At 50.2% G+C, this 72,089-nt stretch overlaps 1 protein-coding gene across 1 annotated transcript; it reads right to left on the reverse strand.

Moving 5' to 3' along the window:
• Positions 1–4,355: 4,355 nt before the first annotated feature.
• Positions 4,356–27,791, reverse strand: ENO3 (enolase 3). The gene is made up of 12 exons (XM_085637822.1): positions 27,742–27,791; positions 17,559–17,646; positions 16,973–17,068; positions 16,384–16,442; positions 15,303–15,372; positions 13,882–14,015; positions 12,771–12,993; positions 9,756–9,953; positions 8,562–8,763; positions 7,622–7,730; positions 6,479–6,537; positions 4,356–5,032 (listed from the first exon to the last, which is right to left on the reverse strand). The coding sequence occupies exons 2-12, from the start codon at positions 17,641–17,643 to the stop codon at positions 4,963–4,965; spliced, it is 1,305 nt and encodes a 434-aa protein (XP_085493948.1). The 5' UTR covers positions 17,644–17,646; positions 27,742–27,791; the 3' UTR covers positions 4,356–4,962.
• Between the last annotated feature and the right edge of the window lie 44,298 nt (positions 27,792–72,089).

Raw genomic sequence — 72,089 nt, forward strand, 5'->3', positions numbered from 1 at the left:
TTGGCAGTGGAAAGTGGTTTGGGAGTCCCATTTTGTCTTGATCGGACTAGTTAAGGGAAACTCCTAAAGAGTCGGCGCACCAGGGTTGTTTAAACCTGAGGGCTTGTGTCAGTGATCTTATCCCGATGGGTTGGATAGTTACGTTTGCACAGTCATGGGTGTCTTTTGTGATTTTGCAAAAGGCGAGCTGCGGTTTGATTTGAGTAGGTGAAATCATTTAGACGCTTCATGCATCTAAACCATCTCAATCAGGCACTTACAGCTTATTCCAACCCCACCTCCAACACTCTCCCATGAGTCCATAGTCAAACCAACAAAAGGTGAAAACCTCCACCCAAGAAGTAGCCCTTCCTGTCCCATCCTCCCCACCATGTTCTCTCCTCAAGTTGGATTTGCGGTTTCTTCCAGATGCAAAACATACTTTGCCTTCCCTGAAGGACCTTTTGTCCCCTTGTTCTTACTGATCTAAACCCCACGAAGTCTGTTCCACTTAGTAGAGCCCAGAGACCAGCCTTCCACTTCTAACCTGTACACTCCAGAGTCTCAACCATCGCTTCCCACTAAACCTCACCGCATCCAAGCGGACAGGTCGCCTATTCAACATAGGATCGACAGGACTACTCCAGTAATCTGTTTGAGGCCACTGCAGAGCCTTCACCTTTTGAATAGACCCAAAGTGTCAGACTGCAGCCAGAAAGTTTTTTTGCAGTTTCTCTGCCTGCCGGCAGGTTGTGCTCTGAAGCTCCACAGACACTGCCGTTCTGGAAAGGATGTGTGGGGTCTGTAAGATCGCCCTGCCACGCACGGTCAGTTGCTTTCCACGCCAGCAGATCCAGAGCTACCTCTTTGAGACAGTTTTTCAACCAAACGTTCAGTGTGCAAGGAAAAGTCCCCTCCCAAGAAGACGCGATTCACCCTGTAGCAACAGTCGCAAACAAATGAGACAATCGTCAGGTTTGCCTGTGGCGCCTGGGACCAAACCATGACTAAGGCCTGCAGTGACTGCGCTTCAAAACCCATAGGCTGTACTAGACCACTAGGTCACCAAGCACTGGAAGACCCCCAGTGAGACCAGTCCTAGTCGAAGGCTCAGTCCTGGAGTTTAGAGGTCAGGTGGTGTGGGTGCAAGAGGGCCGTCACTGCATTCAGTGCATGCCTGTCGGACCCTCCTAGGTGGGCGCAAGAGGGCACCAACTGCATGGCCGGTCAGATCCTCCTGGTGTAATAGGGTAGCCACTTCATCCAGTGACTGCCTGTCAGATCCTCCTGGGTGGGTATGAGGACAGTCACTGCATGCCAGTCAGATCCTCCTGCATCCAGTGTATGCCTCTTGGACCCTCCGGTGGGTGCGTGAGGACAGTCATTGCATGCCTGTCAGATCCTCCTGGGTGGGATGAGGACAGTCATTGCATGCCTGTCAGATCCTCCTGGGTGGGATGAGGACAGTCATTGCATGCCTTTCAGATCCTCCTGGGTGGGAATGAGGACAGTCATTGCATGCCTGTCAGATCCTCCTGGGTGGGTATGAGGACAGTCATTGCATGCCTGTCAGATCCTCCTGGGTGGGAATGAGGACAGTCATTGCATGCCTTTCAGATCCTCCTGGGTGGGAATGAGGACAGTCATTGCATGCCTGTCAGATCCTCCTGGGTGGGTATGAGGACAGTCATTGCATGTCTGTCAGATCCTCCTGGGTGGGTATGAGGACAGTCATTGCATGCCTGTCAGATCCTCCTGGGTGGGTATGAGGACAGTCATTGCATGTCTGTCAGATCCTCCTGGGTGGGTATGAGGACAGTCATTGCATGCCTGTCAGATCCTCCTGGGTGGGTATGAGGACAGTCATTGCATGCCGGTCAGATCCTTCTGGATGAGTGCAGGGGCAGTCACTGCATGCCAGTCAGATCCTCCTGCATCCAGTGCATGCCTCTTGGACCCTCCGGTGGGTGCAAGAGGGCAGTCACTGCATGCCTGATGGATCCTCCTGGGTGGGTGTGAGGGCAGTCACTGCATGCCTGATGGATCCTCCTGGGTGGGTGTGAGGGCAGTCACTGCATGCCTGATGGATCCTCCTGGGTGGGTGTGAGGGCAGTCACTGCATGCCTCTTGGATCCTCCTGGGTAAGTGCGAGGGGCAGTGACTGCATCCAGTGCATGCCTCTTGGATCCTCCTGGGTAAGTGCGAGGGGCAGTGACTGCATCCAGTGCATGCCTCTTGGATCCTCTGGGTGGGTGCAAGAGGGCAGTCACTTGAGGGTCCAAGAGGGCAGTCACTTGAGGGTCCAAGAGGGCAGTCACTTGAGGGTCCAAGAGGGCAGTCACTTGAGGGTCCAAGAGGGCAGTCACTTGAGGGTCCAAGAGGGCAGTCACTTGAGGGTCCAAGAGGGCAGTCACTTGAGGGTCCAAGAGGGCAGTCACTTGAGGGTCCAAGAGGGCAGTCACTTGAGGGTCCAAGAGGGCAGTCACTTGAGGGTCCAAGAGGGCAGTCACTTGAGGGTCCAAGAGGGCAGTCACTTGAGGGTCCAAGAGGGCAGTCACTTGAGGGTCCAAGAGGGCAGTCACTTGAGGGTCCAAGAGGGCAGTCACTTGAGGGTCCAAGAGGGCAGTCACTTGAGGGTCCAAGAGGGCAGTCACTTGAGGGTCCAAGAGGGCAGTCACTTGAGGGTCCAAGAGGGCAGTCACTTGAGGGTCCAAGAGGGCAGTCACTTGAGGGTCCAAGAGGGCAGTCACTTGAGGGTCCAAGAGGGCAGTCACTTGAGGGTCCAAGAGGGCAGTCACTTGAGGGTCCAAGAGGGCAGTCACTTGAGGGTCCAAGAGGGCAGTCACTTGAGGGTCCAAGAGGGCAGTCACTTGAGGGTCCAAGAGGGCAGTCACTTGAGGGTCCAAGAGGGCAGTCACTTGAGGGTCCAAGAGGGCAGTCACTTGAGGGTCCAAGAGGGCAGTCACTTGAGGGTCCAAGAGGGCAGTCACTTGAGGGTCCAAGAGGGCAGTCACTTGAGGGTCCAAGAGGGCAGTCACTTGAGGGTCCAAGAGGGCAGTCACTTGATCAAGTGACTGCCTCTTGGACCCTCCGGGTGGGTGCAAGAGGGCAGTCACTGCATCAAGTGACAGCCTGCCGGATCCTCCTGGGTGGGTGTGAGGGCAGTCATTGCATGCCTGTCGGATCCTCCTGGGTGAGTGCGAGGGGCAGTGACTGCATCCAGTGCATTCCTCTTGGACCCTCCGGGTGGGTGCAAGAGGGCAGTCACTGCATCAAGTGACAGCCTGCCGGATCCTCCTGGGTGGGTGTGAGGGGCAGTGACTGCATCCAGTGCATGCCTCTTGGACCCTCCGGGTGGGTGCAAGAGAGCAGTCACTGCATCAAGTGTGGGTGTGAGGGCAGTCATTGCATGCCTGTTGGATCCTCTGGGTGGGTGTGAGGGGCTGTCACTGCATCCGCAGATTGCCCTCTCGCACCCACCCAGGAGTATCCATCAGGCAGTCACTGCATGCCTGTTGGATCCCCCTGGGTAGAGACTAGAGGGCAGTCACTACATCAGTGCTTGCCTATTCATTACACCTGGTTGGATTCTACAGCACTAAGATAGCAAGCCAACATTGAATTCTGCTGTAAACTATTAATTGGACATGGTAAAAAGTGCATGTAGCTGGAATATTGGGGGACAGGGCAACTTTCCAAATACTCCGGAAGGTTTTAGTATTCTAGCATTTCTACAGTGCAGGTTGTAGAGTTGTACTTCAACCGGTTGGAATCTATTGATCACTGGCCTTGGCTGGCCGAGCCCACTGCATGCCAGGGGTAGTGCTCTCTTCGGGATCTTCCCGCTTGTACCCACTGCACCACGAGGGTGGCCCATCAAATTGGGCAGACCAAGGAGTCTTTCCCTTGGCTGCTTGTAATAAATTGCATTTGTGGGCTGCAGTCACAGCTCAGAATCCAGCCAAGAACCACAGGCTTTGTCCCATCTGGGATTGGAGGGAAGTCCACATGCGCAGTTCTCACTAAATACCTGGATTTTTGTTTATAGCGCAGGTAAAGTCCAGGTCTAGAACCCATACAAAATGGCAAGTAGGTAGCCATGAGTGCAACTCCTCTATCGCTGCAACACTTCACGTATGTGCACCAGAGCACATGCTGCGTCATCTAAAGCATCTTCACATGCATCCCCCAAATAGGGGGTTCTACACCCAACGCTGGTCCAACCACACGCCTTGGTAACACCACTCAAGAACACGTGAGAATTCGAGCACTTTGTGGCCTCGACAGATGTATGGAGAACTCTGCAAGTCATACAGTTCTATGGTAACTAGTGCTGTACGAGACAGTCCAATCAAACAAGTAAACACAAAGACCACTCTTGGGTATTTTTGTTTTAATTTTCGGATACCGAAGATAGAACATGTTTACATTTGAGCTCCACTCAGTCAGCCAAGTGATGACCCATCTGAGGATCCATAGAGACCAGCTGGCAGATGGACCCGCGACCTAGGAGAAAGAGCTGGGCAGCCATTTCACGGTAAACATTGGCCAAGCCAGCTAGGAAACGACCCCAAAATAGGACACTTATGGGGTGAGGCACTGGTGTCCAGTTTATATCTTCCAGGTTTTCCTTCTGGAATTAGCAGTTCCCAAATAATCCTAACAGAATTAAAAGGGCAATTACTAAATCCAAATGGGCAATTACAACACAGATGTGAAAACAGGTTGGTGGGACCCAGAGAAAGTATTTACTGGGAGACGGAGCCAGGGCTACCATGGTTCAAAAACCAAGGAAAGACTAATCAATTTACCAGCGATTCAACCTTGTAGTTTGGGCACCAGATAGAGGAAGGCAAGAAAACGCTGGCCATGGAAAAAGAAACAGTCCCATCAAGTGCAGAGGTCTTCATGAAACAGCGGGTCACTCCACACTCCAACCATCATCAGAGGTGAGGCAGAGCAGAGGTCCTGCCAGAGAGCACTTTACTTGGCCCTGGGGTTTCGGAATTTACGTCCAGCAAAGACCGCCTTGTCTCCCAACTCCTCTTCAATCCTAGGGGGAAGAAAGGATATGGTCAGTATCTGTAAAGACAGACTAAGCAATAACCATCCTATGGGAAAAAGATTCTGAATAGAACCTTGAAACCCTACACATGCAATAAGCCTAAAGCAGATCAGAAATCCAGTAGAAACAGCAGTCGCAGAATCTCAAAAGACCTAAAAATGCCAGCAAAGACCCAGAGAAGGAGGTTTAAATACCAAGAACCCATCTTTATTATTGAACCAGCCAACTGTTCTTTCAAGGAATTCAGTGACTAGTTGATGGGGCGATCATGGTGCAGATGTTGGATAAGGAAATAATTGGACATTATCAGGAGGAATTGGTCTCTGTGCTCAATACGGACTTCAGAAACTTTCTTGTTCCCAAATAAGCACATGATCTTGAGCAGAGAGTGAGACTCCGAACAGTACCGAAGCATTCTTAAAAATGAGAAGTTGCTGGCAGGGATTCTGCACAACACTGGTCTGAGTTAAGTTTTGAAGTGAGCAAGTACCCAAAGGGTTGGGGGATCCTGGCCCTGAAATAAGTCTAGATGGAGTAGACTTCTAAAGAGAACAAATTAGCTTAATTTATGGGATTGGATAAGACTTTCTAGCTCAAATTCCAATCTGAATTTTGTAACCAAAGAAAGGAAAGCCACCAATGTGGAATCTTAAATTCATGGGTGTTACCATGGTATAAAGTGATTAATGAACAGATCTGATAAAAAGTATGGAAGGAAAAGAGGCCCTGTGGGCAGGCTATACAAGGCTGAGTAACAGGGCCTCAAAAACTGCACTGCTACAGATGCAGCCAGTGCCCGCGGTGGGAGCTCATTGGAGATGTTGCTCTCAGACTCCGCACAGGACAAGGCGGGCGCTACATTCTGATTAAGATGCAAGGTGGAGATTTCCAGACAGCCCTATGAAGGCTGGCACAGTAGTGCAGTCTACAAGTGAGGGCCTGGACCAACATTTTCCTGGAGGAAAGAGGCTAAAACAATTTCCAGATTCCTTTTGGGATAAAAGCAGGTGGAAGTTGATCAATGTGTGCCTCAAAAGTAAATTGTCGATCACAAATTATACCTGAAGTCAGAGTTCTAGAGGATGGCATGGGAGGACCACCATAAATGCCAGGCCCCCAGTTAGAAGGCTAGCTAGAAAGGGTAGCTAGAGAGGCTAGATGGAAAGTACCTCAGTCTGGGTCAGCGTTGAGCCCAAGACCAAGTTCATACAAGTAGTGACCACACAGACCCTTTGAGCTGGATCTGTACAGGGTCTAGTTCACAATCATGATCCGTGCGTTGTCTGTGCCCACATACCAGATGCCAGAAGATGCCACGTTAACAGCATGTGGGGACATGCAAATGTTACGTTTCGGGCTCAGAGGCCAGACATTTGATTTAAAAATTAAACCACGTGGCAATGCAACATTCTGGGTAACTCCTGGGACACTCACCTCATCAGCTGATTGTATTTGGCCAGTCGCTCGGATCTGCAGGGAGCGCCAGTCTTAATCTGAAGGGAAACAGAAGCGCAGCAGTGTAAACTTGAAGCAAGAGCAGATCTACGTCAAGGCATGAGTTTAGAATTTGGGAAATTAAGATGACGAACATTATAGGGCTTATTTATAAGCCCACTGCGCCACCAGTGCACCACTTATTCACACACCGGCAGTGCAATGGCCTTCCCCATATTTACAAGGCCATGTAAAGTCACCCTGCATGATAGTTCATGGGCTTGTAAATGTGCCCCCCCCTATCACGCACTACTGTGCTCCTATGCAACTTCCATGAAACTGGACGCATTCCCAGAACACTTTGTAAAGTTGAACTGCGTCGGAATCCTACGCCTCCCCAGGGGAGGGGTAAGGAGGTGCAATCAAGACACTCATTTCTCCTAGTTTTTTCCTTTTTCTATGTGTGCTGCACTCTGCAGCATGCTAGAAAGAGGAAATTGCTTTTAATTGTTTTTGTGCAGGAAGGTGTCCCTCCAGAATATAGGTTTTATGGGAACGCCCCTTTCAGAGGTCTGCATGAAAGGGGCACGTAGTTACAAGGCCATGAAGAGCCATGTAAAGTGGCTTTCATTGGCCTTGTACATATGCTTTAGCACATGGTGTCCCTTCCTGCACAGAAACATCCCCTCAGCACAGGCCCCCTTGCAAAAGGACGCAAGGGTGTCTGGGTTGGCGCACAGCTGCTGTTTGTGTGTCAGCGCAGGGGCAGAAGGACAGGTATGCATCAGCTCTTGTAGATATGGCTCATTTCTGCCCTTTTATTGGGACACTATCGCAGCAGGAAGGCTTGCTGCATTGCGGTGTCAACATCTTGTAAACAAGGCCCTGAGTTTACAAGGATGGAATAGGTGGTCAGTGATTTAAAGAAACAAAACTTGCCAGGTACGATCTACACCACAGCGCTCAGCCCTTTACCCACCCCAGAGTCAAGGTACGGGGGGTGCTGGCAGATGTCCAATGAGGCAGGCACACAATCTATCGATTCATCATTTTGGAGTCATGTGCAGCTCTAAAGTGTCCTTCGTGCAGTCACAGGTGGACAGGATAATTGTCAGAACCAATAGCTCCTCACAGGACGCTCACCTGTCCAGTGCACAATCCAACCACCAGGTCCGCAATGAAAGTGTCCTCCGTCTCACCAGAGCGATGGCTCACCATCACCCCCCAGCCGTTGGCCTGAGCCAGCTTACACCTAGCAGAAATAAACCACGGTCAATAGACTGCACCTGCTTAACCCTTTCATTAGGGTCATTAGAAAAACCATGACGAAGCACCCCCTTCCACTAAGGGAACCCCTTCAGACATCAGATGGCTCCCATCACCACCATAGAAGACAGTCACTTCACTAGACACAGCCCCTTTACATCAGTCGACTACGTCATACACCCTTCAGTCTGCATCTGCTTTGGACAGAACCCAAGCCTTGGATTTCATTACATCTACACTGGCCTCTGCGGTCTCAGTGCTGAAAGGGGCTGTGCTCGGACCCTTGTATACAAGTTGCTTCGGTACTATAAAGCAGTAGCAACAACATTCATGAACTTTATTGCAAAGTGTTTCAAGTGTCCACACCCCAGACAGAGCTTCTGAAGAACAATGTAGGACAGATGAACCAACAAGGCACCTCCCTGTCGCTGTGGGTGTGCTCCCTCTATACAGACTTAACTCCTAGCACCACCCTGGCAGACCGCTCCCAGAAGCTTCCAAGACACCCATGTGCTAGCACCATTCTTCCTCTGAACACCTTCCTGGCACAGTTTGTCCATATTCAGCACCACAACACTCCATCTCTAGATACTTGCATGTCACCACCCTCCTCCCTCACACAAGCACTAAACAGCCCTCTTCACCATCTACCCTCCTGCATCACCAGCAGTTTCCAAGACTCCTGCGAAGCCTCATGCTCCCTCCACAGCACCACCCCAGAAAAACTGCCTCTGCTCCATTCTTCCCCGCACCACCCCCACCCCCCTCCAGCTTTCCTTTCCTCTTTGAATAGCCAGTAGCCCAAGAGGATACTCACGCCTGGATGGACTCTGTGACTGAGCCGATCTGGTTCACCTTCAGGAGGAGGCAGTTGCAGGCTTTCTGCTCCACAGCTTTCTGTATCCTCTTGGGGTTTGTGACAGTCAAGTCGTCGCCCACAATCTGGATGTTCACCTGGGCTTGGAAGGTCTTCCAGGTCTCCCAGTCGTCCTGGTCAAAAGGGTCTTCGATGGACACCACTGTTAATAGGAACAGTTCATCAGACCCCAGGTAGCAGCTCTTTGTCCCCTCAGTCTCCACTCCCACCCATCAACATCCGTTGAACAGCAAATTTATTGGTAAACCTTTTCTACATAATTAGTGAGGTTTGATTTCCTTGGAGAACATTCCCCTTTGACACCTTGTCACATGTACCCATCACCTTGTCAGGTGTGTCCAGATCAATTCCTCCATGTTCAGGTAACCTGCCCACCTCTCATTTCCATTCTGGTACTCAGCCTTCCATTTCCAATGTAATTAGCAAAAAACAGAATAAAAGTGTGTATGAACCCTCTGCGGAGTGGATTTAACTGAAGATCTCCAGATGGACCCGTATTCTGCATCCCAGAGTGGACAAGAGGCTGAGGACTTCTCTTGCTGCAGAGAAGCTCAACTGCCCAGGTGCTCCTCAGAGGGACAGATCTACAGACGCCACCAAGTAGCATTAATAAAAATCTAAGGCAACCAAGATCCGGAGAAGGGCATTAAAGCTACAAAGTAGCCATCTCCTATTGAACCAGTAAACGGTCTGATATTCGGTGTCCACCGACTTAACTGGGCGATTGTCGTGCTCATGTTGGATGAGGAAATAATTGATTAGAAGGAATGGTTCTAGGTGTCCAATCAACTTCCGAATTATCTTGTACCTAAACAAACATGCCATATTGTGCATATAGGGAGACTGGGACCAGGGTCAAAGCATTCATAGAATGCAAACATGGTCACTTCTGAACTCTGGTCACATGGATTCTGCACAGGTCTTTGGAAACAAAATGAATTACCTGCTGTGGCTTGAATGCCAGCCTGCCTGTGCATTTCAAGTCAGAACTGGTTTCATCTGGCACGGTTACTTTGCCAACAGCTGCTGCGTGATTAGTCATTACACTGAAGCTGCATCACACCAAAGTCTCTCCTGCACCAGCTTGGACTGTAGCGTTACCAGCACCTCCCACCCAGGCGTTCTGCTGCTCACCTGGATAATCCTTGATGAAGCTCTTGTAGAGATCTCCCAGTTTCTCCCCGGTGATGTAGCGGCTTGGGTCGTCGGGCGACTTGAAGTCCAGATCGTACTTTCCGCCACGAAAGAACTCTGAAGCTGCCACGTCCATGCCAATCACAATCTTCTCAGGATAGCCAGCCTTCTCAATCGCACTTTTCAGGAGCTCAAGAGCTAAAAACAATCCAGTTAGGATGACCGCCCTCGAAGCAAAGCCAACGGCAAGATTGCAGTCCTAGACATCACACCCACAACGATCCCAATGCTGCCACCCACCTCCATCCCAACTGAAAAGCTACCCTACGGAAGCCAACTACAGAATGGCAACCATGCTCCAAAGCTACCCTAACTTTTACATCAAAGACCAGCCACATGCTCCCTTCAAAATCAAGCAGGCGAGGCACCAAGTTTCATATAACAGACAGTGCCATGCCTGCAGGGTCATCCTTTCTGGCTCCTAGATTGACTCATTTGCAGCCTCTGCCTCACACCACATGTCCAGGTAGAATCCAAGTCTCCTGAAAACTCAAGTTTCACTTCTCTAAATTCACATGTAGGCCTACAGAGCAGATAATCTGTTTTCCCTAAAGTGTCCCCACTCACCAGAAGGGAGGCCAGAGAAAGGTCTTCTGCAGGCTCCCATGCACACCATCCGGCCCCACCATTTCAAACGCAATCTGCTTCTAAAGCCCTCATCAATCTATGCTCAATCACCCAAACAACGCTTCCTCATGCATAGAAAGAAGACTCCTACCAGCACTCAGCTGCCTGGCACAGAAACCCAAACCACTGCAAACACCAACTGGTTGGTCTTTATAAAAGCTTGTTACACCGTCCTCTGCCAGTAATGCACCCAGAAGAGTCTTGCATCACCCTACTCAAAGCACTGGGTAGTACAGAACATTCATTCCAATCCAAAGGGCCTAGAAGTTTCCCTGGAGCTAGGCCTGGGAGAAGAGGAAGCCCTGGTGGATGGGCCTTCCATGCCCCATAAGTCCAGTTGCGATCTCATCTCACCCCAAACATATGCAGATGTAGGTGCAGTTAGGTTAGGGAGGAGGCCATGTTTTGATGCATGGCCAAGAGCACATTGGAATTGATGTATGAAAGCGAGCCTAACCAGGTAGTGCTCTGCAGCAGACGGGCTCCCTTTCCACCACAGTTCTTGTGGCTAGTAAAACATTGAAATACTCTGCAGGGAACAGATGGCAACTATGTCAGCAAACCTGGGAGACCAAGCTCAGCCTCCAAAACTGGCCCTCTACATATGAGGTGGCAATCATAAGTATTGATTTTAATCTCAGATCACCACCTTTGAAGACCATTGAACAGATGCCTCGGAAGTGCAGTTGGTCAGTAGAAAGGGAATGTCCTGCTACTCCAACAAGCCAATGGCCAGCATCAAACTAAAGGCATCCAGGATCTCCAGAGCCTTTGGGGGCGTAAAGCGCAGGTCCCAACTGGTTGGCTGTGTTATGGCAGCTGAGGTCTGTTCAGACAGCATGGTTCTCCAAAGGAAGGTCAAGAGGCAGAAGGATTGGGAAATTGGTCCACATCAGAACTGAGACTAGTTTCAGGCCAGGCTTTTATCTCTTTGGTCTCCGATGGGTTCAGGGTGGACCAGCAATATTCAGGTTTTATGCCTTGCTTTTTTACATACTAGAAAATACCACATGCTGGTTATTTGGTTTGTTGTATAATAGCTGGCAGACCTTGGGAGCAGCATTAGGGTTGTGGTTCAAGAGGACTCCAGTCAGGCTGTGTGCACCCCAGAAGGTGCTCCATGCCTCAAGTAGGACAACCATACTCGCTGTAAGGAGCTCCTCTCGGCAGAAGTGTCAGTGAAAGTGCAGCATGCTTGATGCCTTGACAGAGTAAAGCAACATAACCTGCAGGCTTGGTCCTCAGTGCACTATTCATAGTAACTGGGCTCAGTGTGTAGGGTGACCTTCAGAAACAGGCCTGACCTTTAGTCAACATCTGTGGGGAGTGGTGGGGGGCTCTTGCATCCCACTATGACCTTTCATACATGATCAAGTTACCATAACATTTGTTCAATCAAAGTCAGATCTTGACCCTTCAGAATAGATCACTGCACGTATGCCCCCTGGCCTGTCACAAGACACCAGATGCTATAAACAGCCCAGATTCTTGAGTCAGGCTCCCTTCTGCCATCAGAGGTGGTCAGTACCCCCCTACTCTCCCTTGGGCCATTCAAGGTCACCTAAAGGTAACTTCATTTCTGAAGTTTGAGCTGGCTCTCCGTGTCTGTACAGTAGCCTGGTCACTTTAAAATTACATTATAACCAGCCTTGTGGGTCAGTGTTGACCGCAGGTATTGATGCTGTGGAAGCATCAGCCTTGCTCCAGCTCCTAGGGTTCTGGCTCATCTTCCAGTCTCAGCACCTTTAACTCACTGGTTATATCCGACGGGCCTCGCCCAGTGCCAGACAGCAAGAAGTTTGATTTTACAGCTCTTCTGGTGTCGCATGGGACATTCTTCATAGTCCAGCTTACCGCTATTCTTGGCAAAGCGATCGCTTTCTTCACCACTAGAATGGGGTCTTCGTTATCCCAAGTTAGGTAAGTTTGAGCATGCATTGTGACCAGTGTTACTGCCCTGGGTGTACATTTTACAATGTAAGAAATACAGCCATATCTACACTGTTTAAAGCAAACACCAACACTGTAAATGCTTCTGCTCCAGCTATTTCAAGACTCAAGGGGTGGTAATGGAACAGGAAATACCAGCATTTAATCAGGTTGTTTGAAAAGAAGCTCCCAATGAATAAATTGAGGCTGGTTCAGAAATGTGGTCTTTGCAATGTACAGGTTGTTACACTGCCTGCATGGGACAGTCGCCAACCGACAGTAACAAAACATGCCAAGAAATCTAGTCTCACCACACAATCCTTCGCACATCCTCCAGCATCCATCCTACACTCTGCTTAAACCGGGAACCCCTTCAAGCCATCCGCCAGAAGCTCGTACCTTCATTGTTCTCCAGGATATTTGGTGCAAATCCACCCTCATCCCCCACGTTGGTGGCATCCTTGCCGTACTTGGCCTTGATGACGTTCTTGAGGTTGTGGTAGACCTCTGCACCGATGCGCATGGCCTCACGGAAGGTGGAAGCCCCGACAGGCAGTATCATGAACTCCTGCATGGCCAACTTGTTGCCTGCATGGGACCCACCATTGATCACGTTGAAAGCCTGGTGAAAGAGGAGAGGTCAGCAACAGAGGACACCCAGAAAATCAAGACTATGGTGAGCAGGATAAGAGAAGCAACCCAATCAAAAGAGATGACGAAATTTGCACCAAGCCCAAGAAATAAATAATTGCAAGTAGTTCTACAAGATTAAAGGTAAATTTTAGTTCATGTTAACTTCACAAATTAGACAGTTTGCTCCCTGTGCGAATCTGCCTGAGCACAGTTCAAATCAACCCAAACTTGAACACTACAACTCTTCCTCCACGCAGTTTCCATGTTTTGGCTTTTAAGGCACTGAATGAAGCACTAGTACAAGTGGTGTAGGACGCCACCAGTGGCTACGCGTAGACAAGTGTAATGGTCCACGAGAGCCCCAGCCCAAACAAAAGGGTAGAGTAGAAATTGCTGTTCTCTGGAAAAGCAATTTTAGTGCAATTCTTGTAGTCTGGTGGGATCAATATAAAAGGTCCAATTCACATGTGATTCTTTTCATCTGAATGATAATTTTAGTACTGGCTACTTATTGCCCACCTCAATCTAATAATTGTTGGTGACAGCATTTAGTAAACATATCCATAATTCTAGCCAAGGCTAGTCTGAAATTCCTGCATAACAGCTATTAAATCTCAAAAAGGATTAGTAGTAAAAAATGGTTTATAGCTTTCACGTCTAAGCAATAGTAGAGTGCTGAAGACTTATTTTAGGGGACAGATTAAGTGTAAAGTTTCCAAAGATCAGAGAAAGATCCTAAATTTAGAAAACATCAGTTCGTCGTGCCCTGGGGGTGGAACCAAGCACTGAAGGATGGCATCTTCACTTGCGGGTCACCTGACAACTTAGATCTGCCTTGGTTTCATCCGGTGGCGCAACGGGTCAGGGAAGCACTTACCGGCACAGGGAGAATGAGTTCAGCATTTCCAGCCAGGTCGGCGATGTGGCGGTACAGGGGTACGCCCTTCTCAGCTGCCCCAGCTTTGCAGACTGCCAGAGATACACCCAGGATGGCGTTTGCACCAAATTTAGCTGTGGGGCAAAAATTACTAATTTAAACATCCAGACAAAGAAGCACCCCACTTCCTGTATGCTCATCTCAAATGCTCAGCGCACACTTCTAGATGGAGGACTGAGGTAATTCAATGCAGCTTTCACAAGACAAAAACTGATGCCAGATGGCTGGCATCCTGTATGGATGCCAGCTCACATGTGACCAGTACACACTGATCTGATAATCTGCTGTTGTGGGTCGCACAGAGCCACACACAGGACTGCTAGGAGCAATTGGTAAACTGAAGTAATTACATCAATTAAATAGCAATCTGTTTTCTGAAAGTGACTAATATTGGGCATACGCATTTAGCAAAGTGGTTGGGCGGTGTGCGATTCATTTGTTCAAAGGATAGACATGGCATGCTTTTTTATGGTACATACTACATATTATACATCAAGCAGGTTTTGTAGAGGGATAGGATGGAGGTGGTTCAGTGACCAGCAGGGGGAAGAAGCCCAGACAGCCATCTTGACTTGTACACATCTCTAATTCACCCTAAATCACCTATTTCATTGGATCATCAATAGTTACTCTAGGACAGGCGATCATAAGGGGATGCCAATTTCATTTGGGTTGTAGAAAAATACTCATAAGGAGACCCAGTGGCAAATGCTATACGCTATTAAAATATTAAGCACCAAGACTGCTTGCAACCTCAACCCCTAGGACTAAATCGTCCCCGGCACAGAAATGCAGTCAACTAAGATGACAGTAGTGTGTATAAGCAAAATCAAATCGAAACAGCCCTTTCAACCTACATCCACTTCCTTGGCTCAGAGGTAAACTGAACCTAGCCATCTTTCCTTAGAGGAAAGCCATCCTCTTTGGACCGCCCTTTCAGAGATCCAACATACTAAAAAATGTGCTTTGACAGATGGTTACTCTTTTGCAACAGTTTACTACTCAGTACTGCCTGTAAGTCAGCAACTCACTGGTATCAGCAGCAGTTTGACAGCCAGTCTTCGCAGGTGCCCTAAGGTGGCACTTAGGTGTATTCTAGCACACAAGAACCCAGTTTTACTGGAGTTATCCACTTTCCAAAGTGGATTTTGAAAGGCTGTACCTAGTGTAATGGACCTGCAGGAGAGGATTGCTTTGTTCAACTCAAGTACATCCAGACAATCCTACAATTAAAAGGCCCTTTTCAGCACCACCTTCTCATGCCCCTGAGCCTTCTTGCTTCATACAGTGGAACACATGCGTTCAGAAGACTGACCAATTACTTGCATAACAAAAGAAAAAACAACAAAACACAAACTTACATTTGTTCTCAGTCCCATCAAGCTCGATCATGAATTTGTCAATCTTCTCCTGATCCACCACACTCATTTTCTGGAAAGTAAATTGAGCATTTAGCAAATGAATTGCGTGAACACACCAGTGAGGAAGGGGAATTCAGAGTAATGAAACCAGATTGAACTAAAATGTGAGAAACAAGTCTTTGGAATCCAGATTTTAATATTCTGAAACAGTTCGTTTCATATATGCCACCCCCTGAAATATTTCATAATCCACAAGAACCAAGTTCCTTGGCACTGGGCATAGAAGGAGCACACAGATGTGAGACTGCAGTCAGTAAGTACCTCTTCTCAGCCCAACCCAGCACAGTGGGATCTCATCTATCCATGTCCCTTGCACTGCAGTAGCACTGCTGGCTTCCCTGATAAAGCTTTAAATAACACCAGACCGTTTGCATGAGTCCTAGGATGTCAGGAAGTGTTGTCCATCAGGAGCCGCTACAGTCAGCTTAGCATGATACAGAGATGTTAACTTGTTCATGCAGTATTCTTCATCCATGCCAGCCCCACTTCTCTGAAGTTTTCCTGCTCCCCAGTCAGCGGCATGCCCAGTTTTCCCAATGCAGATCTGCTTGCCTCCAGTCACTCATTCATTCCAAATGATGTCCTCATTCTCAGATTATACTAGTTAATCCAACTTCTGCACCCAGAATTAATGCCATCCTTTGGTGAGATAATAAACAGTTTGAGCTGGTAAAATGGGGCAGTCTGGTATAAGTTTTATATGCAGTGATGGTTGGTGGGGGAAGAGGATTCTATGGGTTGAAGGGTGGCAGAGGAGGGGGCAAGTTACCTCCACCAGTAGAGGCCAGTTTAACAACAACTAATGAATTGTTTTGAATGTCTGCAATTGTGGATTGGTGCAGATTCGTGTAATTGGGCCCATTGAATTTTCTACCACCACTTCATCATTAGACCACAGGACACAATCTTTCAGGCAAAAGGAGGGTCACAACCGCCCCCCCACACACAAATAGGTTGTTTATCAACCATTTGTGCCACAGCAGTCGGACGTGAACTCTTGCGCAGAGTTTAAGTCGCTTACCTTTTCAAGGAGGGCAGGCACAATGGTCTTGTTGATGTGGTCAACTGCATGCGCAACACCTGGAAAAGAGGCAGCGGTCAAAGGCATCAAAAAACCATCAACACTAAATGCAAAATGAGTATGCTGGCTCAAACTTCCTGTAACATGAGACTTTGAGCAAGACATTTGAAGGTTGAACTTGGCTTAAGTGGGAGGGCGCTTCCCAATTCAGAAATTGGCTACATTCTAGTCTGCTCCCATAATCCTCCACAAATGTGAAGTTCCAGCATATTCCATATTAATGGAAAAGCAGGAAAGGTTGTAAACCTGCAACTCTTCAACATTGCCACAAAAAAAAAATTAGTTAATACATCAAGTGCACATTTGAAAACTCTACAGCCGCCCTCATGAGAAGTAACGTCTAGGACTCCATCCACCCCTATCCCGCCCCCCCCCCCCCCCCGAGGACCCACACAGCTCAGACACCCCCTTTCCCAAAGACGACCAACACTCAATACTTTACCCAGGAAAGATCAACCCAGCTCAACTATGAGAACACGCACACAGCTTACACCGCGCCTTGTCTTTGGAGACACAGCCCAGAGCTCACCTTTCCCCAGGTACCGGGACTTGTCTCCATCACGAAGTTCCAGAGCTTCGTAGATGCCGGTAGAGGCACCGCTGGGAACTGCTGCACGGAAGAGGCCTGCGGAAGCAAGAACACTAGTTTATGGCTTGGCAACTCCAAAAACACTTAGGGAATGCAGTTTGCAACATTTATTCACCAGTGTGCCCACCACGACAGTTTGGCACGGTTAGTTCTGGGCCTTGCAAACTTTATTTTGTTTGGAGGTCAATAATCTACATATCTCCATCTTGTCAGAAACAGGTGACCCACCAATTGATTGGATAGAAGCGATACAAAACGTAGGCCAATATTCAGAATAAATATTCCTTCATCCATATGGTGCCAACCTAAAGACTGTTTGAAGCCTTTGAGGCGAGTTTTACGCCCAAGTGACTTCGGCAGATCCCAGGAGCTCCGGGCGTCAGATCCCAGGAGCTCTGGGCGTCAGATCCCTGCTAGGAAACAGGGGTCAGATCTTCGGTGGAGCAAGTTAAGACCGAAAGAGAAAGACCAGCATGGTATAAACGTGGGGCTTCCCCCACAGGGCATCAGGGGGTCTCCAGCTCACCTTTGGCCGTGGTCAGGTCCACCTCCACTGTAGGATTGCCGCGGGAGTCCAGGATCTCCCGGGCATGGATCGCCTTGATCGACATTGTCTGGAAGAGATGGAAAGGGCAAGTCAAGCGATGCAAGAAACAGTCCCTTCCCCTCCAGCACCCACCAGCCGAGGCTTGCAAACCTCTCAATGTTTAGGGCTCCTTTATGGTATTTATTGCTTGGACATTGGTCCATTTATCCATATTTATTGTATGAATAAATGAAACAGGAACTCCTATTTCCAGATTTAATCAAATGTTTACTCCTACTTTGAGAAGTCTCCGATTTTAGCACCGAGCAGTCAAATCTAATTAAACTATAAATCCATATGAACATATTTACATAATCGCACAGACGTTAACATACGCAGTTATTTAAGGAAATGTAATGCGTTTGTTTTTTAACTCAGAGGATCCGTTTGCTGTATTCTGCGCATAACTTGCATGCCAATCTCCTAGTATGAGATCGGGCCCTCGGTCATGTATGTAGCAGTGTCACATGTCTGAAGACATGTTAAGGTTATATTCTAGTAATGCGGGTTTTGGAAGCGGTGGAGCGGTGTAGTGCTGTATCTAGTAGTGCAGTCTGTTGCTGACCTGGGTGAACTGGGGTGAGAAGGCAGCAGCCCAGAGCACGAGGACAACTCGAGGAGGGGGGGGGGGGGGGGGGGGTCAAGAACATTCTTAAGAGGGTCTGCAGGGCTGCCAGTTGCCACAGGACTGTGCCTGCACCTCCAGGAAGTGACGAGACTACCACTCCCAGAATGCACTGGGGTTCGAGGAATGCTGAAGACTGGGGCGGGAGTTTCCAGTGACCTTGCGTCATCTCTTGCCCACGAGTCTCAGGCAGCGCCTCCAGTGCACACAGCCCCATACACGTGTGACCTTGGCGCTGCCCGATGGCTCCGTTCAGAGTCGGCAGAAGAGTGGAAAACCCAAGCCCTGCTCCAGGGCAAGGGGGAGGGGGGGGGGGGGGAGGGGGAATTGGCTTGCCCACTGTTGGACGCTGACTGGTGGGCCCCAGGGCCGACCAAACCAGTCATACACACACTGCATTTTCTCAGCCTACATAGAGAAAATTGCCTCCCCATAGACGCACGTGTGGTCAGTGTCCAAGCCAATCACAACGCTGCCATTGCAGGGTTAAGATTGGCTTATGGGGGCAGAGAGGTAGGCTGCCTGTGGCTGCTTCCTGCTGTACAGAGGACGACGCCAGACGGGCGGCAAAGGTAAGTTAAGATTTAATTAGGCGTCATACTGGCCGCGACTGCCTGTCTGGCCCTGTAGTGATGTCCTGGCTGCACTGGGGTGTCAGTGATCTTATAAAGTGTGACTACTCGCCTGTGAGGGTCTCAAGGTTGGGGGGGTGGGGGGGGGGTGGGGGGGGAGGCTGGGTCTGCAGTTGTCCAAGAGCCAGGTCCTGGGGTCCTTCCTGAATGGAGGTGCAGGGGCAGGGAGTTCCAGGTCTTTGCAGCGAGGTAGGAGAAGGCTCTCCCCCCAACCGCAGTCTTGCGGATCTGTGGGACGGTGGCCAGAGCCGGTGGAGCAGAGCTGTCTGGTGGGAGCGTAGAGGAGAGGCGGTGGTTGAGGTATGCTGGTCCAGCCTTGGAGTGCATTGTAGGTGCGCGACCTTGAAGGAGTGTTGACCTGTAGCCAGTGTAGGTCTCGAGTGGCCGTGATGTGGTTGCGGCGTGGGATGTCCAGGAAGAGTCTGGCAGCGGCCAGAGTAGAAAGAACGCTCAGGGAGTGCCCCGGGGGTACGGACACCCTCAGAAGCTACTGGGCGTCTTGTGCGAGTGTCCCAAAACCACCACCCTCTGGGGCTGCACTGGAAGCTTGGTCTGATCAAATTCGCATGGTTAGAAAGCACAAGAGGTCAGTGGCCAAAAGCTGACCGTGCTAAGGCGCTTCGAGCTGGGGCAGGGTCAATTACAGCAGGGCTAACAAACCTGGGAAAGTGGAGTTTGTAACTTTCCCAGATCCAGGCGGGGGGAGGGAATCGCGTCCAGTCCAGGTTTTTTATGTGTTTTGGGGTTTGTAATACTATGCAGCCATTATAAAATGAAAAATCCCAGAATGCAAACAAACATTAACTTTATGAGCGGTTAACCAGTTCGGTCTGGTGTTGGTGACCTGTGAACTCTCAACCGAGGGGGCAACCCTGGAGACCCCCGCAGTCTCGGGTGTTGTACTCGACTTCTGTATAAGCCTTCATGCGCCTAGGTGGGGCTCGAAGGCGTGTGAGCGCTATACTGCAGGCTGCCAGCGGGGTGGGTGCAGTGTTAACAGCACACAGAAGGCGGGGTAAGGGGAGAAGGCCCTGTAGCCCCCCACTCCCAGCGACAGGGCAGAGATGCTGGCCCCCCGGTCTCTGCTGTTCTCGCTCTGCAAGCTTCCCAGCCCCCTCCACACCTTCTCCCCGCCCCCAAGCCAGGAAGTTCCTCTGGCGTCATCCTAATCTTGAGTGGCACGGAGATGGGCCCGGGGGCTGCTGGACTGACCTCTACAGTGTGCGACCTTTATCTTGGGCCCCTCCCGCCCCAGGTCTATTTAAAGGCGGCAGCTGACCGGAGCCGGCATGAGAAGTGCACGGATACCAGCCGGTGGGGGCTTCATACAGCAGGCGTCCCCCTCCCCTGCCAAACTGAGACTCACCCTGGGAGCCCCTGCCCACTTACCATGCCTCATGGCAATGCACCCGCCCCCCCCTCCTCACATACTATCCTACCTCAGAGGGCACTGTCACACCCTACCTGATGGACCTCGGAGGGCATGCCCCCCCCCACCTCCCCATTATACCCGAGGACATGGTCCCCCTGGCCAACAGTGACATTGCGCAGACTCAGCATCTTCTCCGCCGACGACGCCCCGCTCATCCTCTCACTGTCCGAAGACCCCTCCACCACAGATGCAGGATGAACGTCACTGACTGGATGAAGGACAAACCGTCTCAAACTCAACATGGACAATACGGAGGGCCTCATCTTTGGGAACCCCACCATGCCAGGACGCGATGCATGGTGGCCCGTGGGACTCCTCCAACCCCCCTCCCCCTCCAAAACTCTTGTTCGATCCGTACCGTGGTCGAGTAAAGACTCCAGTGATTCTTGCGTGGTCTTCCCAAGAATCTTCACTTAGAAGAGTCCTACATTCGAAACCATGTTTCCTAAACGGAGCCAAAAGGAAGGACCATGTTTGACGAATTCTGGCAATCTCTACCGGCTGCCCATTGACGTCAGAGCTACGTACAAGCTGGCGAGCATCACTTGCAGGGCCCGACATACACTCCGCAGGGCCCGACATACACTCCGCAGGGCCTGGCTGACATGTGCAAGTTATCGGCTGGTGCTGGACCATCAAGGAACGCCAAACCCCCCCTGCTAGAACCCAGACTTAAAAAGGAGAAGGATGTATGGCTCCATCCGGTTCAAAAAGGGCGGCCAGAGTCTGGATCTCCTTAAATCCAAACACACACACCACTACCTCAGATCATCTTTAAGTTAGAACCGATACCACTCCTTTCAGAGCACTTCACTGCCTCAGAAACCAACTGTGTCCCATTCGGAGTTATAATCTTACTAGGGAACCCTCCTTCCCTAAAGATTTTGATGGTAATTTCCCCAAGAACCTTCACTATCAACCATTTGGAGTGGACGTCCTCCATAAGCAAGGCAAACATTAGATCTCTTGACCAGTATCCCAAAGGTCCTATAAAATCCATGCAAACACTGCCACACTGTTCCAGAATCTTCCATCGCACCTCCACACGCTTGAGAGCCCAATTTCAATCTTTCACTGTCTTTGCAACGCTCCACCCATACCACTGTCCATCTCCAGCCACCAAAAATGTCCACGTAATCTTAGATAAGGATTGTGTTCAATGTTTTCAGACAGACTAACTAGGGGTATGAATTTATCCCCTCCTATTAAAATCACTCCCCACCACTGACAGCTCATCTAAAAACCTTTAGGTATGGTTGTACTTGTACACTCAGAACTTTCCCACCGGCTTCCATTCCCAACCAATGATGCCACTTCTTACAAATTTCCTTCTCCCTTGATGCCCCTCTTCTCATAATACTGCAGCTTGAGTGCACTCAAATACTTCCTCAATGCCCACCACCACGCCACGCCACCCCCCCGCCCCCCCCCCCCATTTGCCACTCTACAGGTAGGCGAAGAAGCAATCAGCTTGGCCGTTGCGCCATCCATGAATATATTCCACTAAATACAAGAAGTTCTGGAGCTGGGATGCCAACTTTGCCAAACCTTTCTCCATCTGGCAAAAGTACGTTGACCAATGGTTTGTAGTCTCTGTGCAGAGTCACTGGTATGCCCCAAGCGTGCAGAAATACTCCATTCCCCAGGCATCCAAGGTTGTTCTCTCAGTGACCGAGTAGCTTCTCACAGAGCAAGAGACCTTTATGCAAATGCTACCATTCTTTCTCCACCCGTATGGGTTTCAGTCGTCCCCATACAGAGCCACCTTCCTCCAATATGCCCCACCAGTCAGCCACATCAACTGACTGACATTCCTGTGTGCACCCGCCACTGGAGTCTGGTGAACTCAGTACCCCTGGGGCACCCATTGGAAGCAGGCCCAGCTTCCCAGAAGCCACCACTGGAGTCTGGTGGACGTTGTTCCCCTGGGGCATCTGTTGGAAGCTGGTCCAGCTTCTCAGAACCCACCACTGGAGTCTGGTGAACTCGGTACCCCTGGGCCACCCATTAGAAACAGGCCCAGTTTCAGAGAACCCACAGCTGGAATCTGGTGAATGTGGTACCCCTGGGGCACTCTATGGAAGCAGGCCCAGCTTCCCAGAAACCACCACTGGAGTCTGGTGGACGTTGAACCCCCTGGGGCATCTGTTGGAAGCTGGTCCAGCTTCCCAGAAGCCACTGCTGGAGTCTGGTGAAATCGGTAGCCCTGGGGCACCCATTAGAAACAGGCCCAGCTTCAGAGAACCCACAGCTGGAATCTGGTGAATGTGGTTCCCCTGGGGCACCAGATGGAAGCAGGCCCAGCTTCCCAGAAACCACCACTGGAGTCTGGTGAACGCGGTACCCCTGGGGCACCAGTTTAAGCTGGTCCTGCCTCACTGCATCCTCCACTGCAGCCTGCATCTTAGCATCCCAGGGCTCACTGGCCCCTCCAGTCTGAGGGGGGCGGTGCTGGGAGCCTGTACTGCTTCTCCCCAGGCTGAGGATGTTGGGGTCCCTAGGGCCCCCACTTTCCAGGATTCACGTGTCTGGCGCCACTCAAACATACATAAATAACCTTTCTGCCCTCTGCCAAGGCCCACAGGCCTGAATCCGGGGTCTGACGTCAGTGACGAGTTCCAGACATAGGTGCTGGAAGCAGGGGTGCTGTACCCCCAAAAATACCCATGCTGGAGTTCAGGAGGTGAGTGAGCAATAACGAAACTTAAATATGATCTTGTAGAGGTCAAGTGCCAGGTTCCCCCTTCTGACATCGCTCAGTATTCATTTACCAGGGGTGGGGGGGGGGGGGGGGCGTTCACCTCTTTCTCGGACTGTAAAGAGAGAGGGTTTTGTCAGGGCGCATTATGTGACAATCTTTTCGGTTATATTTTCTATTAATAAACAAAACTGGGTCTGTACAAACATTCCGAAGTTTATTAGCAGTTAGGAAACCACAAATGAAGCCTTTTTGCATTTCTAAAGTGTGATGGAAACATTTTAATAGGACCAGGAATGGATCCCTTCACTGGGTGATGACGCGCAAGTGATGCATATCCCCGGACCCCGATGTCCGCGCGTCATTCCTGCGGTGCAGATTGTGAGCTGTGAAGTCGTTGATAAACTAGAGATGACGTCAGCCTTGAATGAGCCCTTCCAGAGTTCATGAATATAACCCACGTCCAATAAAGCGAATTGTGCAAATGAGGCGAAACGCAGCAGAGCCACGGTCCGAACTTCAAGTCTTTAAACATTTTAAAGATGGGAATACACTGAGACCAGCGTTCATTTGAGGAGATGAAATCACTTCCTCTGGCCTCGTGACCCCGTGACCCCGCTGAAATCCGGGACCGCCCAGGACACTCATGTGCACAGAAAGGGATTAAATCCCTTATTCCATTACTACAAGGTGGACTCGCACTGACCATTGGGGACGCGGCTTCAGGCTCCCGCAACTCACATCTGAAGGGGTAACCATGACTGAGCCTCGCCATTCTCAAGCCCCCTCGCCCCCCGGGCCCTGCATCGCTGTAGGGCCGATAACTACAGTTACTGACCGGCTCTGTGGTCAGTAATCCCGTTTACAACTGAGCTACCGCCACAGCATACAATACCTCGGACACCACCCATCCTAAAGTACTGCACGGGTACCAACCCTCAGACCACCCATCCTAAAGTACTGCACGGGTACCACCCCTCAGACCACCCATCCTAAAGTACTGCACGGGTACCACCCCTCAGACCACCCACCCTAAAGTACTGCACGGGTACCGCCACAGTATGCAATACCTCTGAGATCACCCATCCAAAAGTACTGCACGGGTACCACCCCTCAGACCACCCATCCTAAAGTGCTGCACGGGTACCACCCCTCTGAGACCACCCATCCTAAAGTGCTGCACGGGTACCACCCCTCTGAGACCACCCATCCTAAAGTACTGCACGGGTACCACCCCTCTGAGACCACCCATCCTAAAGTACTGCACGGGTACCACCCCTCTGAGACCACCCATCCTAAAGTACTGCACGGGTACCACCCCTCAGACCACCCATCCTAAAGTACTGCACGGGTACCGCCCCTCTGAGACCACCCATCCTAAAGTACTGCACGGGTACCGCCCCTCTGAGACCACCCATCCTAGAGTACTGCACGGGTACCGCCCCTCTGAGACCACCCATCCTAGAGTACTGCACGGGTACCGCCCCTCTGAGACAACCCATCCTAAAGTACTGCACGGGTACCGCCCCTCTGAGACAACCCATCCTAAAGTACTGCGCGGGTACCACCCCTCAGACCACCCATCCTAAAGTACTGCACGGGTACCACCCCTCAGACCACCCATCCTAAAGTACTGCACGGGTACCGCCCCTCTGAGACCACCCATCCTAGAGTACTGCACGGGTACCGCCCCTCTGAGACCACCCATCCTAGAGTACTGCACGGGTACCGCCCCTCTGAGACAACCCATCCTAAAGTACTGCACGGGTACCGCCCCTCTGAGACAACCCATCCTAAAGTACTGCGCGGGTACCACCCCTCTGAGACTACCCATCCTAAAGTACTGCACGGGTACCACCCCTCTGAGACCACCCACCCTAAAGTACTGCACAGATACCACCCCTCTGAGACCACCCATCCTAAAGTACTGCACTGGTACCACCCATCCTAAAGTACTGCATGGGTACCACCCCTCTGAGACCACCCATCCTAAGGTACTGCACGGGTACTGCCAGAGTATGCAATACCTCTGAGACAACCTATCCTAAAGTACTGCACGGGTACCACCCCTCAGACCACCCATCCTAAAGTACTGCACGGGTACCACCCATCAGACCACCCATCCTAAAGTACTGCACGGGTACCACCCCTCTGAGACCACCCATCCTAAAGTACTGCACGGGTACCGCCAGAGTATGCAATACCTCTGATATCACCCATCCTAAAGTACTGCACGGGTACCACCCCTCTGAGACCACCCACCCTAAAGTACTGCACGGGTACCGCCCCTCTGAGACCACCCTAAAGTACTGCACGGGTACCGCCCCTCTGAGACCACCCATCCTAAAGTACTGCACGGGTACCGCCACAGTATGCAATACCTCTGAGACACCCCATCCTAAAGTACTGCACGGGTACCACCCCTCTGAGACCACCCATCCTAGAGTACTGCAAGGGTACCACCCTTCAGACCACCCATCCTAAAGTACTGCACGGGTACCGCCACAGTATGCAATACCTCTGAGACACCCCATCCTAAAGTACTGCACGGGTACCACCCCTCCTAAAGTACTGCACGGATACCACTAGAGTATGCAATACCTCTGAGACCACCCATCCTAAAGTACTGCACGGGTACCACCCCTCAGACCACCCTTCCTAAAGTGCTGCACGGGTACCGCCACAGTATGCAATACCTCTGAGACCACCCATCCTAAAGTACTGCACGGGTACCACCCTCTGAGACCACCCATCCTAAAGTACTGCACGGGTACCGCGACAGTATGCAATGCCTCAGACACCACATTGTAATATGTTCAGTTTACAGCATCATTCAGGGCTAGACGCCGCCCAGCGTACAACACCTCAGCACTGTTCGTATATAAAATACCGCTCAGCGACAAGATACCTCCATGGTGCAGTACCGCCCAGCACTCCGACACCGCCAAGGTGGGGACACCACAACATTACCGCTCAGCACACACACCGCCAGGGCACACCACCCCATTACCCCGACACCGCCAGGGCACACCACCCCATTACCGCCCACACCACCCCATTACCGCCCACCACCCCGACACCGCCAGGGTGGGGACAACACAACATTACCGCCCAACAATTCGTCCCGGTGCATGCACAGCACTCAGACAGCACCAAAGGAGACGGTGCCTTTCAGTCCGTAGATGCCGACAGGGTACAATACCGCCTCATGCGGCCACTGTGTAGAATTACAGCGCTACAGACTGAGGGTTAACAGTGCATAGAGTTTATTTCGAAGTTACAAGCTTCACCAACACCGCCCGTTTACCGCTCTGTCCCTTGTCTGGTCATTTACAGAGACAGAACAAAGGGGCATATTATCAAGAAACGGCTTTAAAATTATCGCCGCCCATAGAAGCCCGTGTTGATACCAGAACATGGGCTTCTTTGGGAATTCTCTGCGGCGTATTATCAAGCCCATTATCGCCGCTAAACCGGCGATAATTTTAACGCCGTCCTCGATAATATGCCCCCAATTCTGTGGAGAAGGGTAGCAAAGTCCACAAAACTGACGGTAAAAAACGCACCTTCAACATTCACTCTTTAAATGGAGTACTTGTGCGCTCGCTGTTTACAGTTTGATTTTTTGTTTCTTTAAACAAAGAAAAGTTAAACACTTGATCAAATAAGTACTCCTTAAAAGATTGAGACCACGCCCCCCCCCCACACATTATAAATCCAGAATGACAAGTCCAGGAATGCATAAACCGTCTTGGGCTACTCACGACGGATTTAGGCGAAGAGCAGTGACCTGTGAGGTCGGCCTCCACTCAAGAGCAAGGGCTTGCGCTCAAGTCCTCCGGTGCGAGCTGTAAACGCGCTAATCTCGCGGAACATTGCATTCTGGGACCTGTAGTCCTGCTTGTATAATAGGAAAAGTAAACTTAACGTCCCGGGTTAAAGAAAACAGACTAATGGCACCTTCGAGGACCGTCGGGGCAGCCTGATCAAACTCAACCCTCAGATCAGAGCGCTTTGACGCGGCAGAGGCGCTGCACGAAAAGGCTAAGTGAATATTCGTATTTAAAAATAATGATGAATTAGGAGGCGCCACAGAGGTACACAATAGACCCGCACCCTCAAGGAGCGGATAAGCACCCCTCGCAGGCCGGTGGTATTTCATCTACCGCCTCCAGAGGGTTACTAGACCTGTCTGCAGACGCGACAGAAACGCCAGCCAGAGGGCACATTGCGGGCAGTAGAACCTGGAGGTTCGAGTTTGAACCTGGAGTCCGACACCCCACGTTTAACCAAGCCGTGTGATCCTGGGCACGGTCCTTCATGGGCCTAAACTCCCTTCTCTGACAAAAGCAGCATGCATTGAACGAGAACAGGCGCTATATGAGAACAAGGGGGGGCGTGGCACTAACATTTTGTGAGGTCCCCCGTGCCCAGAAGCACCCGTGGGACGCCTGGGACAGGCACTTCCAGAGAATAGCCCCCACCCAACAGATTCGGACAGCCTCCCCCGCCCCCTAGGGACGGCTAGAGCGCACATGCAACCCCCTCACAACCATGCCCTACACCCCACGGTGGGGGGCGGGGAGGTTGTGTTCGCAGATTGCGGGGTACCCCCGGGAGGACAGGAGCCACCACACGTGAAGTGCCTCCACCCTAGGGTGCGGAGTTATGGACTATGGATGCGGGGGGGGAGTGTGCCGGCGCTCACACAGTTTGACAGCGCAGGCGCTGCTCACCTGCTTTCTGCTGGGCCGGCTCTCTGGCAGACTGAGGCAGCTGACACGGTACCGACCCCCCCTGGGAGCCTCCCTTTATAGATGGGCCCTGGCAGGCCACGCCCCCTGCGAAGAGGCCAAGGGGTCCTCTCGCATGTGCCCTCCCAGCTGCCGCAGCAAGGGAAGAGTCTAGTGTTCATGGAGAGGGGCACCTCCCCCGACTGCCCTGCAGCGACCTCGGGGCCACTGCACCACCGACCCCCCGCAGGGAGCGCGAGGCAACTGCACCACCGACCCCCGCGGGGAGCAAGGGGTACCTGGACCACAGACCCACCGAGAGTGTCAGTGACTAAAAGGCAGCTGGACCACCGATCACCGACCCCCGCAGTAACCAAAAGACAACTTAGGGAAGAGGTGTGGCGCTGCGGCCAGGGCGGCTGACACCAGCCGCTGGGGTTCACGGTTCGATTCCTGGCGCCGGTGGCAGAACAGCCCAGCACCATGTGACTCTGGGCAATAGCTCCCTTAATCTTCCCGACGGCCCCCTGCGCCAGGATGCTGTGCGCTTTACAAATACTGTATTTTACAACTAGACCACAGACCTCCGTACAGTGACCAAGTGGTAACTGGACGACAGACCGCAGTGCAGTGTCAGTAACCAAGAGGCACTGGAGACAGAGCTCCCTGCAGAAACCAAGAGGCAACTAGACCACCGTGCAGTGACCAAGGGTCAAGTAAACCACCGACCCCCTACAGTGACCAAGCGGAAACTGGACGACAGACCGCAGTGGAGTGTCAGTGACCAAGAGGCACTGGAGACAGACCTCCCTGCAGAAACCAAGAGACCACAGACCACTGTTCAGTGACCACGAGGCAACTAGAACACAAAGGTCATCCTGCAGTGACCAATGGGCAGCTGGACCACAGACCGCCCTGAAAAGTACACGATGACAATGGACGGACGAGTGAAATGGATGGATAGTTGGGTGGAAGGATGCTTGATTGGATCAATGAGTGAGAGGGAGAACGGACGAATGGATGAGGAGTGAATTGGCGGAAGGAGAGATGGATGAGTGAAAGGATGGATAGATGGATCCATCTCACTCCAACTACCCCGACACCCTTTCACTAATCCGTCCCTTCTTTCTCATCATCATCCATCCATTCACCCATCCATCCATTCACTCACTCATCATCATCCAACCACCCGCCCATCCATCCAACCGCCCTCCCTTTCATTCAGTTGTTCATTCTTTCACTTATCCATTCATCCACACTTTCACTCATCCATCCATTCACTCACCCATGAATCCATCATCCAACCATCCATCCAACCACCCTCCCTTTCATTCATTCGTCCATTCTTTCACTTATTCATTCATCCACCCTTTCACTCAGCCATCATCCAACCATCCACCCACCCATCAATCCATCCAACTACCCCCTTTCATTCTCATCCATTTTTTCACTTATCCATTCATCCACACTCTCACGCATCCATCCATTCTCTCATCCATCCATCCACACTCCCTTTCATTCATTCATCCATTCTTTCACTTATCTATCAACTCACACTTGTATCCATCCACCACCCTTCACTCATCCATTCATTCACCCATCCATCCTTACATCCATCTTTTCACCCTTTCACCCACTCACCTGTCCATCAGTCCTTGTACTCCCTCAGCTCCCCACGGTCCCACCCCCCTTTCAGGTTAATTAGAGCCTTTTTCCAGCCGAACCGCAGACAGAAGGGGCCCATCACGAACCCCACCCCACTCTAGCTGCTAAAGCACCCGGGGAGGGGGTTGGTTGGCCGGGTAGGGGGTGGGGTGGTTCACGACGCCCCTGTTGATGGGGCGAGGTAGCAACAGAGGTGCGAGAGCGACGTCAGGCCTGACGGTTCTGTAAGAGGCCCAAAGTCTGAAATATGAATATCCGAGCTTACTCCTCTCTCTTGACATTCAAGAATAGTTGGCGACTGGACTGTGTTAACCACCTCATCTTCCAAGCTGTATTTTTTTTATCCCTGGTTTTGCTTCCTTACTGTCTGCCTACTATGTAATGCAATTTCTGTCTGATTTTCTTTAAAGTATGTATGTAAAGCGCCCTGATACCTACGGGTCAAGCTAGCACTATATAAAACTTTTAAAATAAATAAAATAAAAAATAAATGACTGACTCGGCCCCAGCCCTACCAGCCAAAGCTCTTATATTGCTGCCCAGGCGTCTGAACGTTGGACTGGGACCTGCAGCCAAGTGGCGGCCGCCTGCGGAGTCTCCCCTCGGGCTTGCAGCTGCCCGGACCGGTACGGGGTCTGGTGCCACGGGCACTCAGCAGCTGAACCGAGGGAAGTCCGTCTACCTGTCCGTCTACCTGTGTGCTGTACCGTACTCACCTGAACGCCGCCATCGCCAAGAGTCCATACAAATCACGTGCTTGTGCCGCCACCGCCAGGAGTCATCGCCAGCCAGATTCCGCGCCGCCGCACGGGACTACGAATCCCGGCAGCACTTGCGGCGGCGCACAGCACGCACGCATCAACGGCGCCAGGAGGCGCATAAAATCAGCGTCAGGCCGGCGGAGCGGGGGGAACCGTACTCACCTGAACGCCGCCATCGCCAAGAGTCCATACAAATCACGCGCTTGTGCCACCACTGCCAGGAGTCATCGCCAGCCAGATTCCGCCCCGCCGCACGGGACTACGAATCCCGGCAGCACTTGCGGCGGCGCACAGCACGCACGCATCAACGGCGCCAGGAGGCGCATAAAATCAGCGTCAGGCCGGCGGAGCGGGGGGAACCGTACTCACCTGAACGCCGCCATCGCCAAGAGTCCATACAAATCACGCGCTTGTGCCGCCACCGCCAGGAGTCATCGCCAGCCAGATTCCGCGCCGCCGCACGGGACTACGAATCCCGGCAGCACTTGCGGCGGCGCACAGCACGCACGCATCAACGGCGCCAGGAGGCGCATAAAATCAGCGTCAGGCCCGCTTCGCGGGACGCGAGCGGGACGCCCGGAGCGAAGCCCGGGCAAAGGGCGGGCCCTCTACGGCCCTCATCGGCAGGAAGAGGCAGGGGCAGGGCCACACATGCTGCTGGAGTCATAACGGACATCATTGCGCAAGTAAGTGGAGCACATAAAAGTCCCCACATTCATCTTTTCGCACGATTTGCGGTTACAGTAGACCCGGCGGGGGATCATGCATGACCATGCTATCCGGGCCTGTGGGAATGTCCTCCCCAGCCAGGCAAATTCAGTCAGTAAGTCCTCTCTTACAGCCATGCGACCCAAATCCACCATGTCATTTCCTCCCAGGTGCAAGATGATCAAATCCGGGGACGGAAGTCCCTCGCGTTCTCGAGTCTCCTGAACCAGCTGGCGCAACTGCCGGATCCGCAAGCCACCGACGCCTCGCCATAAAAATGATGTTCTCCTTAACCCCGCTGGTTTCACCACTCGCTTCTGCCGCAGCCGAACCGTGGCGCGCCGAACGAACGAATGTCCCAACACCCAGATTACTTTCGTTGACATACTAATAGCGAGGGAGAGGAAAAACAATGTCAGCATCATACAATCCCGAACCAGAAGCCCCTTCACAGTAACTCTGGCCGCACATAGCGCTTAAAACAGGATGATGACCAGCGCCCCACTTGCTTGACCGCCTCTGCCGGTAAACCCGCTCCCGCCGCGAGAGTTGCCGCGCCTATCCTAAAGGAGTGAGATGAATAACCCGTAGGATCCAACCCCAAAGCGTTCAATGCCTGTTTAAACACGGCACTGAACTGGAATTTTGATAAGCAATCCCCTTGCTCGTGAATCAACAGCGCCTGCCCGCCCCCGCTGGGGCGTATTAATTGATAAGCTTCCAAGTTGGCTATGGGGCAGGCTATGTCACCTGGAGCTGGAGATAAGTGAATTATGGACCCCTTCCCCAGCGGGTCAGTCTTAGATCGCCTCAACACCACCTCTAACCCCCCAGAGACTAACTTTGTGTCCTGCCATTGAAGTCCCCCTGCATGGTCTGCTTTGGACGCTCCTACCACTTCTCCCAAGCGGAAGGCCCCATAAAACGCTAGGGAAAAAGCTGCCCTGAACAGAATGCACTCATAGTGCGATGCACATACAGACTGTAGCACCCCCAGGATGTCCCTTAGCAACTGCACATCCAGAGGCCTCCGCATGTCCTTCTTTGACCCCTCCAGCCTAGCCCAGCTGGACAGGGCCCTCCTTACCACGAAGGTAGTCCCAGGGTCCTGCATCCCAGCCACTTTTGCAAAGAAGCTTATCGCTGTCACGCGCGCCCTGGTGTAAGACGCCGGTCTACCCTGATTCCTCAGTACCATTAAATATTCGCAAAGCGTTACTGCTGAAAAAAGGGGGGAGCAGCTTGAGTGCCCCACAAAATTCCTGTAATCTCTGAACTGCTGCTGGTAAGTTCTTCTCGTGCTTTTGCTCAAGGATGCTCCCACCAGCCCGCTAATCCGGCACTCCAATCCTCCACAAAGAAGCTGGGAAAACCGCCATCAGCTCGTCCGCCTGCGGGTGATACTTCCTGAACTCCTGTAACTTGAGGCAAGACAAAGCATCAGCGGCTTGATTATGTACACCGGGAATATGCGCTGCCCTGAACACCAAATTCAATTTCAAACAGGCCAGAACCAGACGTTTCAATAACCGCAACACGTGCTTACAAGTGGCCCCTTGCCTATTGATGGCTTCCACTACCGCCATATTGTCAGACCAGAAGATTACAGTTTTGTTCCTGAAAATAGGAGCCCAGATTTCAACAGCCACTATAATTGTTGAAAAGTTCAAAGAAAGCGATGTTTCTAGACAAACCGCTCTCATGCCATGTCAATGGCCAATCGCCCCTACACCACTGTGTCCCCAAAATTGCCCCAAAACCAATGCTGCCTGCTGAGTCAGTGAGCAGGCCCAATTCAGAGCTGGACATCGCCGGTTCAGGCCAAATTACCTTACCATTGAAACCCTTCAGAAATTCGCGCCAAATCCTTAGGTCCTCTTTGACCTCTGCCTGTAGTCTTACATGGTGATACTTCTGAGTGAGGCCAGTCATGGCTCGAGCAATGGATCTTGAAAACGGGCGGCCCATGGGAATGATTCTCAATGCAAAATTTAGCTGCCCCACCAAAACCTGGAGTTGATGCAGGGTGACCTTGGGACCTGCTAAGGCAGCGTCTATGGCCTGTGAAAAAGCCCTAACTTTGTCTAACGGCAGCCTGCACTCCCCTGCTACGGTATCTATTTCAATCCCCTGAAATGACAGGCTAGTATCAGGACCCACCGTCTTCCCCGGGGCCAGGGGCACTCCCATTTCCTCAAACAAAGCTACCAGCTGGCCCAGAGCCCGCCCACACCTTTCCGAGTCCGGTGGGCCCATAATCATGAAATCATCCAAGTAATGCACTATCTCCTTATGCCCTGTCTTTACCACAAATAGCCATTGTAACATCGTGCGGAACATTTCGAAATATTTGCATGACACAGCGCAGCCCATTGGCATGCATCTGTCAAAGTAATACCGAGAGTCCACCTGGAAACCTAATAGATGGTAGTCTTCTGGATGCACCGGCAAGAGCCGAAAGGCAGACTCAACATCAGTTTTTGCCAGCAAAGCGCGTGGCCCCAAGTCTCGCAGCTTCTGCAATGCTGCATCAAAAGAAGAGTACGTCACCGAGCCACAAAGACGGATCTATGGCGTCATTTACCGATGCCCCCTGTGGGGTTGATAAATTGTGTATCATCCTGAATTGCCCTGGCTCTTTTTTAGGCACCACCCCCAGGGGAGAGCAAACAAACCCAGGCAGTGGAGGCAACCCAAAAGGACCAGCCACCCGCCCCAGGGCCTTTTCCTTGTTTACCTTACTTGCCACCACCTCTGGGTGCATACGTGCTGACAACAAATTCATACAGTAGCCCACTGGTGGAACCCCTATTGCAGGGATGCGGAAGCCTACTGAAAACCCCTCATACAAAATTCTGGCTGCCTTCCTGTCAGGGTACTGATTTAGCCAGAGCATCAGTTTCCCTAAGTTGACCGGAGTAGGTAATTTATTGTGCCGGGGGAGGCTTGGAATCCCTCCCTTTTTCTTTAGATTTTTTGAGACATTTAAACTCTGGGTGGGAGGGGTGGCCGCAGTAAGCGCATGCATGTTTGAACTTGCATGTCCCCGGGGCCCAAGTGCATGTTTTCCGATTAAACGCCCAACATGTCCCTTTTTTCTCCCCTGGGCCTCCTTGGGATGTCCGAAAGGGCTGCCTCACAGGCGTCTTGTTCACGCTTTCCAGCCAAACATTCACCTCCGTCTGGTCCCACCCCATGTCAGGATCTTCCACTTTGGCCCACCTAAAATCCCTGTCATAGTCTAACCAGGCCACACCCCCATATGTAACATGCGCCTTTAAGATCTTATCCGCGTAACATATCAAGGGTACAGCCAACTCTGGCTTCTTCTCAAGCATTACAATGGAGAACACATTAAAACCAAACAGCCAATTGGAGATGGATTCCTCCACCTTTGGCTTTCTCTCTCTAAAGGAACCCTCTTTCTTGTCCTTCTCTCCAATGCCCTCCTCCCTCCGTTTCGGTCTAATGAGTGAAAAAATGTCAACAAAATCGCCCTTCCAAATCTTTTCCTTCACGTCATGCGCTACATGAGCTGCCAAATTACCTCTTTTTGACAACACTGTTTCCATGCCGCTCGAAACCTTATATTCATTGCCTCCACCTTTATTTGCTCCATCCACTGCCTTACCTGCAGGGGGCACCTCAGACGTCGTCCGGGCAGGAAAAAGAGAATGAGTGGAGGTGAGATCCGGGCCTAAATAGCCCCTAAGCCCCACCTCCACTCATCCCAACAGGAAGTGTGCGTTGCACCTACGATGCGGTGCCCCGGAAGGACTACCGCCAGCCGGCAACCAATCAGGTTGCCGGCCATGCTAGCGCTACCAGGGGGTGTGTCACCGGTGCGGGGGGAGCCGGGTCCTAAGGGCGCGCTCTCCGATGGTCGCGCTTGGCAAACATCGTCTTAATCTTCCAAACACCAGTGGTCTCTGCGGGCATCACAGCCGGAGCCTACCTGCGTCCAGTGGGCACCCCTCACCAATGGGACGAGGCTGCTCGACATCTAATCTCAGCTTCACCACTTCACCAACATATGCTGGAAGCAAACCCTGCGTTGTAAAGCCGGACAGGGCTCATACCACAGTGACGTGTCCTTGGGGAGAGCCCACCCTTGGCTTGCATCGGACTCACAGCTTCCCAGTTGTGGTATACTGGAGTAAACAGACACTTTTTAATCACAGCCTCATTTGTCCAAGTCGTGTGCTCTTGGGCAATCACTTTTGGAATCCATTCCTCTGCCCCCTTTTTAGGGGTGCTTAGAATCACTGTAAAAGCTGCTAGTGCGGGAGGGGTAAACACGTGGGCTGGCTATTACTCGGGGGAGGGGAGAAGTGCCCAGTCTCATGGCAATTAACCAAATACAATAGGCTGCAAAATGCAGCAAGTGGCATTCTCGCGTCTGATCCTCAACTGGTTGATCCTGGGCAAGGCATTCTCGTCCTGTACCTCTCCACTGAGCTGATAACACTGAAACATGCTTAATGTGAGAAATAAACACCGAGCCAGGCGCCCAGCGTGGTATTCATCAACACATTCTGGGCTGGTTACGGCAGGTGCCTGGATCGGCCTCTCATTCGCTGAACCTGCTCCTAACGCTGCACGTGCTGGACTCCTCCTGCCTGCCAAGCTTCTCGGGTCCATGGTGATGAGCTGCTCCAGGTGCCCTATCACAGAAAGTGCCCCGCGGGTGCAACGGCGCGTGCGCCCGCTCTGTGTGCCACGGCGGCGTTTTGGTGTTACAGACGGGGCCGCAGACCCTTGTACGGCCCTTTCTGTAATACAGATAGCGCTGGTGCACATGACAGGGGCGGCTGCTCTGCTGTGGCGGAGAAGCGTCGCCCCACTAATTTCAAGCGGTGCGAGAAAAAAACCCATACAATGGAATAACTTTCAGTTTGTGCTGCCTTGCGGGCAGGGGGGGTGGGGGGGGCTGCTCTGCTCTTGGAGGAGGGCAGGGGGGGGAGTGGGTTGCCCACTCCTAACTGCACAATGACTGTTTGGTCAGCCTTCTCGGGCCGCCCAAACCAGTCATGCGCACTCCCCTGTTCTCCATGCAGGCTGCATTACAGCCTGCATGGAGAACATGCCCACCCCTCTAGCCCCTGTCTGACACAGCGCTCAGACCAATCACAACGCTGCATTGCAGCACTGTGCTATGCTTAGTGGAGGGATCCGGGCTGCCTGCTTCCTGTTCCTGAATTCGGAGGCAGGAGAGCAGGACCAGAGACGCGGGACTCAGAGGCAAGGTAAGTTATTTAAAAAACATTTTTTTTATTATGCACCCTCCTGCAATCTGCCCCCTGCCCCCCCGCGTGACACCCCCAAGCCCACCCCCACCCGCAAGCCATGCCGTCCGCCACTGCATGTAGAGGGCGTTCCTTCATGTGCATGGGGGCTTGGCCAAGGCAAATGAGGCAACCGCTTTGTCTCTGCACTCGCGATTAATTATGGACGCGGGCGCAAAGGCAAAGAAGCTGTAAGGAGGCTCACTGACCGCGCGCCACAAGAAGGTGTCAGTGGGACTCCTGATGGCAGCCCACTGGAGTGGGTAAGGGGCGTCCCATGGACCCTCCCAGACATCTGGCAGGCGGCTGCAGCCACTCATGCACAGGGCCACTGAAATTATGCAGCAGAAGAGTGCCAAATTATGTGGCAGGGTGGCGTAAATTATGCAGCAAGAAAGTAATTATGCAGCTTAATTTGGCAGAGTTTGTGATGCTATTACTTCATTAGTCTGTCTTTTATACACTTGCTAAGACTGTCTGGCATTGGTTTCACCTCATTAGTGCCAGACTAACACTCAAATACAGCAATGAGCAACAGAAACGTGACCAGCAACCTTTGCAAAGGGCCTTGCACTGCGCGGCAACACGTGTCTAACGTTTGAACCGCTTGAGCTAGACATTGTTTTTGTTGCTAAAATCTGCAGATTATGCACCAGGGGCCTGATGTATGAACACATTTTTCCATTGACACAGAATGGGTAAAACCCTTTCATACATATGGCCCTGATGATTAACTACAGGGCAAATCTATCATGATGCGAACATCGCTGCAGCCGCACATATGGTCTGGTACGGCCTATCTCCCCCTTCTCCCCCCATTGAGACAAAACCAATATAACCTTTTTGTTCGGAATAGGAGGTCGTTGACCCCCGATCGTATTTATTAACAACAAACAAGATTATATAGACATACAATAACGCAGAAATGGCAAGACAGGATTCGGTACATTTGTTTCATTCCTAGCTTTAACAAAACTCTAATACATAAATGTTCCTATCCTAGTCTAAACACAATGGTAATCACATTTCTGCGTATTCCTTCGGGCCTACGGCAAGGTCAAATGCTGGCCCCTCCCCCTTTAACCCAGATTGTCCCGCACACCCCAACCGGAGTGCGCATGCGCAGGGGGCCCAGCTGACCCAGAAGTACTTACCCCCAGGCAACCCCCATACGTTCAAGACTTACTCCATAAAGGGGCCATGCAGACAGCGCAGCTTACTTACGCCCGCGTGCGGGGTGGCCAACCAGCCAATGGAAAGCGTAACCCCCCCTTTGTCCACGCACAGTTCCAACCAACCGGTTGTAACTGCCCCTGGAGTCTGGTGAGAGCCACATGTCCCTCCCCTCTGGGCGCCCCACTTCATAAGGCGCCCCAAAAGAATAGTCAATTTAGCCTGTCCAACCTATGACCTTACCGCACAGGCCTGCATAATAGACCGACTATCAGGCCCCCCCCAAAACCCAAGGTCATACTTACCAGTGAGCTCCCTCAAGCCACGCTAAAATGTTGCCCAAGAATATCTCATTGCCCAGACGCGACAGGTGCACCCCATCCTGGACATAGCATGAGTCCCCCCTAATGCACCCATGGGAAATTACCTGCAATCTGGGGGTCCTAAACAGCTTGTCTATCTTATTATTAATCCTCTGGGCCGAGTGATTGAGCGCTTTCACCGATACCCCTCCCCACCACTGAAGCCTTGGTATCATGTGTGACCACACAATGACCGAACCAGGGCAGCGCCTGGCCAGCCATGCCGCCTCTGACAGCACCGTTTCCAGTAGGACCCTCCTATTCAGGTGCACCAAGTCGCTACCCCCCAGGTGTAAAATGATAGCATCGGGAGGGGTGTCCAAAGAAGTGAGCATGTGACCTATCCGTTCCCTGAACCTGTCGAAATGCAGCCCCCCATGCCCAAAAAAGGAGACCCTGACACCTAATTGCTGTGCGCGCGCTGCCCCATTACTTGCCCTGAAAAAACTCCCTAAACCAGAAACATATGAATGACCAAAAACACACACTTGACGTTCCAATTTTTCATCCGGGGAAACCGCTGCTGTCTTGCCTGTGTCCCGCTCTCGGCGAGGCGTCGCTGTCTCTCTTCCTGCGTGGCAGGCTGAGGGAACTGGCAGTAGAAACAAGAAAAATACACCGTCAGTACTAATGTCGCCAGAAGTCATAACATATCCACTCGCACGTAGCGCCTGAAACAGTTGGAGACCCCGTGCGACCGCCTCGGTGGCGGCACCTATTCTGAAAGAATGTGTCCCAAAACTACTGGGGTCCAGTCCCGCCTCGCCTATTGCCTTATCCAAGACTCGTTTAAATTGGAACTTTGTCAATGGGTCCCCCCCCCGCATGCATTAATAATGGCCCCACCCTATCACTCGGTCTGTAAGGCAGGAAAGCCTCCATATGAAGAACCGGGCAGCAGGGGTTGCCCGGTGCCCGTCTGAGAAAGACCACTTGCCCCCTCCCTACCTGATCTGTCTTTGAGCGCCGAATTGTAACCTGCAACGCCCCGTTATGGAAGTGTATGTCACTAAGCTGCAAGCCCCCCCCCCCCCCAAGTCCCTTTTGTTCTTAGCCACCAATTCCCCTATTCAAAAGGCCCCATAAAAGGCCAAGCTAAAGGCTGCCCTGAATAATAAACCTTCCGTTATACTGGTGCAAATGTGCTCTAACGCTGCCAGGACTGATGCCAAGGTAGTCAACCCTATTGGGCGCCTAGTGTCAGGCGCAGAACCCTGTAACCGCTGCCAACCCTTCAATGCCTTGCGCACTACGAATGCCTGAGTAGGATCCTGCCTGTCGCCCATCTGTGCAAAAAATGAAATGGCTGCCATGTGTCTCCTAGCCGACCCCACCGACTTCCCCTCATCCCGCAGGGCTTGCAAGTATGAGCACACCCCGGCCGAATCGGCCCAATGCGTCCCACCCTGGACTTTTAAGAAATTACAGTATGCCCCAAACGCCCCTTCATATGCCTTTCTTGTTCCTGGCGCTAGGCTTGCTGCCACCAAGTCCGGTAAGTGGGGGCACCAATCTGCCAGAGCTGTTCGGGGAAGGGCGTTGGGCGTGGTGCTGCTCCCGGGAGATGAGTTCTGAAAACCTGCATCTTGAAACGAGACAGAGCGTCAGCAGCGTGGTTCAACACCCCTGGGACATGTTTCGCCCTAAGCTGAAGATTCAACTGCAGGCATCTCAAAACTATCTCCTTAATTAAGCGCAAGATCATCCTACATTTTGCTGACTGGTTGTTTATGCATTCCACCACTGCCATGTTGTCAGACCAGAAAACCACTGCTTTGTTGCGCAGTTGCTCCGGCCAGACGCACAATGCCACCCAAATGGGGAACAATTCCAGGAAACCAATGTTAGTGGTGAGACCATTGTCCACCCACCACGTCGGCCAACGCTGTGCCACCCACTGCGTGCCCAGAATGGCGCCAAACCCTTCACTGCCCGCGGAGTCCGTCATTAACCCCAACTCTGCGCAGGAAGTGACTGGTCCTGGCCACAGGACAGAGCCATTGAAATCCCGCAGGAATGCGAACCAAATACGCATGTCCTGCTTGACCTCACTGCTCAATCTAGTGTGGTGGTGTTTCTGCTTAAGGCCTGACATTGCCTGAGCAATGGATCTTGAAAAGGGGCGCGCCATTGGTATAAGGCGTAATGCAAAATTTATCTGCCCTACAACCTGTTGTAGCTGATGCAACGTTACCCTTTTAGCTTCCAGACATTGCCTCAGCGCATCCCCAAACCTCATCACTTTGTCAGCGGGAAGCCGTGAGCTACCCGCGACTGAGTCCAGCTCGATACCTAGGAACTCTATAACCGGGGATGGACCCACGGTTTTCCCTGGAGCTAGCGGTACACCAAAACTCTGCATCAGCGCACAGAAGTGCTCCAGCGCCTGCCTACACCCCGCGGCCCCTGATGGTCCCAGAAAGAGGAAGTCATCTAGGTAATGCAGCACATGCCCATAACCTGTCATTTGCCTGAAAGCCCACTCCAAGAAAGTACTAAACATTTCAAAATAGGCGCACGACACCGAACACCCCATTGGCATGCACATGTCCATGAAAAACTTGCCCCCGAACTGGAACCCCAGGAGGTGAAAATCGCTCGGATGAACGGGCAGCAGCCTGAAAGCAGACTCTATGTCAGAGTTCGCCATCAATGCCCCCGGGCCCAGGCCCTGCAACATCTCAATTGCCTGGTCAATAGATGCATAACGCACAGAGCAGACTGTCTCATCAATGGAATCATTCACTGACTGCCCCTTTGGTGCTGATAAATTGTGAATTAGCCTGAATTCCCCTGGTTCCTTCTTTGGAACTACCCCCAGGGGGGAACAAAGTTGCGCACAGGAATCTTGTCAAAAGGCCCCGCCACTCTGCCCAATCTGCACTCTTTCTCAATCTTGGCAGCCGCCACCCCAGCATTCTGACTGACTGACAATTGGTTCTTACAAAACGAGGGACCAACAAAATCTACCACTGGGATTCTAAACCCCTCACTGAACCCCCTCATTAACGTCCTTGCTGCGTTCTTACACTTATATCTGTTTAACCAGGGTATCATTGCGTGGAGGAGAATAGGTGACCTAGCTCCCTCAATCTGACTTCTTGGCCCCCCTATCCCTCTGCTTTTTAAGGCATTTTGCCTCGCCATGCCCTGAGTTACCACAGAAACTGCACGCGTGCCTAAATCTGCATGTCCCTGGTGCTCGACCACAGGTGCGCCTGTTAAAATCCCAGCAGCATCCCTTCTTCCCTGCCCCCCCACCTGGTGAAGCTGAGGGGAACGACCGAAAGGGCTGCGGCTTCGGCGGGTCACTCACAGCCTCTGCTCCACATGATCCAACCAAGAAATCCCCTCTACCTGATTCCATTTGAGCGTTGGATCAGATGACCTGATGCGCCTAAATTTTTTATCATAATCTTACCACCCTGAGCCTCCCTTAGTCGCCTGCGCCGTGCTAATCCTAGACATATAACAGGCCATTGCGGGTGCTTCCTCTGGAAAACGCTCCGTCCTCACTGCCATGTAAATATTGTAGGCCAGCATCCAATGCCTGATGTTTTCTTCCACCCTGTACCTCAACATCTCAGTCGCCCATTCACGCGCAGGCATATAATCCTTCTTCCTCCTCATCTCCTCCCTCTCAACCTCATCTATCAGGAGTGAAAATATGTCAATGTATGTCCCCTTCCATATCCTTTCCTTCACCTCCTGGGACAAATGGCGCGAGAGAGATTCGTAAGATGTGCGCGCCTCGCCAATACCCAACAATTGCAACGTCTGTTGCTTACCATGCGCAGGTCCCGCGGTATCCTTGGGGGCCCCGACCGCCGGCACTTCTTTAGGCTTGGTTTGATCGATAAGCTGCCTCGCCTTCTCCAACGCGTCTGCCCCAACCGTACCCGCTGCACTCACATTCAATCCCATGCCCCCGAGCCAGGGAAGTACGGCTGCTAAGCTGGAGACAAAATCGGCGGGAAGCGTTGGTCACCCCCGGTTGTGGGCAGAACAGGCAACGGAACATTTGGAACCCCTGGCCCTGGCAGCGCTGGCGCGGGGATATGATTTGTAGGTACTGGGGGTGAAAGAGCGGGCACCGCAGGGACCACCGGCACCGCCGGTGCTGGCACCGGATCCACAGGTGCCGGTGGTATGATACCGGGCGTTAGCGGGACCAAAGGAACAGACCCCCCTGCTGGTTCTAAAGGAGCAGGTTCGCCTCCCGGTGTGTCGGGAGCTGCGGTTACCGCCGGCAAACTTGGGGGGCCTCCATTCCCCGGAACCACCTGCAGCGCTTTTTTCGCCCTACTCTTTTTTGGCAAGGGAGGGAAAGCCTCTCTGGGGGGTAATGCGTCCCTGCGTGACCTCCCCGATGGACCCTCCTGTGCGTCTAGCTTCTCTGCCAGCTGCGCCATGGTGTTATCCATTTCCCCCATCTTACGCATCAGGGCGTCTAGCACGCTTGCGATATCCGGGCGCCGCTCGCCGCGCTTAGCTTTAGATGGCATCACTACCTAACCTGTCAGTACTGTTACCGTAGATTTTGTTGGAGGAATTCACGACCGGCCACAGCACCCACGCTACCGGAGCCTCAAATACTGGCTAGTCCAGCAAGGCAGGTGAGCACAGGCTCTAACCCGCTTGGCTCCCAGCAGCGCCGGAATGCAGGCCCCAGTCGAGTCCTCAGGCACCCTCTGAGTCGTCGAAGGCCCCTCACAAGCGTGACTGTAAGCCCTCCAAGAACTCGTACTGATTGATGCCAGACGCTGCAGTCTGCCTCACCAAAAACTCCCCCAGAGCGCGTCGATTTCCAGCGCTTGTTGTCGCCACAGCAACGGCCCCTATCGCGACGTGTGCACTGCCTGAAAATAGAAATCAAGACCAATTTAGTGAGGCCCCCGCGGGCGGGAGCGTCGCAGTGCTGATCCGATGCCTTCGGTGCCCGGAGCTCGTCAATTTCACGAGCGCGTCGGTCAAAAGCGCGCCCCAGTCCCGCTGCTCGATCTCCGGCGAGTGCGTCGCTCGAAATAAGGTGCGGGGCTGCAAAAGAGAAGGCACAGATTAAACCGCTCCGTATCTTCTCCCTCCCGACCTCCGGAAAGCGTGAGCCGACGACCAACGGGGAAATCAGGCAATTTTGACGACCGGCGAGGTTCCCCTTCGCAACGCTGCCCTAAGAGGGGAAAAAGAAAAATAATTAGTTGTCCTCCCGATGGAGGAGGCACATGCGACTGGTGTGCTGCCGGGGGGGAGCAAGAGACCGCACTTCGCGCTCCCCCCAGCTTTAAACGATCGGGAGAGTCTCCCACACCCCGGAAGTGATCTGATCACTTCCGGGGCGCGGGAGAGCCTCATCTGACCCGGAAGCGATTCAATCGCTTCCGGGGCACGAGCGGGATACGGGGGCATGGCCAACCGCCATAATGACGGCGGGGCCGATGCTGGCCCCGCCTTCCTCATTGCATCATTCCGGTGGCCTCGCGCATGCGCCAGCCTGCAAAGGGACCTCTAATCCCTCCTCAAAGAGCAGGCGAGACATGGAAGGGGTTTGAAGCAGCCGCTCTGTTTCACTTGACTGTGCTGCCCCCAGGGCAGCAGGAGTTCACGGCTATCCAGAGGGCACACTTTACCTGTAATTGGGGGCACTTTCCTTGTAATAGGGCTCACTTTCCCTGTAATAGGGGGCACTTTCCCTGTAATAGGGCTCACTTTCCCTGTAATAGGGCTCACTTTCCCTGTAATAGGGGGCACTTTCCTTGTAATTGGGGGCACTTTCTCTGTAATAGGGCTCACTTTCCCTGTAATAGGGTGCACTTTGCCTGTAATAGGGCGCACTTTCCCTGTAATAGGGGGGCCTTTCCTTGTAATAGGGTGCACTTTCCCTGTAATAGGGCTCACTTTCCCTCTAATAGGGTGCACTTTCCCTGTAATAGGGCTCACTTTCCCTGTAATAGGGTGCACTTTCCTTGTAATAGGGCTCATTTTCCCTGTAATAGGGCACACTTTCCCTGTAATAGGGCACACTTTCCTTGTAATAGGACACACTCTCCCTGTAATAGGGAGCACTTTCCCTGTAATAGGGCACACTTTCCCTGTAATAGGGCACACTTTCCCTGTAATAGGGCACACTTTCCTTGTAATAGGACGCACTTTCTCTGTAATAGGGCACACTTTCCCTGTAATAGGGCACACTTTCCCTGTAATAGGGCACACTTTCCTTGTAATAGGACGCACTTACTCTGTAATAGGGCACACTTTCCCTGTAATAGGGCTCACTTTCCCTGTAATAGGGTGCACTTTCCCTGTAATAGGGCTCACTTTCCCTGTAATAGGGTGCACTTTCCTTGTAATAGGGCTCATTTTCCCTGTAATAGGGCACACTTTCCTTGTAATAGGACGCACTCTCCCTGTAATAGGGAGCACTTTCCATGTAATAGGGCACACTTTCCCTGTAATAGGGCACACTTTCCCTGTAATAGGGCACACTTTCCTTGTAATAGGACGCACTTTCTCTGTAATAGGGCTCACTTTCCCTGTAATAGGGCACACTTTCCTTGTAATAGGACGCACTTTCTCTGTAATAGGGCTCACTTTCCTTGTAATAGGACGCACTTTCCCTGTAATAGGGCACACTTTCCCTGTAATAGGACGCACTTTCCTTGTAATAGGACGCACTTTCCCTGTAATAGGGCACACTTTCCCTGTAATAGGGCACTCTCCCTGTAATAGGGAGCACTTTCCCTGTTTGCGCATGGCGCACCTATTTAAAGGTGCACCGTGGCACAAACAGGAAAGTGCGCCCTTTGTTGAAAAAGGTCGTTTCCTATTCTTTGAATTCTGGACTTGTAGTCTTGATTATGTTATTATAAAACCAGGACTGCAAATCCCATAAACCAAAGAAAATACTCGCCCTAAGCAGCGGATCCCACAAGGACCTGGGACCCGCGGTAGCTGCAGTAATCTGCTGATCACTGGTCTTGCGTTCTGATGTGCCAGCCACTCCCAGAGAGTAGCTATGGCTCCTTGCTGCAGCGCCCCCTCCTGCCCACCAGTGACCCCTCGTTCACCAGTGGCTGAAGGAGGAAGGTTACTTGTCCTTTCAGAGGGTCACATGTGGTGGGGAATGAAGATGGTGGGCAGTGGGGGTCCCGTGGTGCTTCTGTACGGAGAGTGGGACAGGGCAAACCTACAAAATGCGGGACGGGTGGGCATGGTGGGCACCGTACCCACGCCAGCCAGGGCGCTGCGCCTAGATGAGGGCCTCTTGGCACAGCCAGGGCCCCCCGCCTTGTTTTACTGCCCGCTGCACGCCTCGCGCTCGCCTCCTTGGGACCCAAGGGCGCCTGAGGGGAGGGGCGCGGGGGCGGACAGGTGGGCTTGGAATGAGGCCAGCTGGCACGGCCAGGGACTTGAGGCGGCAGAGACCGGGCAAGGTTCCCTCCGTGCCCTTTCCCGGGTGTGACCTTTCCAAGCAGTGCTGGGCACATACCAAGGGCAGCCCAAGGTCACACTGACGGCTGCTGGGCGCGCTAAGCAGAGACTCGTGGCCCGGCCGACGTCGGCATGAATATTATGTTCACGTTTGTCCATCGGCCTCAAGTACGTTTGATGAGATTAGGAGCCGGGGCGCGAGGAGGTAATTTAACGTGCTCAGGATCACACAAATAGATCAAGGCGGGAAGCAGGGATTAGAACCCATGTCGCATCGTTTCACAGTCACAACCAACGCTGCAGTCCACATTACCTCAAAGCCCGGACCCCAGATTCTGAGGTGGTGCTGCCCTTGTGTGTCATTGTGTTTGGACAGTAGGGGGGTCTTCAAGCACATCTGTAGCGTCTTTGGGCATAAGACGTGGCTGTAAACAGAGATGACTGACCCTGCCCCAGCCCTCCTGGCTGGAAGTATAGGCAGGCGTCCTCTGTGAGCAGCTTTGCTCCACCTCCTGTCCGCTCTGTGGCACAGCACGAGTTCTGCCCCCTCTGGGGGCATCTGTGCCCCCTGCTGCCCAGTGATCCTCTGGCCTTCCCTGGTGGGTGACCCCTAGGGTTGGATAAAAAGAGGTCGAACCGTTCACACCTTTATCTGCCTTTAGTGCTAAACAGTGAAGGCCAAGAGCGTCAGTGCCAAGATAATCATGGGCAAGAGAGTCAGTGCCAAGATAATCATGGGCAGGAGAGTCAGTGCCAAGATAATCATGGGCAGGAGAGTCAGTGCCAAGATAATCATGGGCAAGAGAGTCAGTGCCAAGATAATCATAGTCCAGAGAGTCAGTGCCAAGATAATCATATGCAAGAGAGTCGATGCCAAGATAATCATAGGCAAGAGAGTCAATGCCAAGATAATCATAGGCCAGAGAGTCAATGCCAAGATAATCATGGGCAAGAGAGTCAATGCCAAGATAATCATAGGCCAGAGAGTCAATGCCAAGATAATCATGGGCAAGAGAGTCAGTGCCAAGATAATCATAGGCAAGAGAGTCAGTGCCAAGATAATCATAGGCGAGAGCGTCAGTGCCAAGATAATCATGGGCCAGAGAGTCAATGCCAAGATAATCATGGGCAAGAGAGTCAGTGCCAAGATAATCATAGGCCAGAGAGTCAATGCCAAGATAATCATGGGCAAGAGAGTCAGTGCCAAGATAATCATAGGCAAGAGAGTCAATGCCAAGATAATCATGGGCAAGAGAGTCAATGCCAAGATAATCATATGCAAGAGAGTCAATGCCAAGATAATCATGGGCAAGAGCGACAATGCCAAGATAATCATGGGCAAGAGAGTCAATGCCAAGATAATCATTGGCAAGAGAGTCAATGCCAAGATAATCATAGGCCAGAGAGTCAGTGCCAACATAATCATAGGCCAGAGAGTCAATGCCAAGATAATCATGGGCAAGAGAGTCAGTGCCAAGATAATCATGGGCAAGAGAGTCAATGCCAAGATAATCATGGGCAAGAGAGTCAATGCCAAGATAATCATGGGCAAGAGAGTCAATGCCAAGATAATCATAGGCCAGAGAGTCAATGCCAAGATAATCATGGGCAAGAGAGTCAATGCCAAGATAATCATGGGCAAGAGAGTCAATGCCAAGATAATCATGGGCCAGAGAGTCAATGCCAAGATAATCATGGGCAAGAGAGTCAGTGCCAAGATAATCATGGGCCAGAGAGTCAATGCCAGGATAATCATAGGCAAGAGAGTCAATGCCAAGATAATCATGGGCAAGAGAGTCAATGCCAAGATAATCATAGGCAAGAGAGTCAATGCCAAGATAATCATATGCAAGAGAGTCAATGCCAAGATAATCATGGGCAAGAGCGACAATGCCAAGATAATCATGGGCAAGAGAGTCAATGCCAAGATAATCATTGGCAAGAGAGTCAATGCCAAGATAATCATAGGCCAGAGAGTCAGTGCCAACATAATCATAGGCCAGAGAGTCAATGCCAAGATAATCATGGGCAAGAGAGTCAATGCCAAGATAATCATGGGCAAGAGAGTCAATGCCAAGATAATCATATGCAAGAGAGTCAATGCCAAGATAATCATAGGCCAGAGAGTCAGTGCCAAGATAATCATGGGCCAGAGAGTCAGTGCCAAGATAATCATAGGCCAGAGAGTCAATGCCAAGATAATCATGGGCAAGAGAGTCAATGCCAAGATAATCATGGGCAAGAGAGTCAATGCCAAGATAATCATGGGCAAGAGAGTCAATGCCAAGATAATCATAGGCCAGAGAGTCAATGCCAAGATAATCATGGGCAAGAGAGTCAATGCCAAGATAATCATGGGCAAGAGAGTCAGTGCCAAGATAATCACGGGCAGGAGAGTCAGTGCCAAGATAACCATAGGCCAGAGAGTCAGTGCCAAGATAATCATAGGCCAGAGAGTCAATGCCAAGATAATCACAGGCAAGAGAGTCAGTGCCAAGATAATCACAGGCAAGAGAGTCAGTGCCAAGATAATCATGGGCAAGAGAGTCAATGCCAAGATAATCATGGGCAAGAGAGTCAGTGCCAAGATAATCATAGGCCAGAGAGTCAATGCCAAGATAATCATGGGCAAGAGAGTCAATGCCAAGATAATCATGGGCAAGAGAGTCAGTGCCAAGATAATCATAGGCAAGAGAGTCAATGCCAAGATAATCATGGGCAAGAGAGTCAATGCCAAGATAATCATAGGCCAGAGAGTCAATGCCAAGATAATCATGGGCAAGAGAGTCAATGCCAAGATAATCATGGGCAAGAGAGTCAGTGCCAAGATAATCATAGACAAGAGAATCAATGCCAAGATAATCATGGGCAAGAGAGTCAATGCCAAGATAATCATGGGCAAGAGAGTCAGTGCCAAGATAATCATAGGCAAGAGAGTCAATGCCAAGACAATCATGGGCAAGAGAGTCAATGCCAAGATAATCATGGGCAAGAGAGTCAATGCCAAGATAATCATGGGCAAGAGAGTCAATGCCAAGATAATCATAGGCCAGAGAGTCAATGCCAAGATAATCATGGGCAAGAGAGTCAATGCCAAGATAATCATGGGCAAGAGAGTCAATGCCAAGATAATCATGGGCCAGAGAGTCAATGCCAAGATAATCATGGGCAAGAGAGTCAGTGCCAAGATAATCATGGGCCAGAGAGTCAATGCCAAGATAATCATAGGCAAGAGAGTCAATGCCAAGATAATCATGGGCAAGAGAGTCAATGCCAAGATAATCATAGGCAAGAGAGTCAATGCCAAGATAATCATATGCAAGAGAGTCAATGCCAAGATAATCATGGGCAAGAGCGACAATGCCAAGATAATCATGGGCAAGAGAGTCAATGCCAAGATAATCATTGGCAAGAGAGTCAATGCCAAGATAATCATAGGCCAGAGAGTCAGTGCCAACATAATCATAGGCCAGAGAGTCAATGCCAAGATAATCATGGGCAAGAGAGTCAATGCCAAGATAATCATGGGCAAGAGAGTCAATGCCAAGATAATCATATGCAAGAGAGTCAATGCCAAGATAATCATAGGCCAGAGAGTCAGTGCCAAGATAATCATGGGCCAGAGAGTCAGTGCCAAGATAATCATAGGCCAGAGAGTCAATGCCAAGATAATCATGGGCAAGAGAGTCAATGCCAAGATAATCATGGGCAAGAGAGTCAATGCCAAGATAATCATGGGCAAGAGAGTCAGTGCCAAGATAATCATAGGCAAGAGAGTCAATGCCAAGATAATCATGGGCAAGAGAGTCAATGCCAAGATAATCATGGGCAAGAGAGTCAGTGCCAAGCTAATCATAGGCTTAGAGAGTCAATGCCAAGATAATCATAGGCCAGAGAGTCAATGCCAAGATAATCATGGGCAAGAGAGTCAGTGCCAAGATAATCATGGGCAGAGAGTCAATGCCAAGATAATCATAGGCAAGAGAGTCAATGCCAATATAATCATTGGCAAGAGAGTCAATGCCAAGATAATCATGGGCAAGAGAGTCAGTGCCAAGATAATCATAGGCAAGAGAGTCAATGCCAAGATAATCATAGGCCAGAGAGTCAGTGCCAAGATAATCATGGGCCAGAGAGTCAATGCCAAGATAATCATAGGCCAGAGAGTCAATGCCAAGATAATCATGGGCAAGAGAGTCAATGCCAAGATAATCATGGGCAAGAGAGTCAGTGCCAAGATAATCATAGGCAAGAGAGTCAATGCCAAGATAATCATGGGCAAGAGAGTCAATGCCAAGATAATCATGGGCAAGAGAGTCAATGCCAAGATAATCATGGGCAAGAGAGTCAGTGCCAAGATAATCATAGGCAAGAGAGTCAATGCCAAGATAATCATGGGCAAGAGAGTCAATGCCAAGATAATCATGGGCAAGAGAGTCAATGCCAAGATAATCATAGGCCAGAGAGTCAATGCCAAGATAATCATGGGCAAGAGAGTCAGTGCCAAGATAATCATGGGCCAGGGAGTCAATGCCAAGATAATCATAGGCAAGAGAGTCAATGCCAAGATAATCATTGGCAAGAGAGTCAATGCCAAGATAATCATAGGCCAGAGAGTCAGTGCCAACATAATCATAGGCCAGAGAGTCAATGCCAAGATAATCATGGGCAAGAGAGTCAATGCCAAGATAATCATGGGCAAGAGAGTCAATGCCAAGATAATCATATGCAAGAGAGTCAATGCCAAGATAATCATAGGCCAGAGAGTCAATGCCAAGATAATCATATGCAAGAGAGTCAATGCCAAGATAATCATGGGCAAGAGAGTCAGTGCCAAGATAATCATAAGCAAGAGAGTCAGTGCCAAGATAATCATGGGCAAGAGAGTCAGTGCCAAGATAATCATGGGCAAGAGAGTCAGTGCCAAGATAATCATATGCAAGAGCGACAATGCCAAGATAATCATGGGCAAGAGAGTCAGTGCCAAGATAATCATTGGCAAGAGAGTCAATGCCAAGATAATCATTGGCAAGAGAGTCAATGCCAAGATAATCATTGGCAAGAGAGTCAATGCCAAGATAATCATAGGCCAGAGAGTCAATGCCAAGATAATCATAGGCAAGAGAGTCAATGCCAAGATAATCATTGGCAAGAGAGTCAATGCCAAGAGAATCATAGGCAAGAGAGTCAATGCCAAGATAATCATTGGCAAGAGAGTCAATGCCAAGATAATCATTGGCAAGAGAGTCAATGCCAAGATAATCATAGGCCAGAGAGTCAGTGCCAAGATAATCATAGGCAAGAGAGTCAATGCCAAGATAATCATGGGCAAGAGAGTCAGTGCCAAGATAATCATTGGCAAGAGAGTCAGTGCCAAGATAATCATAGGCAAGAGCGACAATGCCAAGATAATCATGGGCAAGAGAGTCAGTGCCAAGATAATCATTGGCAAGAGAGTCAATGCCAAGATAATCATTGGCAAGAGAGTCAATGCCAAGATAATCATTGGCAAGAGAGTCAATGCCAAGATAATCATAGGCCAGAGAGTCAATGCCAAGATAATCATAGGCAAGAGAGTCAATGCCAAGATAATCATGGGCAAGAGAGTCAATGCCAAGATAATCATATGCCCGAGAGTCAATGCCAAGATAATCATATGCCAGAGAGTCAATGCAAGAGAGTCAATGCCAAGATAATCATAGGCAAGAGAGTCAATGCCAAGATAATCATAGGCAAGAGAGTCAATGCCAAGATAATCATGGGCCAGAGAGACAATGCCAAGATAATCATGGGCAAGAGAGTCAATGCCAAGATAATCATGGGCAAGAGAGTCAATGCCAAGATAATCATAGGCAAGAGAGTCAATGCAAGAGAGTCAATGCCAAGATAATCATAGGCCGGAGAGTCAATGTGAGTCAATGCCAAGATAATCATAGGCCGGAGAGTCAATGCAAGAGAGTCAATGCCAAGATAATCATAGGCCAGAGAGTCAATGCCAAGATAATCATGGGCAAGAGAGTCGATGCCAAGATAATCATGGGCAAGAGAGTCAATGCCAAGATAATCATGGGCAAGAGAGTCAATGCCAAGATAATCATAGGCAAGAGAGTCAATGCCAAGATAATCATAGGCAAGAGAGTCAATGCCAAGATAATCATGGGCAAGAGAGTCAATGCCATGATAATCATGCGCAAGAGAGTCAATGCCAAGATAATCATGGGCCAGAGAGTCAATGCCAAGATAATCATGGGCAAGAGAGTCAATGCCAAGATAATCATGGGCAAGAGAGTCAATGCCAAGATAATCATAGCCAAGAGAGTCAATGCCAAGATAATCATAGGCCGGAGAGTCAATGCAAGAGAGTCAATGCCAAGATAATCATATGACAGAGAGTCAATGCAAGAGAGCCAATGCCAAGATAATCATAGGCAAGAGAGTCAATGCCAAGATAATCATTGGCAAGCGAGTCAATGCCAAGATAATCATGGGCAAGAGAGTCAATGCCAAGATAATCATAGGCAAGAGAGTCAATGCCAAGATAATCATAGGCAAGAGAGTCAATGCCAAGATAATCATAGGCCAGAGAGTCAATGCCAAGATAATCATGGGCAAGAGAGTCAATGCCAAGATAATCATAGACCAGAGAGTCAGTGCCAAGATAATCATAGGCAAGAGAGTCAATGCCAAGATAATCATGGGCAAGAGAGTCAGTGCCAAGATAATCATTGGCAAGAGAGTCAGTGCCAAGATAATCATAGGCAAGAGCGACAATGCCAAGATAATCATGGGCAAGAGAGTCAGTGCCAAGATAATCATTGGCAAGAGAGTCAATGCCAAGATAATCATTGGCAAGAGAGTCAATACCAAGATAATCATTGGCAAGAGAGTCAATGCCAAGATAATCATAGGCCAGAGAGTCAATGCCAAGATAATCATAGGCAAGAGAGTCAATGCCAAGATAATCATGGGCAAGAGAGTCAATGCCAAGATAATCATATGCCCGAGAGTCAATGCCAAGATAATCATATGCCAGAGAGTCAATGCAAGAGAGTCAATGCCAAGATAATCATAGGCAAGAGAGTCAATGCCAAGATAATCATAGGCAAGAGAGTCAATGCCAAGATAATCATGGGCCAGAGAGTCAATGCCAAGATAATCATGGGCAAGAGAGTCAATGCCAAGATAATCATGGGCAAGAGAGTCAATGCCAAGATAATCATAGGCAAGAGAGTCAATGCAAGAGAGTCAATGCCAAGATAATCATAGGCCGGAGAGTCAATGCGAGTCAATGCCAAGATAATCATAGGCCGGAGAGTCAATGCAAGAGAGTCAATGCCAAGATAATCATAGGCCAGAGAGTCAATGCCAAGATAATCATGGGCAAGAGAGTCAATGCCAAGATAATCATAGGCAAAAGAGTCAATGCCAAGATAATCATAGGCCAGAGAGTCAATGCCAAGATAATCATGGGCAAGCGAGTCAATGCCAAGATAATCATGGGCAAGAGAGTCAATGCCAAGATAATCATAGGCAAGAGAGTCAATGCCAAGATAATCATGGGCAAGAGAGTCAATGCCAAGATAATCATAGGCAAGAGAGTCAATGCCAAGATAATCATAGGCAAGAGAGTCAATGCCAAGATAATCATGGGCAAGAGAGTCAATGCCATGATAATCATGCGCAAGAGAGTCAATGCCAAGATAATCATGGGCCAGAGAGTCAATGCCAAGATAATCATGGGCAAGAGAGTCAATGCCAAGATAATCATGGGCAAGAGAGTCAATGCCAAGATAATCATAGCCAAGAGAGTCAATGCCAAGATAATCATAGGCCGGAGAGTCAATGCAAGAGAGTCAATGCCAAGATAATCATATGACAGAGAGTCAATGCAAGAGAGCCAATGCCAAGATAATCATAGGCAAGAGAGTCAATGCCAAGATAATCATTGGCAAGCGAGTCAATGCCAAGATAATCATGGGCAAGAGAGTCAATGCCAAGATAATCATAGGCAAGAGAGTCAATGCCAAGATAATCATAGGCAAGAGAGTCAATGCCAAGATAATCATAGGCCAGAGAGTCAATGCCAAGATAATCATGGGCAAGAGAGTCAATGCCAAGATAATCATGGGGAAGAGAGTCAATGCAAGAGAGTCAATGCCAAGATAATCATAGGCCGGAGAGTCAATGCCAAGATAATCATAGGCCAGAGAGTCAATGCCAAGATAATCATGGGCAAGAGAGTTAATGCCAAGATAATCATGGGCAAGACAGTCAATGCCAAGATAATCATAGGCAAAAGAGTCAATGCAAGAGAGTCAGTGCAAAGATAATCATAGGCAAGAGAGTCAATGCCAAGATAATCATAGGCAAGAGAGTCAATGCCAAGATAATCAGAGGCGAGAGAGTCAATGCCAAGATAATCATGGGCAAGAGAGTCAATGCCAAGATAATCATTGGCAAGAGAGTCAATGCCAAGATAATCACATGCAAGAGAGTCAATGCCAAGATAATCATATGCAAGAGAGTCAGTGCCAAGATAATCATATGCAAGAGACTCAGTGCCAAGATAATCATAGGCAAGAGAGTCAATGCCAAGATAATCACAGGCCAGAGAGTCAATGCCAAGATAATCATATGCAAGAGAGTCAATGCCAAGATAATCATGGGCAAGAGAGTCAATGCCAAGATAACCATAGGCAAGAGAGTCAATGCCAAGATAATCATATGCAAGAGAGTCAATGCCAAGATAATCATAGGCCAGAGAGTCAATGCCAAGATAATCATGGGCCGGAGAGTCAATGCAAGAGAGTCAATGCCAAGATAATCATAGGCCAGAGAGTCAATGCCAAGATAATCATAGGCCAGAGAGTCAATGCCAAGATAATCATGGGCAAGAGAGTCAATGCAAGAGAGTCAATGCCAAGATAATAATAGGCCGGAGAGTCAATGCAAGAGAGTCAATGCCAAGATAATCATATGCCAGAGAGTCAAAGCAAGAGAGCCAATGCCAAGATAATCATAGGCAAGAGAGTCAATGCCAAGATAATCATAGGCAAGAGAGTCAATGTCAAGATAATCATGGGCAAGAGAGTCAATGCCAAGATCATCATAGGCAAGAGAGTCAATGCCAAGATAATCACAGGCAAGAGAGTCAATGCCAAGATAATCATGGGCAAGAGAGTCAATGCCAAGATAATCATGCAAAAGAGAGTCAATGCCAAGATAATCATGGGCCAGAGAGTCAATGCCAAGATAATCATGGGCAAGAGAGTCAATGCCAAGATAATCATGGGCAAGAGAGTCAATGCCAAGATAATCATATGCAAGAGAGTCAATGCCAAGATAATCATATGCAAGAGAGTCAGTACCAAGATAATCATATGCAAGAGACTCAGTGCCAAGATAATCATAGGCAAGAGAGTCAATGCCAAGATAATCACAGGCCAGAGAGTCAATGCCAAGATAATCATATGCAAGAGAGTCAATGCCAAGATAATCATAGGCCAGAGAGTCAATGCCAAGATAATCATGGGCCGGAGAGTCAATGCAAGAGAGTCAATGCCAAGATAATCATAGGCCAGAGAGTCAATGCCAAGATAATCATGGGCAAGAGAGTCAATGCCAAGATAATCATGGGCAAGAGAGTCAATGCCAAGATAATCATGGGCAAGAGAGTCAATGCAAGAGAGTCAATGCCAAGATAATCATAGGCCGGAGAGTCAATGCAAGAGAGTCAATGCCAAGATAATCCTATGCCAGAGAGTCAATGCAAGAGAGCCAATGCCAAGATAATCATAGGCCAGAGAGTCAATGCCAAGATAATCATAGGCAAGAGATTCAATGCCAAGATAATCATTGGCCAGAGAGTCAATGCCAAGATAATCATAGACCAGAGAGTCAATGCCAAGATAATCATAGGCAAGAGAGTCAATGCCAAGATAATCATAGGCAAGAGAGTCAATGCCAAGATAATCATGGGCAAGAGAGTCAATGCCAAGATAATCATGGGCAAGAGAGTCAATGCCAAGATAATCATGGGCAAGAGAGTCAATGCCAAGATAATCATAGGCAAGAGAGTCAATGCCAGAGAGTCAATATCAAGATAATCATATGCAAGAGAGTCAATGCAAGATAATCATAGGCAAGAGAGTCAATGCCAAGATAATCATGGGCAAGAGAGTCAATGCCAAGATAATCATGGGCAAGAGAGTCAATGCCAAGATAATCATGGGCAAGAGAGTCAATGCAAGAGAGTCAATGCCAAGATAATCATAGGCCGGAGAGTCAATGCAAGAGAGTCAATGCCAAGATAATCATATGCCAGAGAGTCAATGCAAGAGAGCCAATGCCAAGATAATCATAGGCCAGAGAGTCAATGCCAAGATAATCATAGGCAAGAGATTCAATGCCAAGATAATCATTGGCCAGAGAGTCAATGCCAAGATAATCATAGACCAGAGAGTCAATGCCAAGATAATCATAGGCAAGAGAGTCAATGCCAAGATAATCATGGGCAAGAGAGTCAATGCCAAGATAATCATGGGCAAGAGAGTCAATGCCAAGATAATCATGGGCAAGAGAGTCAATGCCAAGATAATCATAGGCAAGAGAGTCAAGGCCAGAGAGTCAATATCAAGTCAAGATAATCATATGCAAGAGAGTCAATGCAAGATAATCATAGGCAAGAGACTCAGTGCCAAGATAATCATAGGCAAGAGAGTCAATGCCAAGATAATCACAGGCCAGAGAGTCAATGCCAAGATAATCATATGCAAGAGAGTCAATGCCAAGATAATCATAGGCAAGAGAGTCAATGCCAAGATAATCATAGGCAAGAGAGTCAATGCCAAGATAATCATAGGCAAGAGAGTCAATGCCAAGATAATCATAGGCAAGAGAGTCAATGCCAAGATAATCATGGGCCAGAGAGTCAATGCCAAGATAATCATGGGCAAGAGAGTCAATGCCAAGATAATCATGGGCAAGAGAGTCAATGCCAAGATAATCATGGGCAAGAGAGTCAATGCAAGAGAGTCAATGCCAAGATAATCATAGGCCGGAGAGTCAATGCAAGAGAGTCAATGCCAAGATAATCATAGGCCGGAGAGTCAATGCAAGAGAGTCAATGCCAAGATAATCATAGGCCAGAGAGTCAATGCCAAGATAATCATGGGCAAGAGAGTCAATGCCAAGATAATCATGGGCAAGAGAGTCAATGCCAAGATAATCATAGGCAAGAGAGTCAATGCCAAGATAATCATAGGCCAGAGAGTCAATGCCAAGATAATCATGGGCAAGAGAGTCAATGCCAAGATAATCATGGGCAAGAGAGTCAATGCCAAGATAATCATAGGCAAGAGAGTCAATGCCAAGATAATCATAGGCCAGAGAGTCAATGCCAAGATAATCATAGGCAAGAGAGGCAATGCCAAGATAATCATGGGCAAGAGAGTCAATGCCAAGATAATCATGGGCAAGAGAGTCAATGCCAAGATAATCATATGCAAGAGAGTCAATGCCAAGATAATCATATGCAAGAGAGTCAATGCCAAGATAATCATAGGCCAGAGAGTCAATGCCAAGTTAATCATATGCAAGAGAGTCAATGCCAAGATAATCATGGGCGAGAGAGTCAATGCCAAGATAATCATAGGCGAGAGAGTCAATGCCAAGATAATCATATGCAAGAGAGTCAGTGCCAAGATAATCATAGACAAGAGAGTCAATGCCAAGATAATCATAGGCCAGAAAGTCAATGCCAAGATAATCATAGGCAAGAGAGTCAATGCCAAGATAATCATAGGCAAGAGAGTCAATGCCAAGATAATCATAGGCAAGAGAGTCAATGCCAAGATAATCATGGGCAAGAGAGTCAATGCCAAGATAATCATGGGCCAGAGAGTCAATGCCAAGATAATCATGGGCCAGAGAGTCAATGCCAAGATAATCATAGGCAAGAGAGTCAATGCCAAGATAATCATGGGCAAGAGAGTCAATGCCAAGATAATCATGGGCCAGAGAGTCAATGCCAAGATAATCATGGGCAAGAGAGTCAATGCCAAGATAATCATAGGCAAGAGAGTCAGTGCCAAGATAATCATAGGCCGGAGAGTCAATGTCAAGATAATCATAGGCCAGAGAGTCAATGCCAAGATAATCATGGGCAAGAGAGACAATGCCAAGATAATCATAGGCAAGAGAGTCAATGCCAAGATAATCATAGGCAAGAGAGTCAATGCCAAGATAATCATAGGCCAGAGAGTCAATGCCAAGATAATCATGGGCAAGAGAGTCAATGCCAAGATAATCAGGGGCAAGAGAGTCAATGCCAAGATAATCATAGGCAAGAGCGTCAATGCAAGAGAGTCAATGCCAAGATAATCATAGGCCGGAGAGTCAATGCCAAGATAATCATAGGCCAGAGAGTCAATGCCAAGATAATCATGGGCAAGAGAGTCAATGCCAAGATAATAATGGGCAAGAGAGTCAATGCCAAGATAATCATGGGCAAGAGAGTCAATGCCAAGATAATCATAGGCAAGAGAGTCAATGCAAGAGAGTCAGTGCCAAGATAATCATAGGCAAGAGAGTCAATGCCAAGATAATCATTGGCAAGAGAGTCAATGCCAAGATAATCATAGGCGAGAGAGTCAATGCCAAGATAATCATGGGCAGGAGAGTCAATGCCAAGATAATCATGGGCAAGAGAGTCAATGCCAAGATAATCATATGCAAGAGAGTCAATGCCAAGATAATCATATGCAAGAGAGTCAGTGCCAAGATAATCATATGCAAGAGACTCAGTGCCAAGATAATCATAGGCAAGAGAGTCAATGCCAAGATAATCACAGGCCAGAGAGTCAATGCCAAGATAATCATATGCAAGAGAGTCAATGCCAAGATAATCATGGGCAAGAGAGTCAATGCCAAGATAACCATAGGCAAGAGAGTCAATGCCAAGATAATCATATGCAAGAGAGTCAATGCCGAGATAATCATAGGCCAGAGAGTCAATGCCAAGATAATCATGGGCCGGAGAGTCAATGCAAGAGAGTCAATGCCAAGATAATCATAGGCCAGAGAGTCAATGCCAAGATAATCATAGGCCAGAGAGTCAATGCCAAGATAATCATGGGCAAGAGAGTCAATGCAAGAGAGTCAATGCCAAGATAATCATAGGCCGGAGAGTCAATGCAAGAGAGTCAATGCCAAGATAATCATATGCCAGAGAGTCAATGCAAGAGAGCCAATGCCAAGATAATTATAGGCCAGAGAGTCAATGCCAAGATAATCATAGGCAAGAGATTCAATGCCAAGATAATCATTGGCCAGAGAGTCAATGCCAAGATAATCATAGGCCAGAGAGTCAATGCCAAGATAATCATTGGCCAGAGAGTCAATGCCAAGATAATCATAGGCCAGAGAGTCAATGCCAAGATAATCATAGGCAAGAGAGTCAATGCCAAGATAATCATAGGCCAGAGAGTCAATGCCAAGATAATCATAGGCAAGAGAGGCAATGCCAAGATAATCATATGCAAGAGAGTCAATGCCAAGATAATCATATGCAAGAGAGTCAATGGCAAGATAATCATAGGCCAGAGAGTCAATGCCAAGTTAATCATATGCAAGAGAGTCAATGCCAAGATAATCATGGGCGAGAGAGTCAATGCCAAGATAATCATAGGCAAGAGAGTCAATGCCAAGATAATCATATGCAAGAGAGTCAGTGCCAAGAAATCATATGCAAGAGAGTCAATGCAAGAGAGTCAGTGCCAAGATAATCATAGACAAGAGAGTCAATGCCAAGATAATCATAGGCAAGAGAGTCAATGCCAAGATAATCATAGGCAAGAGAGTCAATGCCAAGATAATCACAGGCAAGAGAGTCAATGCCAAGATAATCATGGGCCAGAGAGTCAATGCCAAGATAATCATAGGCCAGAGAGTCAGTGCCAAGATAATCATGGGCAAAAGAGTCAATGCCAAGATAATCATAGGCCAGAGAGTCAATGCCAAAATAATCATAGGCAAGAGAGTCAATGCCAAGATAATCATGGGCAAGAGAGTCAATGCCAAGATAATCATAGGCAAGATAATCATAGGCCAGAGAGTTAATGCCAAGATAATCATGGGCAAGAGAGTCAATGCCAAGATAATCATAGGCAAGAGAGTCAATCCCAAGATAATCATGGGCAGGAGAGTCAATGCCAAGATAATCATGGGCAAGAGAGTCAATGCCAAGATAATCATAGGCAAGAGAGTCAATGCCAAGATAATCATAGGCCAGAGAGTCAATGCCAAGATAATCATAGGCAAGAGAGTCACTGCCAAGATAATCATAGGCAAGAGAGTCAATGCCAAGATAATCATGGGCAAGAGAGTCAATGCCAAGATAATCATGGGCCAGAGAGTCAATGCCAAGATAATCATAGGCAGGAGAGTCAATGCCAAAATAATCATGGGCCAGAGAGTCAATGCAAGAGAGTTAATGTCAAGATAATCATAGGCCAGAGTCAGTGCCAAGATAACCATGCCTTCCCCACAGTTCACCCCCACAATGCTCCATCCATGCCCCCCAAATCCTGTCAACGGCCCATATTGCATTTCCACTTTTAGAAATGCTTCCTGGTACCCCGTGACTCCCTGTGTGTCCCATAGCCACAGTTATACCTCTCTCAAGTGAATGGCATATAAACTTCCATCTAAGCCGTGGTTTTAGTCACATAAACCTTCCAATCTTGGTGCATCTGAGAATTCATTTTTATCAAGGCCCTTTGTAGCAGTTCGGATTTGCATAATGCACAGACATTCAAAATTAGCGCATGAAGCAGGGATTTCGTGTAAGCTGTGAGCAGCAGGTTCATACCTGTTTTTTTACTTGCATTGCCATTTGGTACTGTAGCATAAAATGTCTCTTACTTGTACATTTTGTGTTCATTTTTCCACCGAATCGTGAAGTCACATTTTATAGCTTAATTTTGCAACCTTTGTGGTTAATTAAAAAGTTCTGTCTCCCTAAATGTACATCTCTTTTGCGTTTTTGCAGCTGCAGATTTTTTAAATTGGGCTTTAAACACCGAAGAACATCTGTTGGTTGCCATCCTATGGGGATGGTTACTTTTATTCATTTTGTTTGTCCTGAGCACATTTAAGGCTATTTTTGAAAGATGTTGATTTGGTCGGCTTGCAGAGCCATGAACTGATTGGCATAGCCAATAGGTCTCGCCTTTGGGACCATATAAGTGTTTAGCCATGCAACAGTTGGTGTTGTTGCACCAAGGATATTGTGCTGCATAACTAAATACTTATAAGCTCCCAAAAGCGAGACCTATTGGCTATGCCAATGCTTGTTATAATAAGCAACTGGGTGGGTAATAAGACGTCTAATATAAAGAAATTAGAGACTGTTTTTTATGCAGCGATTGTGAAATCCCATGTATTATAAAGAAATTAGAGCTGAGTTTTTATATAGTAATTGTGTAATCCGTGCATTATTCATATATTAAGCGTGCTGTGGCACCTCTGCCCTGTGTCCTAGTACTTCAGTGTTCTAGTGTGCAAAGGGGGGGGGGGTCACTTCAGTGGCTCTGGCGTAGTCAGCTCAGAATCTGCAGAATGTGTAACAAAGCACAAAGGGACTGATCATTGTGTAGGAATTACGTTATAGTAAAATCACTCTGGGGTAACCGCAAATTGGGGCATATTTCACAAGAACGTATGATAACTACCACAAGAGTAGCTTAACGCAACTCTCAACCTCGCAGCCCATTGAGGGAAAATAACCCTGTGTCAACGTGGAATTCACAACAAGGTCTGCAACACACAACTGGCCGGCGGGAAAAATCTCCATAAAAGTAGAAAATAACACCCAAACACAAACTGACCAACACCCAAGCACCATGGAGGCCGCCGGAGCAGGCGCAGAGGACGAGCACAACCCCACAAGCACCCCGGACGACCAGCCTGGGACCTTCGGGACAGGGAAGGGCAAGTACAACAAGGAGAGGAAGACGAAGTTCAGTCTGCAGGTGAACAGGATCATAGTCACGGAGGTGATGGAACACCATCAACAACTGTTCGTCACCTCCAACGTGTCATTGGGCACCAAAAATGGAATATGGTTGGACATCGTGGACAAGGTGAATGCCGTCGGAGAGCACAAGAGGACAATGGACGAGATCAAGAGGCGATGGAATGATATCAAGCGAAAGACCAAGGAGAAACTCACAGCCAACCAGAATGCAGCAATAAAGACTGGAGATGGGGGCCCAGCGCCACAGCTCGAGCTGGATGACATGGAGGAGCTGGTGTCGACAGTCATCAGTGTGGATACTGTGGCTGGAGTCGGTTGACCGGACACTGCTCGACAGGACACAACACAACCGCAACAGGGTGAGTGACCACCAGGTACTGGGGGGATGGGTGGAGATGGCCATGATGGCACACATGCACAATCAAGCAGAGCACAGTGCACACCCTCAATGACCCTGGGTCATCGCCCAGATCCACAGACTGTCACAATGTACAATGCCATGCTGTCTGAATGTCAACATGTACCATGCGGCTACATACATGTGGACACATTGCAATAAACCATCTCCCCTTCACATTGCTGGGCCACCGTGAAAACCCCCTGCAGAGCAGTCCCAGCCACTCTTCACTGATGACGAGGAGGACAACCCCAGCATCGACACCCAAGCCCTCCTAGACATCCGCGACTCACCTCCAGGATCAGGGCTGACCAGCTGCATTGAGGAGACCCCACCCACCAACCAAACCACCCAGCAGGAGGCACCCATGGCCCGCCAGTCTCCCAAGACCCCCAGGAACAACACAAGGCCATCCAACGCTGTGCGCTGGAGTCACAGAGGGAGACGGCTGTGCAGGTGCGGGTGGGGTTCGACCTCATGGCTACCAAACTGGACGCCATCCATGGGTGTCTAGGCCCGCTCCATGGCCTCCAAAGAGCCCTGACTGCCATTGCTGGAGTCCTGATGCAGAGAGAAGAACACCTGTCCTCTCAGAGGGGCTCCAGCGATAGCAGCCGTGAGCTGGCACACGTGCCGAGGCTAATGGAGGATATGGTGCTGATGGAGGCGGAAAGGATGGCAGCCACCGCTGTACATCAGCGAAATGTAGCTGGGATATACCATGCCCTGCAGACCATCATCAAAGCATTGCTGCCACAAGGTGTGGCGCTGATGAATGCTGCTGACCCTACTCCATCCACATCTCCTCCCCCTGGTATATCAGTGCCCCACAGTACGGCAGGCGTATCCACTCCGGCACCTGATGTGTCACTGCCACACAGTGCGGCTGACAACCCTCCTCTGGCCCCTGATGTGTCAGTGGCACACAGTGCCCCGGCCGGTACTGCAACACCCACAAGTGGGGCAGAGCACACATCCGGGGACGAAGGCGTGGATGGGTTTGTGATCAGGAGGCACTAGCATTCATTTCCACCACCTGGCCTGTTCCTGCTTTGGTGCCGCACATGGCCCCATGACCTACCACTGACCCCCGATACACTCCGATGCACTCACCTTGGACAGCGACATGGACTGCCATATCCTGTTTGATGACCAATGACACGGCGACTAGACTGCGGACTGTACCGTTCCTCTTCCGCAGTAACTGTCATCCCCGGATGGACTCTGGCTGGCCCACCACGGGCCCATATTGTGCAGTGTGCTCGGCATTGCCCTGTACCGCTCCAGCTGCAGAACTGCACTGGATGTGCAATAAACATCCATTGACGCACTGCTGTGTCATGTCTGTTATCATTCATGTATGAATGTGTGGGTGAATGTAGGGACAGTGATGTCCCTTGCGTCAATGATGCTCATCCTGTGGGATGCCATTCAGAGGGTGTTACATAGCATATTGTGTACCGGGTCCCGTGAATACTACAACAGGGATACACGCATCAGTCACTTCCATGTCCGGACATGGACTGAACCACGCAGGGAGACAGGGAGTAACTGTGCCCAATGTCCGGCTGGGTAGGTGACGGCCGAGGGGATGAACCAGGGCAGATCTCCTCAATAGCTGAACCGAGCAGCTCCACCGGGCATCGGACAAAGCGCTCGGACTCCGCTGTCAGGATAATGATCAGGTGCAGAGAAAGTCCTAATAAAGCGGGGAGATGAGATACCGCAGTTCGAACAAAATCCAGACGCCATCTTGAGGTCAGGCACTGTCCTGGGAGGGCTCTGTAAGGAATATTTCGGCTGAGAATAAAGTGTGTAGGGGGACCCCAGGCATCTCCATAGTGATGCCGCTCCACCACTTCCCGGGGGGTGTTCCTACTTCTTCAAAAGAAACAATCCTGTGCCTCTCCTCAACACTGGGGACCAGGTTCTGCACGTGTAAAATCCAAAGCCGGCACCCATTCCCACCGTTGCACCTCTCAATAACTCGTATCTTAGCCCGCTGTGCAGGGGGAACATGGTCTCTTTCTCCTCTCATTGTTGTTAATGCCTCAGGTCAGGGAAATCAGCTGGGGGGGTCTCAAGGACTCACACAAGTATTCAGCAAAACGTTATGGTATTGGCAGCCATGTCAAGGTCAGGCAGGTCAGGCAAAACATCTGGTTGAGCTCAACACAATAGCGTGGCCCAGATCTTCAGGATTCAGGTTACCCCCAACACCCATTTGGTCACTATGTCCCATTAGGAGGCCTCCACTGCTCAGCGCTCAATGAGGGGTCCGCTTCTCTTGGTGCCTTTCATTGTCCCACAGCATCGTGGCTCCAATCACCCGGCAACTCACTCTTCAACACTTCTAGCTGCACTCCACCTGCCTCAATTGCGGTGGTGTTGAAGAGGGGATGGGCCCCCTGTACCACCCAAGCTGTAAGGGGAGGAGACCCCCACTGCTCAGCGTTGTCTGTGCACCTCGCAGGTGGTGGCTGCCATTTTGTTGAGCTCCGCGATCGCGGGGGGCAAGGAGAGGGTGTGGGCTCCCCTGCACCTGTCCGGCCACAACGAGGGGGCTCCCAACACTTAGCGAGCTCTCCCCGAGCAGCTAGTGGCGGCCGCCATTTTGTGCAAGTCCCTCGCTGCGCTCCCGGACTCCGGCTCCTTTCACCGGGGCGTTTGCTCGGTTCCACGGGACCCTCGCTCCTGCTCTAGAGGGTCCACATCAGGTCGGGAGCCCGTGACTGTGAGTTGGAGAGCTGTGAAGGCTCGTATGTGCTCAGGAATGCGGCGCGGACCGGGACCTGAGGTAAGACATGTCCACCCGGCCATCTCGCCTGGCTCCTCCTTCACACACATGCCAATGTACCTATTTTGCCCATCATGATTCCATCCAATTTGAAGTACCCCCCTACTGTGTCTCTCACTAGAGTATGCCAGGGCACTTCCTTTTTAGGGAGAGCCTGGGCAGCGTGCATCCCCCTACCTCTCTCTCTCTCTCTCTCTCTCTCTCTCTCTCCCTCTCTTCTTCTTCTCTCTCTCTCTCCCTCTCTTCTTCTTCTCTCTCTCTCTCTCCCTCTCTTCCTCTCTCTCTCCTTCGCTCTCTCTCTGTCCTTTGATGTGCACAGGGCACACCTTCTCATCATGATTTTTGTCTTGCAGGCTGTGACCTACGGATTGGCCCGAGGGGAGCCGCAATGTGTCTTCATTTCATTTCTGTGTTCATTGTAATAAAGTTTGATTTGTTGCTTCGGAAATGAATGTGTGATGCTCATTTTTGTGACAACACATGCATGTCACCAGTTGTGATTCTGGGACATCATGCGGATAATTTTGTATGTGATTGGGTGTAGCTGATGTGGCATGTCTTTGGTCGGGGGGCCGGGGAAGGGGGGTCCTGAGGGTGATTGCGGCGGGTGTTGTTTCCCTTTTGGCCCTCCGGGCTGCATGTTCAGTTGCCCGGGTGCATCTGTTGTTCTTCAGGCGTGGCTGTGGGCCAGTCTCCCTTTTGTGGTGCAGGCTGTGGTCCGACTTTCAAGGCTTTCAAGGACCGGCTGGACAACAACGCACACAACTACAAGGAACTCTTCAACATCGTGAAAGAGCTATCCAACCCCAGTGCAGGAAACGACATCACCCCATCGCAAGACCTCTGCAACTCCCTCGCTTCATACTTCCACAACAAGATCGCTGACATACACAACAGCTTCAACAACCAACCAACGCACACCAAGCCCGAACAACCACCCCTCAACACCACCCTCCACGCCTGGACCCCGATCAGCACCGAAGACACCATCCGCACGATGAACTCCATCCACTCCGGATCACCGACCGACCCCTGCCCTCACCACGTCTTCAACAAGGCTGACGCTGTCATCGCACCCCACCTGCGAGACATCATCAACACATCCTTCGACACCGCCACCTTCCCTGAGAGCTGGAAGCACGCCGAACTCAGCGCTCTACTCAAGAAACCCACAGCGGACCCCACCGAACTCAAGAACTACCGCCCCATCTCGCTCCTCCCGTTCCCAGCCAAAGTCATCGAGAAGACCGTCAACAAGCAGATGGCCGCCTTCCTCGAGACTAATGGATCCCTCGACCCCTCACAGTCCGGCTTCCGAGCCAATCACAGCACCGAGACCGCCCTCATCGCCGCCACCGATGACATTCGAGCCCTGATGGACAACGGAGAAACAGCGGCCCTCATCCTCCTAGACCTCTCCGCAGCATTCGACACTGTCTGCCACCGCACCCTAGTACAGCGCCTCAGCAACGTCGGAATCCAGGACAAGGCGCTGGAATGGATCATCTCCTTCCTCGACGGAAGAACACAGAGAGTCCGTCTACCACCGTACAAGTCAGAGGCCACCGAAGTCATCTGCGGCGTCCCTCAAGGATCCTCACTGAGCCCCACCCTCTTCAACGTCTACTTGAGCCCCCTCGCGGCCATCGCACGCCAACACAACCTCAACATAATCTCCTACGCCGACGACACCCAGCTGATCCTCTCCCTGACCAACGACCCCGCCGCCGCCAGAGCCAACCTGCACGAAGGGATGAAAGAGGTAGCCGAGTGGATGACGACCAGCCGCCTGAAACTGAACTCGGACAAGACGGAGGTCCTCATCCTGGGCTCCTCACCCTCCGCCTGGGACGACTCCTGGTGGCCTCCCGCCCTGGGCACCGCACCCAAACCGACAGACCATGCACGCAACCTGGGCTTCATCCTGGACTCCTCCCTCTCCATGACCAGGCAAGTCAACAACGTCTCCTCGGCATGCTTCAACATCCTACGCATGCTACAGAAGATCTTCTGGTGGATCCCCACCGAGACCAGGAAGACCGTCACCCAGGCCCTCGTCACCAGCCGACTGGACTACGGCAACGCCCTCTACGCCGGTACCACCGCCAAGCTCCAGAAGAGACTCCAGCGGATCCAGAACGCCTCAGCCAGACTCATCCTCGACATCCCACGAACCAGCCACATCTCCGGACATCTGAGAGACCTGCACTGGCTCCCCGTCAACAAAAGAATCACCTTCCGCCTCCTCACCCACACACACAAAGCCCTACACGACCAAGGCCCGAGCTACCTCAACAGCCGAATCAACTTCTACGCTCCCAAACGCCACCTCCGATCAGCCAACCACGCCCTCGCCGCCGTCCCCCGCATCCGAAGAGCGACTACAGGAGGAAGGTCCTTCTCCTACCTGGCCGCCAAGACCTGGAACTCCCTCCCGACCGACCTGCGCCTGACCCAAGACCACCTCTCCTTCAGGAAGAAGCTGAAGACCTGGCTGTTCGAGCAGTAGCGGCACCCCCCCACCCCCAGCGCCTTGAGACCCTACGGGTATGTAGTGCGCTCTATAAATGTCTTTGATTGGTTGATTGATTGACTTAGCACAAGGTCAGAGCAGGTGTTATTTTCCTGCTGCTAACTGCCTTATTGCCTGTTTTGTGTTCTTATCGCAGTTCTGTCTGGTCGTTGTGAATGTTGTGGAGTGGTGTTGTCACGGCTTTGGGCAGGGGAACGCCTACTCTGCATCTCATTAGTAATAGTTGCAGGGGGCTTCTGTGGCGATGTTTTTTGCGACTGCTATCACAGGTAAACTGGTGCTGTGGGCTGTTAACACCAGCTTGCGAATGGGGCAATAGATTTATCGCAACTTTGGCTGCGATAAAGTGCCGTTAACTCGGCAATAGCTCCTTGTGAATATGCCCCATTGTGTTTTCAGGATAATTTTACTTCCTATTGCAAACTTTTCAAGTGGAAAGGAGGGATAACCGCACAATCAGCTTTTACATTACCAAAATCCGTAACACGTTTACTTCCTTCATTCTCAGCAGAAGTTGAGTTGTTTGTGATTTACCAGCTCAGCCACGATTCAAGACAATCAAATAACGGTAAAGTCAGTGTCCAGGCAGGACTATCGTATAGAAATGTGCAGGACTTTATTTACAATAAAGATCAATGAAGCAGTAGACATGGTGATAACAAAGCAAAGCAGAGGCTGACAACACTTTAGGGAGCCCAGTTATGTTCCCGCATGCTCATATAGCACTACCGACTCTTGGCGCTACTGCCAAATCCAGGTTTTAAGTAGGGCAAGGATCTGTCCCAGTACCCCAAATAAATACAATAATTGCTGCCTGCTTTGTACAACTCAAGGTTTGCAGGAAAAGCCTGAAAGCGATTCCTCAAAATCACTGGTCTGCTCATGTCACTTGCTGACTGGATTACGCCAATACCTGCTATGTGACATCTCTGGCAACCTGCTGCTCAGGGTTCGGATGGTGCAGGGCAGGGGTGCAACTAGACCTGAACCTGAACTTCGTGGGGGGGTGGGCTAACACTCCCAGCCAGGGCTGGCCCAAGCACGGGTCGCACACGGTTCAACAGTCTTTTTTGCGCCCTCTCCCCCATTTCCTCCTTCTCCACGAATTCCCTCACTACCACTCACGAACAATGCACCTCATCTCTCTATAGCACCTTTCTGAAAAACTTTTAATTTTTTTATAGCGCTACTCATAGTTTACTCACAACTAGTTCTGTGATCTGCATGGTAAACATTTTTTGTAGCAGGCACATTAACCCTCTGTGCTGTGTGGGTGGCAGGAATGCCCATGTGAGTGCACGGTGAGCGATGCAGCAGTGTGAGAGTAGGGTAAGAGGAGTGACTGCAGGGTGAGTGAGGTGACCATATGAACTTGAGTGCAGATGTAAGTGTAGAGTGGGATGAATGAATGAATGGTTAGTGATGGGCTTGTTTGAGTGAGATTGCAGATTGAGCAGTGAGGGGGCAGGTGAGTGAAGTGTCACATGAGTGCAGGGTGAGTAGTGTGCTCGTGTGACTGCAGGGTGAGGCACAGGGTGAACAGCGCAAGTGCATTGTGAGTGCAGAGGGATCAATGTGAGTTCAGGGTGAGCGGGTGAATGGTGTGAGTGCATTGTGATTTCTGTGAGTGCAGGGTGAGCGTGAAAGCGAAGGGCCAGAATCAGGAGTGAGTTAAACAATTGCTATTATGGCAATCATATGGGATGGAGGGTGGAGGAAATAGATAATGTGCTGATCCTGCACCAAACTTCCAGTCTTGTGATTAGGGTCGCCAGCTCATTATTTTGATATCCCACACGGTACAAAAATAAGCAGCCACCTAAAGCCGTATTTTCAGCACTTATCTGTGCATACTTGGAACAGCAAATATAAATAGAAAGCACTTTTAATTGTGTTCTAGGGCTGCCGAATGATCCTTGACTGATAATTAAAGGGAACAAAGACAGAAAAGTCACATTACAAATGAATACATACTATTTTATTTATAACCCTATTTAGTGTCAAGACGAGGTCTTTGCGGGCTCTTTAAACAACACACAGCAGGCATTTTATTTTTGGCAGCCCTACTTTATATTCCTTTTCACAAAATGTCTTCTCACACTACGGCAGTAAATGTAAAATACAAATGTAAGGAATAGGCAGAGTGGGGGCCCAGGGGGTACTGGAACCAGAAAAAAAGACTAAGCCTCGGTAACCAGTTTACAAAGGTATGTTAATATGCAAATGATCCAGCCGAGCCCACACCAGCTCGAGCTGCAGCAGCCCGGGCTGAGACACACAACGGGGCTGAAACCCATTTAGCCCTATGGGCGTTGCGCGCCTGGTGCAGGGCATGGCAGTGCGTCTTTTCTGCGGTCTGCACATGTGATCATATAACGAAGCCAAGAGGACACTGCACTGGCTCCCAGTTGGACAGAGAGTTCCATTTAAGGCGCTATGTTTGGTGCACCTAGCGCTTGATTGGACAAGAGACCCGGTAATCCAGGATGGAATCAAGAGGTATCTCCCTGGATGTAATCTGCTCTCTGCCCAACCAGTCCTTGTAATTCCGAGGTACAAGTCCGCCCGTAAGGGTGGCAAGATCGTTCAATGATGGCTTCTCGGCTGTGGAATCACCTTCCTGCCACCCTCCGGGCCATTCCAGATCATTCTCTTTTAGGAAAAAAAGATCTTTTTGCATTTGACTTGATAAGAGTTTGACTTCTCTGAGGTTCTCTTAAGCTTCTTTAGATCTTTCTCGTTCCCAGGCTTCAGTAATGCCAAGATGCCATTGAGGTAAACGCTGTGCTCAACAAAAAGTAATTCATTCATTCATTCACAATGCAACACAGCATTATAGGCGCTAAAGTAATAGGATAATGCTGATTCTAAACATGGGGCGTGATAGCGATCTTGGCGGATATCCCGTTCACCAAATTATAATTCCAGTATATCCTACGGAACTTGTAATACGGCGGACGGGAATTCCATCAGTGTCCCATCGCAAAGATTGTAATCAGGGCCACAGTTCTCTCGGAAATGCCCCTTGGTTTCAGGACTGAGCGCAGGGTTGGTGGTCAGTCTCACTGACAGCAGTGCCCTCACTTTACAGGCGCAGATCTCTCAAGTCCGTGCAGTTCTCTTCTGAAACAAATCCCTGTTTTTGGCAGTTTTATATAGCGGGAATTCAACCATAAGGCATCAGAGCACTTTACATGAGCACCAGTCACATTACGCAAGGACACATTCATTTTTTTAGGCACGGTGAGATTAAGTGATTTGCCCAGAATCACAGAATGTTGAACATATGCCGAAACTCGAACCCGATTCCCCAGTTCCAAAGTCGGCAGCTCTGGTTGCTAGGCCACATCCATCTTTCTTACCAACTGTGATTTCAAAGGCAACTACCCCATGCTCTCTATAACAACTCAGACAAATCACACCTAGGTAGCTCAGCAGCCAGGGTCAATGCTGCAGAGCTTGATGTTTGGAAACACCTCAAATCCGGACATTAACCTCTTCTGTGCCCATGACGAGATAGTCTCGTCATGGAGCACGGTCGCGCTGTGCCCATGACGAGACTATCTCGTCATGAACCCCACCCGCGTGTGAAACGCCCGGCACAGGAGGGGGAAAGGGCGTGGCACCGAAGGGGTTAACAAACTCACCAACCAAAGGCATCACCTGAGCCGTTTCCTTTGTAGTTCCCAGGGGATTTGGGATAACCGGAACCTCAAATCAAAGGACAGCAGAAAATGGGGCCTGATGTAAAGGTTCTATGCAGGTTACTCCATCACAAACAGCATGGATGCCCTGTTTGCCGTATTACAAGTCCCATAGGATATAGTGCACTTATGATGACCGATGGGATATCCGCTATGTGACGCAGTGACCCGTCCACCAAACTCTAAATTTGGCCCTTGGTCTTTTCCAGTTCAACTTCATGGGTTTGTACCCCAAAGTGGACAGCTCCCATAGAGGCTCTAGCGGAAGAGAGGTCACCTCGTGCTCCTTTGGGGTACAGGGAAACCGGATGCAAGAGATTCCTGTTCACAAGGGGTGACAGGGTGAAGGCTCAGAGGGAACCCCACATCCACCTTTTGCTGCTCATTCGTCAAAGAAACGCGAGGCCATCTTGTTGAATAACAAAGTTCGAGTGTGTAGAAGTGGACAGAGTGTGGCAGAGCAGGGGAGCTGTCTTCATGCATGCATCATCAACGGATGGTTCCACAAGAGGCCTCTGTTCTGAGTGTTGATCCACTTGATTGGGGGTGGAACTGAGCAAACACTCCTCTGATCTTGGACAGGCTCTTTCAAGCATGTCTTCACTCCAGGGCGCTGGTTGCTGAGCCTCAGAGCTGGTCCACAAAGCTGGTGGCGGCTGCTCTCTCCCCAGGGCGACCACCTTCTCTGCTTCCCTGGAGGTCTTCTCTGCATTTCTAGGCCCAGTCCTGCCGTCGAGGGACCCAGCAACTGTGGCCCCTGAAAGTTGTTCTCACCTGCACGAGGGTCTCCAGAAGCGAAATGGGAATTCAAGAACAGGTTCATATGTACCAGAAGGTGTTTAGAAACAATACCATAACTATAGCGAGACAAAGTATCGTGTCAAGAATATGGAGGACAAAGATATAGTGAAGGTAAGTTTCTAAAGGTAAGCAAAGATTGACTATATATAACTCCACATATACGTACCTTGACGATATATATCTTCAAGGTACATAGAGGCTAACTTAAGAATGGTACATCTGTACATACATTCTCGATATTTTGGTTCTCAATATTTTTTGACACGATATTCTGTCCGCGCGATATTTTCGATATTCTGTCAGTGATCCCTGGCATGTGTGTGGGGTCCACACGCTTCACACGGTCATTGGTCACGGCTCTGGTGGAACAGGTTTACTTGGTGTTAAAGAAAATTTGCTCACGTGAGGTCTGAAAGGGTTTATTAACAAAAGACAAATGAACAGTCTTTGAATCGCAGATGCAGCCAGCCAGAGAGTCCCTGAGTACTGAGCCTATAGGAGAGTAGAGTGCAGTGGAGACAGCCATGGACTCTGACAGATGCAGTCAGCCAGAGAGTCCCTGTCAAACACAGTACTGAGCCTGTAGGAGAGTGGAGTGCAGTGGAGACAGCCATTGACTCTGACAGATGCAGTCAGCCAGAGAGTCCCTGTCAAACACAGTACTGAGACTGTAGGAGAGTAGAGTGCAGTGGAGACAGCCA

This window comes from Triturus cristatus, chromosome 12 (assembly GCF_964204655.1).
Source record: "Triturus cristatus chromosome 12, aTriCri1.1, whole genome shotgun sequence".
NCBI classification, from domain to species: domain Eukaryota; kingdom Metazoa; phylum Chordata; class Amphibia; order Caudata; family Salamandridae; genus Triturus; species Triturus cristatus.

Coding starts and splice junctions, on each gene's coding strand:
- ENO3 (XM_085637822.1), bottom strand. CDS start 17,643: ATGTCGATCAAGGCGATCCATGCCCGGGAGATCCTGGACTCCCGCGGC. Junction 7,731..8,561: donor GTCACAGAGTCCATCCAGGC/GTGAGTATCCTC, acceptor TATTTCTGCTAG/GTGTAAGCTGGCTCAGGCCA. Junction 5,033..6,478: donor AAATACAATCAGCTGATGAG/GTGAGTGTCCCA, acceptor TCTTCCCCCTAG/GATTGAAGAGGAGTTGGGAG.